The following is a 72,089-nucleotide window of genomic DNA, read 5'->3' on the forward strand; positions in this document are numbered from 1 at the left end:
GAAGAGCTTAATGCGCCGTGCGGTTCATATTGTTCATTGTTGGTCTTAGTAGATTATTGAATGAAACAAGTCGTCTTCTAGGGATGATAGTAGTCGATTTCCGTTGGAGGGTTGACCAGGCTTGTACAACTCTACGACATTCGTAAAACTTGTGTTAAATGGTTTCTTCCACCCCAACGCAGTGAGGACATCCTCCATTATCTGCCCTTACGACGGTATGGTATCTTTAAAATAAAAATTCTCTGATTTTTCCAGGGTTTTCAAAAAATGTCAGGATAATAAAAAATGACGAATTACAAACATAAAATTTAGAAGCAGTTTTCACTGTTTTAAGTTAACATGGTGCAGACGATTTTATTCATTTTTGAAAAAAGGAATAAATCATTCTTAAAGGTGAAATGGTTTATAATAGCAAAATTTATATTGCGTATACATACTTTACCGACGAGCCCCTTTGGCGACTGTTACAATATTTCTGAAACTATGAAGATTTGATAAAATTGAAAGCTTAAATTCTTTTTTGGCTTACTTCAGGCAGTGTTAAACATTACGAAATTTAAATTGCATTAAATCGTCTGGAAATTGTTAATTTTTTTTACTGGCCTACTACAGGAACTTATCGAAATGTTTCTCTAGAAACATTTTTGGATATTCTGAATTCCATGGGATTTTTTCCTGTGGTTCCAACAGAAGTGTCTTGAAAAAATCATCAATGTGTTATCTCAGAAATTCCGACGAGAAATATTCTAGGAGTTCTTTAGAAAATACATCTAGAAATCAAGGAATTTATTCTAAAACTCCTCCAACACTCCTCCGAAATTTCCTGCGCGGAACAGTCAAAACTCTATTTTCCACGAAAGTTCTATGAAATTGAAAAGTTAAACCGTTCACGTAAGGGCCACGTGCCACAGCCCGGTATGTGTAAGGACATAAACGGGAACCTTCTTACAAACGAGCGTGAGGTGATCCAAAGGAGCCGGCAGCACTACGAAGAGTACCTGAATGGCGATGTGGCAGATAACGGTGGCGGCATGGTAATGAACCTAGGAGCACGCGAGTAGGACATGCGACTTCCGGCTCCGAATCTCCTGGATTTCCTAGGAGGAGATCGGCCGGCTGAAAAACAACAGAGCCCCTGTCACTGAGAGTGATATAAAATACCGTAATTACCCAACTTCATGCCATGTACAACTGCCATGCCTAAGAACCAATTGCAATCGCAAACTTCGTTCAATTGAAGCTTGAACTGAACTGATTCTTTGACATAAATAGCAACTCCGCCGGTGTGTCTCGAATGTGATAGACAAGCAGCAACACTATATCCCGGAATACTATATTGATCAAATGCTTCTAAGTTAACAATATGAGTTTCAGATAGAAATACTAAAAGTGGACGTTTATCTTCTACAATCTTACGTAATGCAACGTAGTATGTAGGCAAACCAACAAATTATTCACATTTCTACTGGAACTTGGTTGCTATTCACTGAAACGTAAGCTGCTCTTTTTACGATCAAATAAACTCTTATAAACTTTACACTCAGTACTAAATGCTCCGTGGTTTACGTCCAGATTCATTTTACGTTCTTTATTCATTTTCAAACAATTGATACATTTCAAAGCAGTTGACGTGCAATCAGATGTTTTGTGACCTTCACTGCACTTAGAGCACGCAATACTGCTTTTGCATTCCGTACTCATGTGCCCAAATTCTCGACATTGGACACATCTTAGAACACTAACTTCGGAAACTACAAGGCACCGATCAAACCTTATATTCACTTTCTTTGCAAGCAACTATTGTGGGCTTCGTGGCCGTGCGGATAGCGACATCAATCGTCTAGACGCATGTGCTAAGGAGTGTCGGTTCGATTCTCGCCCTGGTAATGCAAAAACTTTTCGTGATCGAAAAATTCTTCACTGGTTTGATTTTTTAAAATCTTGATGAAGTCATCGGGGGATAATTTATCGCACATGCCCATTACTTTAAGCCTTGGCACCGAAGTGGGAACAACAGCATTGTAGCTTTCACCCATATCATTTTGAATGCCATTTTTCACAACATTTACATTGTGTTCTGTTGCACACTTAGCATTAATAGAGCCGTCTTTCCCGTTCCTAAAGTTACTGATTTTGTGTGTTTTTGGATCTAATTTATCGTTCAAATATTTCCGAGTATAGCATCATTACTTTGGTTGGACTCTTTTGGTTTAATCACAATAACCGGACGAGCTTTACGTTTACTTTTCGCTTCATGCGTTACAGCAATTTTATTAATACTTTTAAATTTATTCCCAGTTTTACTTTTCACAACATCCGCGAAACTAACGTTTTCTGTTCAATCAAAGGTAATTGCCTATTTCCGGGGATTAAACCACCCGACTTGGACGTTAATTTACAATGTTATGAAAACTCATATGTGAATATGTACGTTATGTGGAAGATATTGATTTGGAAAATGTATTGGAGGTAACCACTTTCCCCTTCCCATCGAAGGGAAAGTGGTTACCTCCAATACATTTTCCAAATCAATATCTTCCACATAACGTACATATTCACATATGAGTTTTCATAACGTTTTCTGTCAACAAAATTTCCGACGCATCGCTAACGTCATCAAGAACCTTACGATTTAATCAATGTTGAGTTAGAACCGTGATTCACTTTCTTTTTGTATATAGATTTAACTTTGCTAGTCAGAACGGGAAGTTTGTTCTAGAAAATTGAAAATCCATTCCAAGTCGAATTGTCCCATACCGAAAAGTAACCGCAAGTCAGTCCCATTAGTATTAGCAATGAAAGTAGCATAAAATAAATTGCAATAAGCCATTATAACTTGTTTGTTTAGTTATAGCACAGAGAACAGACATGGATGCTCGAACAAAATTTCGTTAAAAACGTGTGTAAAGATTTAAATCGCACCTCAGCGCCGCCAACGCAGGCTGCTCGACATAAAAACTCAATTCCACTAAGTGATGGCGTTGGCATACACTTCATAAACAATGTAGTGCTGCCACCTAGGAGCGAGCCTATGAGAAATTCGGAATGAACATTAGCGCTAAAAAGTAAAACACGGCAAATTTTAACCATATTTATCAGCACACTAGCACCACGCAACGGGGGCATAACGACATACTTTAAAATGACCAGTACAAACTTTTACACAAGCACGCGAATGAAGATGAACGTCTGTTCTCTGTGGTTATAGTTTCTTCAGAAATGACATTGGTTAATAATATAGTGGTTACAAAATGATTTTGATCTCCCTATAAGGTACTGCCTGTCGTTTTAGCGTGTTTTGCAGAAGGAATCCATCACTTTGAATCTGTTTTATTTGTTTTTGCCTTTCTCGTACAACAAAGTTGTACCGAAAGGTTATCATTTCACTCCAAAATCGAACTTTTTATAGAAGTCTCGGTGACCCATGATGTTATATACCAATCGACTCAGCTCGTCGAACTGAACAAATGTCTGTATGTCCGTGTGTATGTGTGTGTGTGGGCACACGAAAACCGAAAAACATTAGCCACTTTTTCATATAGTAATTCTTAACCGATTTTCTCGCAACAAGTTGCATTCGATATGGGACAAAACCTGGTTGATCACTATTGAATTTGATAACGATCGACCATTGCGTTTAAAAGTTATTAAGAAAATGGAATCGAACTATATACACGGGTAAAATTCCATTCTCGAAAATCATAAATATGACTCATGATTTCATGAATATAGTGCGTTTTCATGTTATGAAAATACACCATGATTATAAATCATGAATTCATGATTTGTTTTATGATCTGTTTTCCCGTAACGCACTGATGCGTTACGGTTTTTTTTACCGACGGCTAATCATAATTTGGATCATGAAATCATGAGTCATATTATCTGAAATCATGAGTCACTCGAGCGGAATCATGAGTTCAATTCATGAAAATAGGAGCTTTTCTTATAAATGCGGGTTTCATCCGTCATCGAGTTGTGAATCGATTCATGATTTAGTTCATGAAATCATGAGTCATCTTACCTGGTACCATGAGTCATTCGACCTGAAATCATGATTTGAGCTCATGAAAATGGAAGATTAGTTTTAAAAAGTGGGCTCAGCCGATCATCGAATCGTAAGACGGGTCATAGCATCATGAGTTGTTTAACTTGAAATTTTGAATTGAATTGACGAAAATAGAACAATTTACTTGAACTAGAGCTCGTCCCATATTTAAGATTAATGAAATACGTATAAAAATTGAAATCAGCACTTATGAATCCGCCAGATGTGCATTGCTGCTACACATTATAAGTAGAATATTCTTATGTTTGGCATGCTCTGCATTTCAGTATTCAACTACACAGGGACATAGGGTACATTTTAATACCGAAGTCGTGTTCTTTTGAATTCAAATCAAAACCTAATTCACAATATACAGATTTTTTGAATTAGCCATCTCCTCAACATAAATAAAAAAACGCCACCGCCGATCGATAGAGACAAATATTAATGATAACAATTGGACGCAAACTTAGCCAGTGTTTCGCAATAAAGCCGCAAGGGCGCTCTAAATTAACAAATAATAGATTATTATTAAAATACAATTGTTGATTAAACCTCATTACTTACAGAACATGTTTTAAATTAGAAAAACGCCGCCGCTGAGGATTATGGACGCCACAAATTTATTGCCACGGTTTGACAGATAAAGGTAACGCCTGTCCCATTGATTTCATAATTTCATGATTCACATTCATGGCAGCGGTAGCTTTGACTCATGATTTTGGTTAATTGAATCATGAAATCATGAGTCAAATTCATGATTTCATGAAATGAGATAGATCATGAATTCATGATTTTTAAATCATGAAATCAGTAATGGATTTGTTTCCGTGTAATACTTGTGACACATATATGATACCAATATCACTGTATAGCATAAAATCATATGTCTGTCATCCAGAATCACGCTGGTATCACGATAGCACAATGATTTCCGTACCCTGCCCTTCGACCGTTGTATTGTACGAAACAGAACATAATTTGTTGTTTGAAATGACAAATACGCCGTTTGACATATGAAATAAAAACAAACATTTGCAAGCTGACTGAGTAAAAATCCTTTTTCTGCAATTCCGGATGATATTTTTCACAACATTGGCAAAATAATTACTCGTAAGCCCATTATTTGCTACAATTATGTTCTGAAGATGTCTTCCTATTGATTTTGCCAGTTCTTTGGTTGTTTCCGGGAAGATTCAAGATATACCGTCACTTTTGCATGATATTCAATGGTTTGAGTTCTGTGTCGTGTGATTTCGAACATTTTGTGCAAGGATCCCATGGGTTTTAATTGGAATGAGGTCTGGGGATTGGAAAGGATGCGGGATCTTTGATTTGCCATTTGTTTGTTTATTGTCGTCAATCATGTTTGTAGACCGTTTGATACAGATTTAGTCTTATAATATAGTTCTCCGTTACTTAAAATTACTAAACACTTTTATCCGATATGAAAATTATACACACCAAGCATTTACTGAGTACGCAAGTATTGTTTCAATTTAGTCTTAGATGTATTGAAATCAATAGCATTCCAATGTTTATTATAAGCAGCCATCATTTGATTTATGGGTCCGAATTTCGCATAGTTTGTACGATGACTACTACAGGCAAATAAAGTTCGATTTCGCAAAGGTCAGCGTCCACTTTTTTTTAGATGGGAAGAATGTTTTGTACCGTTGTTTTGGACAAATTCAAAATTGGATCTATGATCCAATTAAACGGTGCTGGCTTTATCCTTCAAAATGTCCAAATGAATTAAACGATCAGTGCCGTTTACACTGAAATCACCCCAAACCTTAGAATAAAGTGATTAACGTCCGCAGAAATAATTGCCCTGCGGAATATTTGCAAGAACTCGCATATTTCTGCTAAAATACCTATCCAATTGGAAAACTATGACGTTTTCATATCGATTAATGAACTGCTGACGCGAATTCACAATTTATTAAAAAAATATGGGTAAATATAGTGTAATACTGATAAACACTATAGTAACAGTTTATGATTCCTATACATTTTAATGAAAAATATAGTTTTGAAAAGCGGTAGAATCAGTTTCAAAACAAGCTGTCAAATAGATACAACGGTGGAAAGAAAAGATGTATGTCATACTGTACGCGTACAGCGTGATACGAAAATCATTGTGCGGAAATCATATGTCTGTCGATAGTATAAGCGCCATATAAGGTTGGTGTCTTGGCTAAATGCAAGAAAGGCAGTATCACCACTCGATGAATTAAGTTGTTTTTTGTGAATAGATTGCAATGATACATCGGCTCACTTCCGTCGAGAACATTGCCGTAAAAAAGCTTGAAAAAGGAGCGTTTAAAATCTTCTAATGTCTTTAATTTTGTCAGTGTACAGTCAAGGTTTGTACTGATTGATCACTACTGGTGGTGTTCATTGTTGTGCTAAAAAAATCGTCGAAATTCATGTTTAGGACTTCCATGTTTTCTTTCGCTCTTCCAAATATTTCTGAAAATTCCTAGAACGTTTCAGCTGGTTTACTTTTGTGTACTAGTATTATGTGTTGGAACATACTCCAATTTTTATATTGCGCACTGCAGTTATCTAGCCAATTCTGCACCTTTGAACCGGTTATCACTCGACGGAAACAGCTCGTAATGTCGTTGGCTTGACGACCGGCGACAGATTCATCCCACAAGCATGTAATATAGGCCGAATAATCTGCCTTTAAGGTTCCCCCAAACACACGCGATGCGACAGTCGCGACGCGATTCTATCGCATGGCGACAGCGATTCTGTCGCCGTTGGTATGGAAGCGTAACTAAAACATTGCCTGCAGCGACCCAACAATAGAATCGCGGCGACTAGCTGTCGCCGTCGCGGCGATGAAATCGCTTAGGTCTGGGGGAGCCTTTATTCGGCCGAAAAATCGCTCATGCTCAATTGATACCAATTTCAGTAGGTGTATTCTACAAGGAAATAAATATGTTTACCTCCTAAGAAATCAAACGCAGGATTTCTTTTGACACTACACTACGATATGTTTTCGAAGAAAAGAATGTCTTTTTTCTAAAACATATCGATTCACATAAAATGAAAATAGTATGTGTGAACTTTGACATTAAGACATTTTTATCAAGTGTCAAAGCTAGGCCAAAGCTAAATAGGTTTTGAGATGACTTCAAATCAAATGTCGGCAATTACTTTATTTGGAACGCTTCACGTAATTCCAGAATATGTTGCGACCAAGCCAAAAAGTCGACAATAATTATATTTGTGTTTGCCTTATCGGAAAGCCGGCTGGCCGAATATTCGGTGCATCTCTAATGTAGTAACAGGCAGGTCTTTCATGTACTTGCCTTCAGGAGCAATGGTTTCGTTGTAAGAGACCATCCACAAAGTACGTCAGGTAGGGGAGGGGGGCTCCGAGCAGCGTGACGATTCATACAAAAATTATAGAGGCTTAATACAAAAAGTGTGACGAAGGGGGAAGGGGGAGTTGAAAATCGCCGATATTTGCGTTACGTACTTTGGTAAGATTAATTAATTACGTAATGCAAAAATTGGCAATTTTCAACCCCCTTCCCCTGTCACACTTTTGTATGAAGCATCTGAAATTTTTATATGGATTGTCACACTTTGGACAACCCCCCTCTCCCTTCTGTAAATCTTCCCGAAGTCAGTAAACGCTGCGAGAACACGATACCTAGACTAACGCTGCTACGAACGAACGATGCAGGTATCAGGTATCAGAACGTCGGCTTCAGGGGCACGTTCACCTCAATTTGGGAGATTTGTGCCATCGCTTCACAGCCTTTTTCATCACACACCTGACGGAAAAGGAAGTGAACAAAAAGGAAAGGAATGTGGATGGGAGGACAAAGGGAGTGTTTGGAAAAGGGCCCTTGAAAAGGGCATACAACGCATAAGTGTACAAGAGCTTGTAGCTCCTTACCACAACGGGTTATGAACAACAAAATACTCTGAAGGTTCAGGTTTCTCAAGTCAATTTCACTAAGTAAGTGTTTACCAATTATTTGGAATCGCAATTGTGCATAGACTGGGCAGTTACATATTAGATGATAAGAAGTTCCATAATCGGATTCACAACTATCACAAACAGATGATTCAACGCGTTGAATATTTGCCATGTGATAGTTCAGTCGGCAGTGACCTGTCAAGGCCTTGACTAAGACACTTCAATTCTGTTTAGACATATTAGCTAAATAGCTTGCTACTACCGGAGATGGCTCCCGGATGTACAATTTTGTTTGATGACATGAATCCAGACTACTCCAATGTCATTTGTGCTGAGTGACAGCCCAAGAGTTGATCAAAAGCTTCACCCAACACTTGGATATTGGAATAGCTGGCTCAGGACCAATAAAGTCATGCGATGCTCCATTACGAGTTAACTCATCAGCCAATTCGTTTCCAGCTATGAAAGAATGGCCAGGTACCCATATAAGGCGTAAAGTATTAACTGAATTCAGTTCCTCAATTTGAGTTCGACATGCGATTACTAACTTCGACCTTGAGTTGGCCGAGGCGAGAGCTTTAATAGCTGCTTGGCTATCTGAACAGAAGTATATTACTTTGCCCATAATGCGTTGCTGCAGTGCAGATTGCACTCCACACATGATGGCAAACATTTCAGCTTGAAAGACAGTGAAGTGTGTACCCAGTGAGTGTGACTGTTCCAATCTCATTCATTCATTCATTCATTCATTTATTTAGTTAACATCTAAACAGATAACACTGAATCAACAATTTGACGCCACAATGCACGGTTCGAGGCCGCATCTCTCCATCCTCGGATACGCCCCACGCTCGCCAAGTCGTTCTGCACCTGGTCTGCCCATCTCGCTCGCTGCGCTCCACGCCGTCTCGTACCTGCCGGATCGGAAGCGAACACCATCTTTGCAGGGTTGCTGTCCGGCATTCTTGCAACATGTCCTGCCCATCGTACCCTTCCGGCTTTAGCTACCTTCTGGATACTGGGTTCGCCGTAGAGTTGGGCGAGCTCATGGTTCATTCTTCGCCGCCACACACCGTCTTCTTGCACACCGCCAAAGATGGTCCTAAGCACCCGTCTCTCGAATACTCCGAGTGCTTGCAAGTCCTCCTCGAGCATTGTCCATGTTTCATGTCCGTAGAGGACTACCGGTCTTATTAACGTCTTGTACATGACACATTTGGTGCGGTGGCGAATCTTTTTCGACCGCAGTTTCTTCTGGAGCCCGTAGTAGGCCCGACTTCCACAGATGATGCGCCTTCGTATTTCACGACTAACGTTGTTGTCAGCCGTTAGCAAGGATCCGAGGTAGACGAATTCCTCGACCACCTCGAAGGTATCCCCGTCTATCGTAACACTGCTTCCCAGGCGGGCCCTGTCGCGCTCGGTTCCCCCCACAAGCATGTACTTTGTCTTTGACGCATTCACCACCAGTCCAACTTTTGTTGCTTCACGTTTCAGGCGGGTGTACAGTTCTGCCACCTTTGCAAATGTTCGGCCGACAATGTCCATGTCATCCGCGAAGCAAATAAATTGACTGGATCTGTTGAAAATCGTACCCCGGCTGTTACACCCGGCTCTCCGCATAACACCTTCTAGCGCAATGTTGAACAACAGGCACGAAAGTCCATCACCTTGTCTTAGTCCCCGGCGCGATTCGAACGAACTGGAGTGTTCGCCCGAAATCTTCACACAGTTTTGCACACCATCCACCGTTGCTTTGATCAGTCTGGTAAGCTTCCCAGCGAAGCTGTTCTCGTCCATAATTTTCCATAGCTCTACGCGGTCTATACTGTCGTATGCCGCCTTGAAATCAACGAATAGATGATGCGTTGGGACCTTGTATTCACGGCATTTTTGAAGGATTTGCCGTACAGTAAAGATCTGGTCCGCTGTCGAGCGGCCGTCAACGAAGCCGGCTTGATAACTTCCCACGAACTCGTTCACTAATGGTGACAGACGACGGAAGATGATCTGGGATATCACTTTGTAGGCGGCATTAAGGATGGTGATCGCTCGAAAGTTCTCACACTCCAGTTTGTCGCCTTTCTTGTAGATGGGGCATATAACCCTTCCTTCCACTCCTCCGGTAGCTGTTCGGTTTCCCAGATTCTGACTATCAGTTTGTGCAGGCAAGTGGCCAGCTTTTCCGGGCCCATCTTGATGAGCTCAGCTCCGATACCATCCTTACCAGCTGCTTTATTGGTCTTTAGCTGTTGAATGGCATCCTTAACTTCCCTCAAGGTGGGGGCTGGTTGGCTTCCATCGTCCGCTGAACTGACGTAGTCATCTCCTCCGCTGCCTTGACTTTCACTGCCTGTACTCTCAGCGCCATTCAGATGTTCCTCGTAGTGCTGCTTCCACCTTTCGATCACCACACGTTCGTCCGTCAAGATGCTCCCATCCTTATCCCGGCACATTTCGGCTCGCGGCACGAAGCCTTTGCGGGATGCGTTGAGCTTCTGATAGAACTTGCGTGTATCTTGAGAACGGCACAGCTGTTCCATCTCCTCGCACTCCGCTTCTTCCAGGCGGCGTTTCTTCTCCTGAAAAAGGCGGGTCTGCTGTCTCCGCTTCCGTCTATAACGTTCCACGTTCTGCCGGGTACCTTGCTGCAGCGCGACCGCCCGCGCTGCGTCCTTCTCCTCCAGAATCTGTTTGCACTCTTCGTCGAACCAATCGTCTGTTCCAATCTCAGCTCACGCGAATAGACGCCTGCACCTGCTCTACCTTCGAGGAGGGAGCCGTCAGTGTAACAAGCAATGCTGTCCGACATACTTCTCTCCAAATAGCCAGATGTCCACTCATCCCGCGAGGGGTATTGTGTTGAAAATGTCCTATAAGGAAAACTACTAACGTGTGTGAGATCACTTGGTGCAATGAAAATTTTGTCCCAATAAACCATAAGCGGTAACAACGAAAAGTGTGTAGAACTGCGATTTACAGGATTCTTTTCCATAAAACCGAGTACCCATAGTCGGTAAGTACAAGAAAATGCTTCTTGTTTAAGATGTATGTGTAGTGGGGCCACGTCGAAGAGAACTTCTAGAGCAGCCGTGGGAGTTGAAGAGAACGCACCAATTATTGCCATTAGGCACATCCTTTGAAGATGGCCTAATTTAGACTGAATTGTCCTCACTTCCCCCTTTTGCTACCACACAAGACATCCATAAGCCAAAATTGGTCGTACAACTGTTATGTAAATCCATTTGATATATTTGGGTTTAAGACCCCAAGTTTTACCAAAGGTTCGTCGGCATTGGCCGAAAGCCATACACGCCTTTTTGATTCTGAACTCAATGTTAGGAGTCCAGGAAAGCTTTGAATCCAAAATTAGACCCACATACTTTACTTGATCAGTTACATTGATTTCAGAACCAAAAGATGTAATGGACGAATACCATTACGATTACGTTTTTCCGTGAAAAGAACAATAGATGTTTTATTCGGATTGACCGAAAGGCCATATTGGCGACACCAACTTTCAACTACCTGAAGAGCATTTTGCATCAGGTCGAATAAGGTAGTAATGTACAAACCCACTATCAATGTTAGATAGTCGTCGGCAAATCCATAGGTAGGAAAACCGCCATTATTGAGTAACCTCAATAGCGTATCTGCAACGAGATTCCACAAAAGTGGAGATAATACTCCCCCTTGAGGGCATCCGCAGACACTTAATTTCCTAATCGCTGCTTGACGTAGTGTCGAGTAGAGATGTCGGTTTTTAAGCATCTGGTAAATCCATTTGGTAATTATATTAGGTAGCCCATGACAACGTGCGGCTTCCAATATTGCATCGAAAGACACGTTGTCGAAAGCACCTTCAATATCTAAGAAAGCACCCAAGCACGATTGCTTTTGAGCGAATGCTTTCTCGATATCGTACACAACCTTGTGTAGAAGAGTCACGGTGGACTTTCCAGATTGGTAGGCATGTTGATTAACATGAAGAGGCATGTTTGCCAAACAGTCATCACGAATGTGATGATCGATAATACGTTCTAAGCATTTCAGAAGAAATGAGGTCAGACTGATGGATCTAAAACTCTTTGCTTCTTCATACGAAGCACGTCCTCCTTTTGGGATAAACTTTACATTGACATCCCGCCAGGATATGGGAATATACCCAGTAGCAAAACTGCATACAAAAAGCTTTTTCAAAACATGTTTGATATGCTCAAAACCTCTCTGAAGTAGAACGGGATAAATCCCATCCTCCCCTGGAGATTTGTAGGGCGCAAAACTGTTAAGTGCCCATTGAATCGATTCAGTAGTTATGATTCTACGTGCTTGAGCCCAAGACCCATAGCTACATGAAAAGACATAAGGATCATCCGAAGATGTTATATCGACACATCCAGGGAAGTGCGTATCAAATAAGTGCTCTAACGATTCTTCATGAGAAGAAGTGTAGTCGCCATTTGGCTTGCGAATTTCGCCAACTTGGAAATCCTTGGATCTCGCAAGAATTTTATTCAATCGACTGGCTTCACTCAAATTGGAAACATTTGCACAAAGGTTTTTCCAGCCGGATCGTTCAGCAGATCGTAGAGCCTTCTTGTAAGCTTTGCGAGCCAACTTGAAAGAATCCGTCCCTGCTGAATGGCGTCTGTTCCAACTCCTTCTGCACTGCTTCCTTAGCTTAGCCAAATCGGAATTCCACCAAGGGGTTCCTCTTGAGCTTTTTACAGAACGTAAAGGACAAGCTTCTTCGAAAGCTTCCACGATGGGCAACGTTGTAGTATCAACTGCATCATCCAAGTCGGTAGGAGTTTCTATAGAAGGTAGATATCCATGAAATTTGGTAGAGAGCAACTCTGTGTAAAGATCCCAGTTTGTTGAACGAGGATTTCTAAAACGCAAGGTCTGCGAAGTAACATTCAAATGATCAAAGTAGATGTAGCGATGGTCAGATATCGATTCCTCATCTGACACATGCCAATTCGTCAACTCGTGACTGATTCTATTGGAGCAAAGGGTTATGTCTAACACCTCTGCTCTATTAGATACCATAAAGGTTGGGCGATTGCCTATGTTAAGTAAACTAAGTTCGGTACTACTTAAGTATTCCATCAAGCTGGAGCCTCTCAGATTGATATCCGAGCTACCCCAGATGATGTGATGAGCATTAGCATCACTGCTGACAATTAGCGGGAGGCCTTTTGAAGTGCAATATATGACAACTCGTTTGAAAGCATCCGTAGGGGATGGTTCATCATGTGGTAAATAAACCGAGCAATAGACGTATTTCCTGACGGGGGTTCCGCCAGTTGCATCAATTGTGACAGCACATACATCTCTGGTTGTAAGTTCAAAGATAAGTGTAGCAACAATAGCATTGTTAACAAGCACACATGCACGCGGCATTGATCGAGAGTTTGCCATTTCTTTACTGAAAGCAGCAAAAACCGGGTTCACTAGGTTACCTAGGTGGAAGCTACCCTTGCGAAAATAGGGTTCCTGCACCAAAGCCACTTGGGATTTGCCATTTTGCATAAGTCTACAAAGATTAATCGTTGCTGTTCTTTTATGCTGAAGATTGATTTGAGCTATCTTAACTGAAGCCATTGCAAATTAAGATAATGCACTTCACAACTTCAGCATTAATATGAACAGCAACGATGAAACCAAATTGGTATCTTATCAAGAAAATCAAAGACGAAACACAGAGTACAATGTGTATAACGCATAAAGCGAATCCATATAGGTGACAATTTGTTGAAAAACTAAATAAAAACATGCTCATAATCCCACCCTTATTCAACCTCAAGTTGAGATTGAATAAGAGTAGCCGATTATTTCGGAGAAGCAAAAAGTCAACTAATTTTTATATGGATTGTCACACTTTGGACAACCCCCCTCCCCCTTCTAAGCGTTACGAAATTTATGGATGATCCCTTTGTGGATCTTCCCGAAGTCAGTAAACGCTGCGAGAACACGATACCTAGACTAACGCTGCTACGAACGAACGATGCAACGAAAGAATCGTCTTCACAATGTGACTTACTTGCGGTTACTTTTCGCGTGGATGAAGAATCTAATCGCACGTCAGTCACATTCGAATTACTATTGAAAAAATGATTGTTATCAATAGTTTTAACAATGTTTCTAATAATGCATCTAATGCTCATTGATAAAGTTTTGATAATTGTGTATTTTTTTATTTCAAAAATTTATATTGTACACAATATGCAATGCGATCAATAAATCCTAATTGAATTCTGCCTTCCACAATCAGCACAATGTATGAAGGGCTGCGGAACAAAAGATCAAACGAACAAAACATCAAATGAACAAAATGATTTTTTTTCACTAAAGCTCGATTGCTTCGTTGCAAGAGGATTAGAAGCATCCTTCTACGCTTCTCGGAAGCCTTATTCCAAGCAGCTTGAAGGTCTCCTTTCAAGAGGTTCGGTTGCCTCCTTTCAAGAGGCTCGTAAGCCTCCTTTCAAAATCCTTTCAAGAGGTTTGGAAGCCTTCTTTGAAGAGGCTCGGAAGCCTTCTTTGAAGAGGCTCGGAAGCCTTCTTCTAAGAGGCTTGGAAGCCTCCTTTCAAGAGGCTCAGAAGTTTCCTTTCAAGAGGCTCAGAAGCCTCCTTTCAAGAGGCTCAGAAGCCTCCTTTCAAGAGGCTCAGAAGCCTCCTTTCAAGAGGCTCAGAAACCTCCTTTCAAGAGGCTCAGAAGCCTCCTTTCAAGAGGCTCAGAAGCCTCCTTTCAAGAGGCTCAGAAGCCTCCTTTCAAAAGGCTCAGAAGCCTCCTTTCAAGAGGCTCAAAAGCCTCTTTTCATTAGGCTCTGAAACCTTTTTCCAAGAGGCTCGGAAATCTCCTTTTGAGAGGTTAAGAAACCTCTTTTCGAGAGGTTCGGAAGCCTCCTTCCAAGTGGTTAGGTTGCCTTCTTTCAAAAAGCTCGTAGGCCTCCTTTTAAGAGGCTCAGAAGCCTGCTTTCAAGAGGCTCGGAAGTCTACTTTTAAGTTGTTCGAAAGCCTCCTTTCAAGATGCTCGGAAGCCTCGCTTCAAGAAGCTCAGAATTCTTCTATAAAGAGGCTTGGAAGCATACTTTCAAGAGGTTCAGAAGCGTCCTTTCAAGATGCAAAGGAAGCCTCCTTTTAAGTGATTCGAAAACCGCCTTCAAAAGGTTCGGTAGCCTATCTACAAGAGGCTCAGAAGCCTTTAATCAAGAGGCGCGGAAACCGACTTTAGTAGGAATTCAAAAGCTGAAAGGAGCTTCCCTTCAAAGGGCTCGGAATTACTTTTTCAAGAGGATTGGAAGCCTATTTTCGAAAGGGGGTACCTCAATTAATGCAAACGTTCGAAGGGGTACCTCTCAAGAAAAAGGTTGAGAACCGCTGACCTAGACGAACGCACATTGACACTGGAATATTAAATACATCTTTCTTCTTGAGCCCTAAAACTGTGTGACAAAAGCTTTGCCATAGCGAAACAGTTGAAGCGTTCGATGCGGAATGGAAGGATGAAAAATAAACCACTGGCTTGAAAGGCTTGACTTTTGGAAAGTGCAACTCGTAACAGAGAGGTCTACTCGTCACGGAAACTGGGCGCTAACTGTGTTAACAGATAAAACACCGGTTTAACACAAAATAAGAACATGACTCATATTTCGAACATGGCTTTCCATACAAAAGATCAAGATTTTAAAAGAATCCAAGAATTGCGCAAATAAAATTGGAATTTCAAAGCGAGTGTATCAGACATATTACACGATTAGGGCAGATCTGGTAGAGACTTCAGGAAAATCTGGCGCGCGATACAAAGGTTTTTCTTAAGAATCGCAAGCTAGTTTGCTTACGCGTGATAGCTGATTGAGATTAGAGTATGGATTTGTCAACAATACTTACTTCGTTTTGAAGAAGAAATAATAGAACGAATAGATGTAGACGTAAATCGACGTTGAAGCCGCCGACATGAAACTGGTCCACTGCCATCGGTAGTCTTCAGCGTTGAGCAGGAAGTACGTGCACACGATTGTCACGCACACGGTCACAATAATTAGAATCAGGAACACCAACAGCATGAAACCGTACACATAGTAGATCTTGTACGCCCAGAACGAGGTGAAGATGAAGTACCTGGAATGGGAAACGGAAATCATCGTAATGCACCCTATCAAGAAGCGTGCCAACTTACATTTCAATGAAGATTGATCCGAAAGGTAAAACTCCTCCCAGCAGAATTATCACCAACGGCTCCATGAACCATTTCTTTTCTGGAATGGGCCGTGGAACGGCGTTCACTCGACACGGGTAGTCTGGCTGACCATCCAGGTTGCGACCGACAATCGTTCCTATCAACGTCAACGGGAGGATCACGAAGATGCAAATGCATGTGACTGCAACCTATTTAATTTACAAGTAAAAATTAAAGTTTCTGATGGTCGGAGAAAGTTTACTCACCATAGTTCCGAATGGAATCGCCCTCGACGCATGGTAGTAGATGGCGATGAAGTTTATGAAAAATGCCGTACCGCAAACAAGAGCCGGGACGATGAACGCGGATAGAAGCATTTGTTTGATCCACTGCTTGCCACCCATGCGAGCATACAGAGAACCTCCAAAGTAGCCATTTATGGGAGAGGTTGCAGCGTACACGAAGATGGTTGTCGAAAGCATTGATCCACGTCTTAAATTAGAATTGAAAGTTACTTAATACATACTGTCAAATGCATTTTTAGCTGTGGAAACCTACTCGGTATATAGCTCTCCCAGAATAGCAAAACTAATCACACACAGAACTACCGAAGTAAGTTGGTACCCTGCTCCAATCATTGCGGAGAACAACATGGCATTCGATGCCGGGCGGAACACATCACCGTGAATTTGTTTCCAACCGTATTCATCACCGAGATCTCGTTCCTTGAAAAGATAGAAAACAAAAAACGTAATGTAATAATGGTAGCTTATTACCTGAAAATGCAAACTAAACTTTGGGCAACATTAGAATCAACAATGGTTACATATCTGCGTCTTGTTCAGCAGCGACAAGAGCTTACTTGATATGAAACTAGAACACAATAACTGCGATAATCAACATTGAACAATCTACGATTTCTAATAGATAAAGCTTTTTGATTGTTGGTAAACTAATGTAAAACCACCAATACATTTTATTCTCATTGACTAGTCCACTTACCATATCATCAGCTTCTTCATCCTTGCTGTACCTGGCATAATCCTTCCTCAGCGTGCGCATCAAAATCATCGACACCAATCCAACAAGGAAGATGACCATCATGAAACTGTTGAAAATACTAAACCAATGGATTCGATGCTGGAAGAAGTTTGGATCCAGATACTTGTCGAAACGGTCCTCAAACTTGACGTTACTAGATTTCCAGTTGACCTCGTAGGTAAATTTGATCTTAGCGCCCACCTTCAGCAATTCTTTCTTTTCGGGCGTCAAGGTTACGTCCACAATCTGTTTGCCATTGTAGCTAATGTCGAACTTTTTGTGCGTGTAAATGTAATACTTCTTGTCGTCTTCCTTGCCCACCACTCCCCAGATGGGCAAATCGTCGATGTACATCTGGTACCAGTACTGGTTCATCACTGCGTACACAAACGCTTTGTGCTTCTTTTCGGTTAGTTCCACCATGCAAATCTCAGTCGGGCTAATTGGGTCTGGAATACCGAATTAAGGGTCAATGTTAAGGAGAGTGGAAATTTAAGAAACTACAAAGCAGGTTCATGTACTGGTCGCTCACCTTTGAAATCAATCTCATACCCACTAAACTCCAGTTCTACTCCCTGCAGCGCTTCACTCATCGTTTCGTGATAGTGACTGATAGTTTGTTTTGTTCCCACACAAAACGGCAACGAGAAGTACGCATAGGTTTCCTGTCGGTTGTGGTACGGTCCGACGGTGTTCATCCAGAGCACCACTTCTTCGTGGTCTTCATACTGCGCATCGAGGAAAACATTAAAACGTTAGTCATCGAGTTCAAGTTCAAAATCCGCACCATTCCCGGCACTTACCGTATGAGTGTGCTCATCGCATTTAGCCAGCGACACCAGGCAGGCCACCAGCAGAAACCACAGCGAATTGATGACGAGTGGGGACTTCATGTTTTGATCTTCGATTAGAGTACGGACACCTTCCTGCCGCTTCACCTAAAACCCAGAAATATTCGACTAGCGACCGACGACCGCCACTAGCACATGACTTTCGACGATGAACTGGTTGATGAGGATTGCGTAGAATGTCACAAAAACGCACAATCGGACCGTATTTTACCCGAAAATCCAATATATTTTTTGCTTCGCGGACACCAAGCTGTGAAAAACACGTAGACAAAACCGGAATGCAATTTTCCACCAAGATTCTTTGCTCTTTTTTTCCTTTGCGTGACATCAGTTGTTTGACATTTTCTTTTCGACCATCATAAGCGTCGTACGTAGGAAGGAGCGACAGACTCGATCGATTCGAGCAGTTTTTTAAGGTGAATAAATTTGCACGTAATATGTACGTTTACTTGCTAGGTCGAAGGCCGGTCCCAATGCTGAAGTTGCAGTTTCAGTTTGGTACTGCTTGATGTTATACAATTTAAATCTGTCAAAATAGAACTACAACTTGGGGCCCGCAACGCAGAGTTGTAAACGAAATACAACTTGGTTTTATTTTTTATAAAACAAAAATAAAACAAACTAACATTTTTTGCGGTAGTTTTTACCTAGCATACGAACAACAATGAGTTTGTCTATCATCTCAGACACACAAACACTATTAAATAAATTTGAAACTCAGTTTCATTCAAGTTTCAAATCAGGTTTTATTTGCAACAATCCAGTCGAGCAGTTGCAAATCAGTTTCAAAAAGTGCTCGAAAAATAAAACTGCAACTCTGCGTTGCGAACTGCTAGTTTCAGTTCTATTTTGATTTCCAAACACGCCATACAAAACCCAACAGCATTGCGACGTTCCACCAAGTGTTCGTTAAAGTAGTCGCTAGAGTATTGAGATTCTCACGTCTGAATGTGTGAGTGGCGATAAAAGGAAAACAAACACTCCTAGATGGTGCAACTCAGCAAAGATTGGGTAAAAATGAGTATATTTCCATATATTTTTTGACTCTTTTGAAATCATTGTGATAACCCGATCATTTTTGAGGTTATGAGCAGAAGGAAAACAAACATGTTTTTACACATGACGAATTGCACATTAGTGTGCGAGCGCTAAACGTCACTCATCTCTATTCGCTGTTGGTTTGAGCGAGACAAAGTAAACGTCAAAAAAATTTCAACCAGCAATCTGAGTGAAAAAGCGAATATTTGTTTACCGGTAACCACGTGCTTTTTGGCATTTGCATTTTTGGCGGACAAAAGAATGAGCACGTGTCCCAGTAGGTGAGGGGTAGTTAGATGTATATGATATTTATTACCTGATTGTGAGATATAAAATGCTTAATTCTTGCCCCAAAAACCGCGAAAAAATACCTACATTACTTCATAAAGTTTTGCGCGAGGATCTGCGACTGTAATATTGAAGAATTGATTTCATTTGACTAAATATTTGTAATTATTAAAATTAAGTTTTATAAGATATTAACATTGCCGTTCCCCTCTTTTTTGTTTGCGCTTACTCTGAGTAGCCGTACAAGTCATCGGGAAAATCTTGATAGCGAGTAAATCCATAATAACTTTTTCAGATTACGAACCTTATCACATGATAAAAAGTATTGTCAGATTTTCTGGATATGATACACTGCACATAATATGCATTTAAGAGTTGATACAAAATTTAAATTAACCAAACAATGAACAAAAACTGCCGCTATGAAATGAGCAGATCGCGCCACCGTAGACATGTCAAACACACGAATAGAAATATGTTGGTGAAATTTGTCGAAAGTATGTACAGACGTCCTGGGCTATCGGAGCGCCACTACCCTGAGCGATTTTATCGTTAGGTTGGATGAACTTTTATTTGTTTTCATTGGTTTTCACATAAAATGTCAAAAAGCAAAAAAAATGTGTATGAAAAATTATCGGTAGTTAATTTCTTATGACATGTATCACCAGTCGATCAGGTAAAAACCTGCTCTTCTACTTCTATTTGTCGATTGCATTACCAGATAAATATCATTTGTTGATAATGGCCTGGGAGCTGCGGACTCGATCGAATCCAATTTTCAAGATATTTTGCTTGAAACTCGCAAATTTCCTCTCAGTGTTTACTGTACACTTTAGGATTTTCTCACATGGAATTATCATTATGTTTATCTTTAAAAAAATAATTACAAAGATTTCGTCAATTTACCGCATCGTATAAATTAACGTGTCGAATGTTAAATTAATTCATACCCTCCACTTATGTTGAAACCGTAGATATTGTACGTGGATTTCCCTATTGGACCCGACCGTTCGAAATAGTCACTCCTTAAACGGTCGTTGAAATCGCCGTTTTCACCTTCACACCCATCTTCATAGTAAAATCTGTCAAAACTGGCAAGTCTGCCACGTGCTTTTTGCTGTTTCCCTCGGACTTCTCTTTCTTTTTCCGATGTTTTGACATCTGTTTTGAAAAAAACAAGGTAATCTACCAAACATTTATTGAGTTTGGCAAACCTTGCTGGAAAAGGGAACGTTTGAAATAGGCAAGTGCACCGACCTTCGAATCCATTGGTCAAGTAAATCCACAATATTTATATTCAAAATGACGCCGTAAAATTGAAATTTGTTAAAAATGAGCTATATTTAGTATGAGTTGATTTATACGTGTAATCTCTCGTCTGCGCTCATCAGAATGCACAAAACCTCTCTCAATGCGATGGATACTTTTTGACAGCTTACTTTGAAGATTCTTTGACACTCGTTTTGACTCTATCCGATCCGCTATCCGCAGCTCCCAGATAATGGCCATTTTTTTGTGTTTCGTTATTTAGAGCAAGATTACCGGTGGTGAGTTTAAGCCGTTTGGCAGCGCAGTATCATTACTTGACACTTTACCGGTCGCTAATAAACGCGCTGCTATAACAGTAGCGCGACTGACAGGTGATCAAATTTGGTAGCGCGATAAGAGCGCTGTTATTTGATGAACTGTCAACTGTCAAACGTCACCGGTACGGAATACAGCAACCAAATTGAGCGCCGAAAATAGTGACCGATACGGAATCGAGTGACGAAACTAAAATGAAAGCGCTGCGCGGGTGATTAAAATGCTCGCGACCGATAATGATGCTCTAATGGTCCCCCCTACTTTCGACATTTTTTTGTCTAATTAGGTTCTGCAGCGTCTGTATCTAACCTAAAACTGATGACAGATTAGTAGTACTTCGCGTTGGACTCGGGGGCAACCAACCAATCATGAACTCGAACCTTGTCGGAGTCCTCGTCGGAGTCAGTGGAAAGTACTACTGAACTGTCAAAAAAGTTCATTTGACGAGGACCGAATTCATTCGTGACGTCATGCTGCAGAACCTAATGGACTGGTAACTCTAATTTTGACACTTTGTTTTTTGGTATTTTCGCTTTCATTCGATTTTGATTTTTGTTTCTGCTGCCTCTCAGTCGGGCAGTTCGTCACCAAGTCACCAACCCAAAATTTTATATCAAAAATGGCTGGAGGAATCACCGACATCAAGAAGCTCGAGTACGAGATCTACAAATATTCCAGCTATTCCTCCTCCTATCTGCCCGAGTAAGTATGGATTCCGTTGTGTGTAGTCAGGAGTGCATTCTCGAGGTGGAAGCCGTTCCCACCCGAGTGTATTTCAAGAGATTAGCTCGTCAACAAAAATGTCGCATTAAGTTTGCTTACATCGAAATCTGGCGAGTTAATATTCATTTTGATTTAGAAACAGCAACCTTTGAGACTTTCTGACTCTTGAAAAAGTGTGCTAAGTGAATAAACAACTATTTGATGTTGATTTTGAGTTTTGTTGAATCGGTTAATGTATGAAAATAATATTTTTCAATTCGGAACTACGACCACCATTCGGCAATCGAATTTCTGGTGCATATTTGTGCAACAAATACCTAGTAGAGAATGAAGCTATGAACTACTTGTGAAAATAGGGTAAGAGGTCTAGTAATGTCCTAGTCAACAATTCAAACCATTGACCGTATTCAAATGTCTCCATCAGAGTGTATGTAATACAATCTGGTCTCCATAAGTAATATTTTTAGCACAGTTTGACAAAAAGAGTGCTTTCACCCTACTGTGTGAACTGCATTCTGCGCCGCCGTGTCCTTGTCGACAATGTCGGTTTTGTTGTGATAACACCCCGATTCAAACAAGTGCCAATGCACTTTCGATAGGTCGTTTCCACTCGCTTTCTATTTCATTAGCATTGATTTTTTCTTATATTCCTTCACTTTACAGGAATATTCGTGAAGATAATCCCACCAATCAGACGTCGCGATGGTCATCCAATACCAACAGTCCGCCGCAGTTTCTGGTGCTGAAGCTGGAGCGACCGGCCATCGTGACCAAGATCAAGTTTGGCAAATACGAAAAAACGCACGTCTGCAATTTGCGCAAGTTCAAAATTCTCGGCGGCTTGGAAGAGGATCGGATGCTACAGCTATTCGAAGGGTAAGATTGCCTAAATACCTAGTTATGCGTTTGAAATTCATTTTTTAATTTGCTGAACGTAAAAACCACCACACCTTACGTCCGAGGCATTGGTAGTCACCTCCATTGTCTAGCCTCAGCTTTCATCGTGGTTGATCATCACTTACTTTATGACCCTGGTCGACCGGCAAATCCTCTGTCCCACTACGGCCTTCACCTGCGCCTTTCCCGGCGACCTTTGGGGTGACCTCTTGTTAACTGCCACTCTTCCATTAGGCTGAGGGTCTTACTCGCAGAGTCAGCTCTTTCAGCTTATCAAGGGCTCAACACAAAAAGTTACTATTTTTGATTGAGCTTAATAATAAATTTATTAATGTTACTCACAAAGGGTGTATGTGTGTGTGTGTGGGTTTCGATACGTTGGCCAGCCGGAGTGAATTGCTGATGTCGGGGGTAGCGATAGTTCGTCGTGCAGCGGGTGAACGGGACATCAGCCGTTGTCTTTCGGTGGGCTAAGCTTCTCGCCAGACATGTTATCCAGAGCTATCAAAGCTAACGGGCGACTCTAGGGCGGACTGCCCTTTCCTATGGCTTTTGGGCGACCAGATAAGGTCAGATCGATCCGTATTCGGTGAAGGACGAATCTTCGAGGTATCCACCAGAACTAGCTTGAGCAATTCGGTTTCCGTAGCAATCGCTGGGTCAATTGGGGGGAGGAGTGGTGTTGGTGCGGTTTGTTCAACAGGATTGTAAACTGAGCACTTTCGGGTCCTGACACGTGGATTTGTTAATAAATGCAAGTACCACGAATTAACGATCACTTTGGCACTCTTAGGGACCTAATAGGTCAAATTAGACTTTACAATATGAATTTCACCTTGTTTTAAGGTGAAGCGTTGTGACACTCAAATTGCAATGTGATTGTGTCATAAAAATCATCAACCATGGATTTGTAGTGGTGGAAACTTTCAATACCAATTCAGTAAGCATACACGTGGGATTCATTTTTTGTTAACATCCGACAACAGTAAACATTACCCGCATTCGTAAGAATTCAGCCCAATTTAGAAGCAGTATTAATCAATACAGTCTAAGCAAGGGATTAACTGATGGAATTTGTCAGAAAAGCATTAGTTTTTCTTTGGTTTAGGCGTTTTATGTGTGTTCTGTGTTCGAAAGTATTTTACAAATTTTGTTTTAATTTTATTTTAGCTCTTCGTTTTAAAATATTTTATTTTCTTCTATTTACTCGTGTGCATGCTAATTATTATTATTATGATTTATTGTCAACAGGTGAAATAGACACCCCAATGACCGCTATCCTAAAATAAATACATTAACTACGTACATACGTTAGCTTATAGTCAAGAGCGAAAAATATGCTGAAAATTACGCTTATTTGTTTCTCGCGACACATTAAAATCAAACACAGAATAACACGTATTGAATAAACGGGACATGCTTCGGACCGGCTCATGTAGTCCATAGTTAGTTTTGGCTGCAGGAAGATTGATGAACGAGTGTGATCGGAGATTATGGCGGCGAGTGTTAATGTCCAGCAAGCTGAGCAACGTTGGGCAGTCGATGTTTCCTTGCATCGCCCATCAAGCAGGCCTGAGCTACGTTACGCCTTGCATCAAGAGAGTCGTGGTTAATAAGCTAACAACGGCTACTGTAGCTTGGTAGGTTGAACGGATTTCCACCTTAGATGTCGTATAGCAAAGCGCGAATTTCCTTTGGATTGCTTCGATGCGCTAAGCTTCGTTTTGGTAATACGGAGCCCAGACAACTGACGAGTACTCCAAGATTGGAGTTTCTTGGCAAAGCGAAACAGGAAGCCTAGTTTTGAAGATGCCTTCAAAACGATATATGCTACATGATCCTTGAATGTCATTTTCGAGTCGATCAAAACTTCGAGATCCTTGACTGTCGATTCGCGTTGAAGCTGAATATCTCCCAAAGCGTAGTCGAATAGGAAGAGCGAATGTTTGCGGCCGAAGGATATGACAGAACATTTTGCGACATTTAATGTCATTCGGTTTATGCATTATCCATTCAGCAAACACTTCGAATTGTTGTTGCAGACACATTGCATCTTGAGGATGCTTTATAGAGTAATATAGCTTCATATCGTCGGCATACGATAGTTTAAGGCATTTGAGCACAAAATTAACGTCGTTCATATACAACAGAAATAAAAACGGACCCAAATGGCTGCCCTGTGGAACGCCAGAACAAACCGGAAAGGGCAGTGAAATGTGATCTCCGATTTTAACCGCCATACTCCGTCCAGTTAAATAGGATTAAAGCCAACCAAGCATGGAGTTATTAATGCCTAATTTGTCAAATTTCGCAATGGCGATCTGATGATTCATCTTGTCGAATGCTGCGGAAAGGTGTTAACCGTATGGTATTATACAACCGACTACATGTTATGTTCAGCCCTTCTGGCAACACTTAACGCTTCTCGCGTTCTATATTTCTGTTCTGTATGAATAAATAATTACTTTGTGTTTGACTGCTTTGACTGCCGTGTGTAACGTTTGTTTTATTGTCTTCTCTCAAGTCCTCGGAAAGTTGATCGTCTCGTGTTCGTTTTGTATTGCGCCGGTCTTCAGGTTATGGTCCCAGTGATGGAGGACAAAACGAAAATTGTCGCGTTCGATGGCACTGGTTTCCACAATTGGAAATTCCGAGTAGAGACAGTTTTGGACATGCACGACTTGCTTGTGTGTCAAAATCGTGAAGTGGTGGATTTTGAAGAACTGCGAGTGGACGCCAACGATTCCACGGAGGTGCGTGGCGAGAAAGAGAAGAAAATCGCCGAATGGAAAGTGAAAGAGAAGAAATACAAGTCAATAATTGTGCAGGCAATCAGTGACAATCAACTGGAATTGATAAAAGATTGCCCGACGCCAAAGCTGATCTGGGATAAATTAAAGAACGTTTTTGAACGCCGAGGTGTCGCCGGACAGCTATTTCTTCGTAAGCAACTCCTAACCTTAAAATATGTCGAAGGAGTAAACACGTGTATGTCAGAGCATTTGCTCCGGTTCGACAAATTGATTCGCGAATTGAAAGGCAGCGGGGCTACAGTGGAAGAAGCTGACGCAGTGTGCCATTTGCTTGTGACACTGCCGCCATCATTCGATTCCGTAGTGGGGGCAATCGAGACGCTGCCGGGGGACATCACAATGGACTTCGTAAAGAAGCGTCTGTTGGATGTTGACATCAAGCAAAGAAATGTGGATACAGTGGATGAAACGTGTGGAGAAAGTGGCGTGGCAATGGCAACCAAGCAAAAAAAGAGAAAAATAAGATGTTATCAGTGCGGAAAGTTGGGTCACCGAAAGGCCGAGTGTCGCGAAAACATACAACCAAATATGAATCACCAAAACAAGCCGAAAGCGAAGAGAGATGTGAACAGCCAAAAGGCGAACGTCAGTGCCCAGGAGGAACAAACGGAAATTGCATTCCTGACAGCCGAAGAGAATGATTTCGTTCGTGTTGGTTGGTTCCTCGACTCCGGAGCGACCGAACATATGTTGTGTGATTCAAGTTATTTTTCTTCAATACAAAAGCTCGATCCCCCAATTGAAATTGTAATGGCAAATAGACAGAAGATGACTGCCGAATTTTGTGGTAATGTTACGATGTATTCTGTGGTCGGCGAAACTGTGAAGGAGTGTTCGGCAAGGAATGTGTTGTATTTGCCAAATTTGAGCTGCAATTTATTTTCGGTGAAACGAATCGCAAAGTCAGGACTGCGTGTTTGTTTTTATGGGGATAAGGCGGAAATTGTCAAAAACGATACTGGGGTTGCTGTTGGTCAGCTGAGAGGAAAGTTGTATGAGCTGAACATCTTTTGCAAAAGGAGCGAAATGGGTTCTGCTCTAGTGACCGGGAAAGTTTCGCGGAATGCGGTATTATGGCATCAACGTTTCGGCCACGTCGGCTGTGACAGTCTTCGCGAACTAGTGCGATTCGACATGGTGACAGGATTGACACTGACTAATTTCGATGCGGAATATGTGGTGTGTGAACCGTGTTTATCAGGAAAAATCGAAAAACTTCCGTTTACTTCGGTTGAAGAAAGGCGTTCGTCGCGGCCTTTAGAGTTAATCCACAGTGACGTTTGTGGACCGATAACACCGTATACGTGGAACGGAAAACGTTTTTTCGTCTTGTTCACTGACTGATTTTTCACATTTTTCTGTGATTTATCTGATGGCGACAAAAGATGAAATGATCGATCGTTTTCGTAAATATGAAGCGCTTGTGACGTCCCATTTTGGTACACGGATTGCGAAGCTTCGTACGGATAATGGCAGCGAATATGTTAACAGTGAGATGCGTGCGTTCTGTCGAAAAAGAGGAATAGTGATGCAGCTGACAGTCCCTTACACCCGCAGCAGAATGGCGTTGCCGAACGCCTAAATCGTACGTTAATGGAAAGAGCTAGGGCGCTCCTGGCAGAAAGTGGATTTGGAAAGGAAATGTGGGGTGAAGCAGTATTCACTGCCACCTATATAACAAACCGGTGTCCACCGTCGGCTGTTGAGGAAAAACGAACGCCGTTTGAGCTTTGGAATGGGCGTCGGCCCGATGTGTCGAAGTTGCGGATTTTTGGGTGTGCAGCCTCCATATTCCAAAAGAGCGAAGGAGAAAACTGGATCCCAAATGTCAAAAATTCTATCTTGTGGGATACACTGTAAATGGCTATTGGCTTTGGGATGCCGAAATGAAGAAAATTGTTGTGGGAAGAGACATAGTGTTCGATGAAAACTCTTTATTCTGTGATTGTAAATTGCCAGTGAAGAAGAGTGCTCCGAAGACAATTGAGTTAATGATTGATGATGAGCTGAGCAAGAATGAAGTTCCAGCAGAAGCTGTCGCCCCTGAAGAAGATTCAGATACAGACCTTGAAAATAATCAACAACCATCGACGGTGAGGAGAAGTGAACGAGCTCGGCGACAGCCGGCGTGGTTTGACTGTTATGAAATGGCAGAAACCGCATTGTGTGCAGAGAATTTCGTCGAGAATATCCCGGATTCCGTGGAGGAGCTTCGCAAGCGGAGTGATTGGCCTCAGTGGCAAGCCGCCATAGCGGACGAGATGGCCTCGCTCACCAAGAATAGAACGTGGACTCTAACTTCACTTCCCTCAGGGAAGAATCTCATCGATAGTAAATGGATATTCAAGGTTAAGCATAACGATGAAGGTGATATCTATTGATTTAAAGCGCGGCTCGTAGCAGAGGATTTTCGCAACGCAGAGGATTCGATTATGACAGTACCTACGCTCCAGTGGCTGGATTAACAACACTACGAGTTCTACTAGCCGTTGCAAATCACGATCAAATGCATCTGCATCAACTTGATGTAAAGACCGCTTTCTTGAACGGACGTTTGGATCAAGAAATCTATATGCGCTTACCGACAGAATTCAACACCGGTGGCCTGGTGGCAAAGTTACGGAAGTCATTGTATGGATTGAAGCAGGCCTCCCGGGTGTTTTAATTCTCGATTCCATGAGTTCATCTCTGCTATTGGATTCCGACGCAGCGAAATTGACAATTGTATGTATATTGCGACAATCGCTGGAAAGTTGGTGCTGTTGCTCATTTATGTGGATGACATTTTAATTGCTTGTCGTTCACTGGATGTAATCTCTAAGTTGAAAAGGAAGATGAAAGCAGAATTTGAGATGAGTGATATGAACGAGGTGCATACATTCTTGGGGTTGACTATAGTGAGGCGGCTGAACGAAGGCATTTTGGAGATCAGTCAGAAGCCGTACTTGAAGAAACTTCTTTACCGATTCGGTATGGCCGATTGCAAACCCAAGAAAACACCACTAGATACAAAGTTGAAACTGGATAAATGCAGCGATTCAACCAAATACACTACCAAGCCCTATCGTGAACTTATAGGATGCCTGATCTACGTTGCTGTTACGTCAAGACCCGACATCGCAGCAGCTGTCAACTACTACAGTGCTTTCCAGAGTTGTGCTAGCGATGAGCATTGGAATAGTGCAAAAAGAATTCTACGATACGTCCAAGGATCCCTAGATCTGAAGCTGGTATTCCGACGCAGTGAGAGCAGTGAATTGCTGGAAGGTTATGCAGATTCAGACTGGGCGGGAGATATAGGGGATCGGAAGTCACACTCAGGATATGTATTCCAAGTGAACGAAGCTACTGTTTCATGGACAGCGCAAAAGAAGAAGACAGTAGCGCTGTCATCGGCGGAAGCCGAGTACATTTCGCTAAGTGGGGCGGTGAAGGAAGCCATCTAGTTAAGGATGCTGCTTGAAGATTTTGAACGCGACATCAATGGTCCAACGATTATTCACGAGGATAACCAAGCGTGTATAAGTGTAGCTGAGGATGACAAGATGACAAAGCGGCTAAAACACATTGATGTTCGTTATCGTTTCGTGCAAGATGAGGTTCAGAGGGGAAGTATTTGTTTGAAATATGTGGCAACAGAAGATCAAATTGCAGACATTATGACCAAGTGTCTTACTAGTGTACAATTTGTGATGTTACGTGACTTATTAGCTTGTCATAAGACGAGTTAATACAATCCCATTGAATTCCACCACTTAATTGTATCTTGACAGATACGTATTTCGACCTCAACAGTAAGGCCGACTTCAGTGTCTCGTACTTGACTCGACTTGAAGAAAATGATCGCAGCTTACACTATTTATACTATGCGTAGGTATTTATCTAGGTACTTATCTAGTTACAGTGCTTACTTCTACTCGCTTGTTGCGCTTAATGCTTACGTATAAACTTGAAGAGCCAGGAGCTACCATTTCCTTGATCTTTATTCAACAACCGCATTTGTACCTGTCGGTAGATTTCCAAGCTCTCAGCAACATCAAGTTTCCGCGGAGAAGAGACATTTCTTAAAATTTTAATGTTTGATGTCGTAATTGAATGATTTTCCTGATATACATGTTCAGCTACCTTAGACCTAAACTCATAATTTAATCCCTTATCAGTTTCCCTCTTAGCCTTACTTACTTCTGCCAGATTCTATTATATAGAGTTGCGCAAAGAGGATCTTCTTGCACTTATTCTGAATGATCTTCTTGTTATTCTGTTTGCAACTTTCATTTTTGTTCAACCCTTAAAGTGACTTCATGGGAGTGTTCACTGCTTAAGCTTTTTAATTCGATAAACAAGTCACCCACAGAGTGCAAACACGGGAGTTTCTTGTTGCTACTTTATTGGGGGGTGTATTGAAGTTTTTTGAAGCTGTTTCTAGAACAAATCTAATACATTTCAATTCATGTGTTTTAATTCGCCATAATAATCATAAGACGATAACAATACTTCCGCCTTACCAACAAGCATTTGTTTACTTTGCTCGATAGGTAGACGGTTTGACAGTTCAATAGGTAGATTTGGCTTCACTCTTTGCGTAACTCTATATATAATAGACTCTGACTTCTGCCATATGTTCTTTGAACCTTACATCTAACGATCTTTTTGTTTGACCTACATATACTTTATCACACTGTGAACAATTAATTTGATAAACCCCGGCCTCATTTAACATTTCTACTCTATCCTTCGTGGAGCCCAACAGTGTCTTCAGTTGATTGCTTCTGCTGGAGAATACTAAATCGATGCCGAATTTCCTCAGTCGATGGCGTAGCTGGTGGGTGATGTGTCGATCATAGGGGACCGATACCCTCTTCAGCGGTTCATCGATCGGTGTCAGTGTTGTCAGTTCGTTTTTCCGTAGGTTCCTCTGCTTCTTGTTGATGATTGCTTGTATTGTTCTTTCCTTGTATCCGTTGATCCTCGCTGTTTCCAAGATGTGTTGTAGCTCCTTCGTTTTTCCTTCTTCGCTCAGGGGAATCGTCTGCATCCTGTGGATCATGTGATGAAAAGCTGCCATTTTATGCTGATACGAATGATTTAATGTGTATGGGATGACTCTCATGGTGTTGGTGGGCTTCCTGTAGATTTCGAAGTCTAATGTTGCATTTGTTCCCTTGATAACCAGTAGATCCAAGAAAGGTAATTTACCTTTCTTTTCCTCCTCGTGGGTGAATTTGATGTCCTTATGCACGTTGTTTATCGCTTCCAAAATCCTGGGTAGATCTTTCCGGTTGATAATGCTGAAAATGTCGTCCACGTATCTCCACCATTTCTCGGGTAGTACTCCTTGTTCCTCTAGGTTGTCCTCCAAATTCGCCATGAATAATTCGCACAAAAACGGTGATAGCGGATTTCCCATAGGTGCACCCTTCGTTTGTTTGTAGAAGCTTCCACGGAATGTAAAGTAGTTCTCATTCATGCATAATCTTGCAAGCTTGAGATACATCTTTACTTTTCCTCGCTATGCTGTATCCGTCCGTTGTTCTAGTAGCCAATCCTCCAAAAGGTTCAGAGCATCCTTCACTGGAACGCTTAGGAACAATGCCGCTACGTCGAATGATACCATGATGTCCTCTTCTCCGATGTTTCCTGATTCCAATATCCTCTTGGTGAACTCCTGGGTGTTTACAACTGATCTGCTGGGGAACGGCTTCGGCATACTCTGGAACTCCTTGACTAACCACTTGGCCAAGTTTTGTGTAGGGGATCCCACTGATGAAACTATTTCTCGCATCTCTGTACCTGGCTTATGTATCTTTGGTAGTCCTTTGATCCTTGGTAACACAGGGTTCGTCATTTTAACCCGGGCTTCTCCGATGATCGTCTTGCATTCCTTTATCGTTTTATACGTAAGTCGGATTAGTCCGGGTAGTGGGTCCACTCTCAAATGCCTGTATGGTCCTCCGTTGATTTTTGTCGTCATCTGTTCATCGTAGTCCTCTTTGTCCATTATCACCACTGCGTTTCCTTTGTCCGCCTTCATGTAGTAAACTGGTTTTTCCTTCAACTCCTTTAAAATCCTCTTCTCGTCTTTGTTCGATGTCCCATGATGTCTTGCTTTGATGGCGTCTGCTACGATGTTTCTCACACTGATCTCCCGCTGATCAACATTTCGTGAAATCGCTGTCTCAGTATCCACGATTATCTGCTCTAGGTCCGCTTTCTGGGTTGTCGCATACCCTAACCCCTTGTTGAGGTGTGCTAATTGTTCCTCCGTAAACTGCTGTGTCGAACGGTTAACAACGAATCCCTCGATCATTTGTACTTTAGTATTTTAGTATATGTAGGTCAAACAAAAAGATCGTTAGATGTAAGGTTCAAAGAACATATTGCAGAAGTAAGTAAGTCTAAGTCACAGACCGCATCGTGCATTCGTGCTGTGCGGTTCTTTCTCTCTTTGCGGAAGGAAGTTTTTAATACTACCCGAAGCTATTTTAATTTCAACAGTGCTTCTCAGCGCAATTTGTACCCACTGATCCCGTTACGATCTTTGCAAGGACCCGTGCCTTCGTTTTACGTTGGACCCGTTTGCGGAAGTAAAATTCCGACAAGCGGTGGTAATCCTGCAGGGACACCGTTCTGGGAAAAAACCTCTTAGAAGGTCACGTCTCCACGCTCAGCAATGAGTATTAATAAAAACAAGAGGAAGGAGTCTTTGAATTCTCCACTTCCTTCTAAGAAACAAGGTTTCAAGACCGTCCTGCCAAAGCGCGGAAAAAATAGAAGGAAGCTGGAGAATTCAGATATTCCTTCAAACTCTAATGTCGGAAATAATTTTTCTCCTGTCGAACTGAGCAATCAGTTCGATTTGATTAATGATGATATTGAGCAAATCGAATCTAGCCCAGGTGATTCGATTCATGCGATAAAGCAAAGGATTCCGCCGATTGTGGTATCTGTTGCCGAGTTTTCTGGCTTTAGGAATGAGATTTTGAGTAACCTTCAGGGGATCAAGGTTTCATTTCAGATTGCTAGGAAGGGTGACTGCCGCGTTTTGCCGGGATCCTTTGACGATCGCAAACGTCTTCTTCAGTATTTAACTGAGAAGCGCCATAAATTCTTCACATACGACGACAAAACTGAGCGATTGTTCAAAGTCGTCTTGAAAGGTCTCCCAGTGATGACAAATCACTGGATGAGATTAAAATTGAAATTTCTCAATTACTTGGATTTTCACCAGTCCAAGTAATTAAGATGAAAAAGAAATCCCATTCTGGTACTTCCCAGAGGGCATTTCTCAAGAATTTTATTTAGTTCATTTTAACAAAGTGAACTAAATAATATGAAAAGTTTGGAAAAGGCCTGTATTATGTCCCATGTCCGTGTTACATGGGTACATTTCCGCAGGCCTGGGGAAATTTCCAAAACCCCACCCAGTGCCGTAAGTGCCAAAAGTGGGGTCATGGAACCAAACATTGTCACATGGATGCTAAATGCATGATTTGTGGTGGAACCTCTCACGCCAAGGACGCATGTCCTGTGAGAGAAGATTCCAATAAATGTAAATGTGCTAATTGTGGGGGCAATCATAAATCCAATTTATGGGAATGTCCTTCACGCAATTGTTTTGAATTCCCGTGCAAAATTGATGACGGGAAATTCCAATCGGATCCCAGATTCGACGGGTAGAAATTTTTCAAACGCTCAAATTTCGAAACCGGTTACCGGTCGAGCAATTCATACCCACCACAATTCACAAACAAATTTTGCCGCTCGTCAACGGGTACACACTTACCTCATTTCACCGTATTCGGTAAATTTTACCGAAATCTCAACAGCTGAACTGTTCGGTAATTTATTTTACAGATTTTTTGTAATTTTCTCCATTGCTCAACTGTCAAAATCACCGAAAATCAGTAAAAATATTTACCGAACAGTTCTGCTGTTGAGATTTCGGTAAAATACCGAATTCGGCGATTTATTTTAAGTGTGTAGCAAGCACTTCAGTAAATTCCAATTTTTCGAATGTACCTACGTATGCAAACATCGCTGCTGGTAGACAAAATTTCTCTTCTCAAAATGAGGTTTATACCCATGTCCCAACGGTGAATAACGGTCATGTTGCCGATTCAGGTAGCATGACTGCTTCCGATTTTGATTTTTAACTGAACAATTGCATCACATGATTGATGCAATGTTCAAAGCAAATACCATTCCTGAAGCTGTTCAGGTTGGTATAAAGTACACACAAAAAATTGTTATCGGACTCCGTTTCAATGGATCCAAATAATTGTGTGAAAGTTCTAAATTGGAATGCCCGCTCTCTAAAGGGTAAGGAAGATGAATTATTCAACTTCCTTTCAGTTCATAATGTGCATATTGCCATTATATCTGAAACGTATTTAAAACCAGGACTCTCCATTAAAAGAAATCCAAACTATTTTATCTACAGAAATGATCGTCTTGACAGCGCCTGTGGTGGGGTCGCCATTGTCATTAATAGACGTATCAAACATAAATTTTTTTCTTCGTTTGAAACCAAAGTTTTTGAAACCTTGGGAGTTTCTGTTGAAACAAATTTTGGACAATTTTCCTTCATTGCAGCCTACTTGCCTTTTCAATGCAATGGGCAGCTCAAGAATTTGTTGAAAGCTGATCTTCAAATTCTGACTCGCAACAAATCAAAATTCTTCGTAATTGGTGACTTCAATGCCAAACACCGTTCATGGAATAATGCTCAAAGCAATTCCAATGGTAAAATTTTATTTGAAGATTGTTCTGCGGGATATTATACTATTCAATATCCCAATGGACCAACTTGTTTTCTTCCAGTCGAAATCCTTCTACAATTGATTTAGTTTTAACGGATTCAAGTCAGCTGTGTGGCCAATTGGTAACTCATGCTGACTTTGACTCTGATCATCTTCCTGTGACATTTGAAATCTCACAAGAAGCCATTTATAATCCAATCAGCTCTACTTTTAATTATCATAGAGCTGATTGGGATTTATATAAAACGTATATCGATAGGAATTTTGATGTTGATATTCCTCTCGATACCAAAAGTGATATTGATAGTGCTCTCGTATCTTTGACAAATTTAATTGTCGAAGCCAGAGGCATTGCAATTCCTAAATGTGAAATTAAATTCAACTCCATTATTATTGACGACGATCTTCAGCTACTGATCCGTCTTAAAAATGTGAGAAGAAGGCAATACCAAAGAACTCGCGATCCCGCGTTGAAAGTTATTTGGCGAGATTTGCAAAATGAAATTAAAAAACGTTTCGCTATTCTGAGAAATATCAACTTTGAGAATAATGTCTCGAAGTTGGATCCCAGTTCGAAACCCTTTTGAAAATTAACGAAAATTCTAAAAAACCTCAAACGACACTTCCAGCGCTTAAAAAGGGAAATAAAATTTTATTAACAAATGGTGAAAAAGCTCAATAAATTGCTTAGCAGTTTGAGAGTGCCCATAATTTTAGTCTAGGTCTCACTAGTCCAATTGAGGATCAGGTTACACGGAGCTTCGAAAACATTCTCCATCAAGAGAATGTTTTTGACCTTTCGTTGGGAACTAATTTGGATGAAGTGAGATCTATTACTAGAAAATTTAAAAATATGAAAGCCCCAGGTGATGATGGTATTTTCTATATACTTATTAAAAAACCTCCTGAGAGCCACTCATCCTTTTTGGTTATTTTTTTAACAAATGTTTTCAATTGGCATACTTCCCAGATTAATGAAAAAACGACAGAGTTGTTCCAATTTTGAAGCCGGAAAAATCCTGCTGAGGCTTTTAGTTATCGCCCAACCAGTTTGCTTTCTTCAATAAGCAAACTGTTTGAAAAGATTATTTTAAATAGAATGATGGTTCATATTAATGACAATTCTATTTTTGCTGATGAGCAATTTGGTTTTCGCCATGGGCATTCAACCACCCATCAGTTATTAAGAGTTACGAACTTAATTCGGCTCAACAAATCTGAAGGATATTCGACTGGAGTTGCTCTTCTTGATATAGAGAAAGCATTTGACAGTGTTTGGCATGAAGGTTTGATTGTAAAATTGATGAATTTTAATTTTCCTCTGTACATCATTAAACTGATCCAAAATTATTTATCAGATCGCTCACTGCAGGTAAACTATCAGAATACTAAATCTGATAGATTACCTGTAAGGGCTAGTGTCCCCAAGGCAGCATACTGGGGCCCATATTGTATAACATTTTTACTTCTGACTTACCTGATTTACCACCAGGGTGTCAAAATCTTTGTTTGCAGATGACACAGGTCTCTCAGCCAAAGGGCGTAGCCTTCGTGTCATTTGTAGTAGATTGCAAAAAGTTTGGATATTTTCTCCACTTACTTGCAAAAATGGAAATTTTCCCGAATGCTTCCAAAACTCAGCTTATAATTTTCCCACATAAGCCGAGAGCTTCTTATTTGAAACCTTCTAGCAGACATATTGTCACTATGAATAGGGTTCCAATTAATTGGTCTAGCGAAGCTAAATATTTAGGACTTCTGCTAGATCAAAAATTAACTTTTTAAAAATCACATTGAAGGCCTTCAAGCCAAATGTAACAAATATATTAAGTGCCTATATCCACTTATAAACAGAAAATCAAAACTTTGTCTTAAGAACAAACTTTTGATTTACAAACAAATTTTTAGACCTGCCATGTTGTATGCTGTGCCAATATGGGCTAGTTGCTGCAATACCAGAAAGAAGGCACTCCAGAGGATTCAAAATAAAATTTTGAAAATGATTCTGAAGTTGCCTCCGTGGTATAGTACCAATGAACTTCATAGAATTTCTAATATTGAGACATTGCAACAAATGTCCAACAAAATAATTTCCAATTTTAGACAAAATCGTTGCAATCTTCTATTGCAACGATTAACTCCTTGTACCCTTAGTATAAAATAGGTTAAGTTTAGTTTAAGTTGAAAACATTGTAATTCCTACATGGTTCAATTCAACCAGAGGAAAAATTCTAACTGCCAGAGGCAATTGAAATGTATTAATAATAACTAAAAAGTAACATAGCAAATAAGGATGATAGTGTTAAGAAAACACGGAACACCTAGTCTAAGAGATGAATGCATGTATTAGATAATTAGCAAATAAAATTAGTTAAAAAAAAAAGTAAGTCTAAGAGGGAAACTGATAAGGGATTAAATTATGAGTTTAGGTCTAAGGTAGCTGAACATGTATATCAGGAAAATCATTCAATTACGACATCAAACTTTAAAATTTTAAGAAATGTCTCTTCTCCGTGGAAACTTGATGTTGCTGAGAGCTTGGAAATCTACCGACAGGTACAAATGCGGTTGTTGAATAAAGATCAAGGAAATGGTAGCTCCTGGATCTTCAAGTTTATACCTAAGCATTAAGCGCAACAAGCGAGTAGAAGTAAGCACTGTAACTAGATAAGTACCTAGATAAATACCTACGCATAGTATAAATAGTGTAAGCTGCGATCATTTTCTTCAAGTCGAGTCAAGTACGAGACACTGAAGACGGCCTTACTGTTGAGGTCGAAATACGTATCTGTCACGATACAATTAAGTGGTGGAATTCAATGGGATTGTATTAACTCGACTTATTAGGTTTATCGGCTTGAAGGGGGGTGTTAACCGTATGGTATTATACAACCGAATACATGTTATGTTCAGTCCTTCTGGCAACACTTAACGCTTCTCGCGTTCTATATTTCTGTTCTGTATGAATAAATAATTACTTTGTGTTTGACTGCTAAAGAGTACACACGTTTGTTTTATTGTCTTCTCTCAAGTCCTCGGAAAGTTGATCGTCTCGTGTTCGTTTTGTATTGCGCCGGTCTTCAAAAGGTCAGTGGAAGTGAAAAGGAAGTGAAACACGTTAGGTTAGTGGTCGTCGATCTTTTAGGCATAAACCCGTGTTGGTCGTTCGATATGTAATGTGCATACTTTTGAACCAATCCTTTGAGAATAATCAGCTTAGAAATGGTGCTTAGCGCAGCTATTCCCCGGTAATTTGAAAAGTCCCCTTGCGTCCTTTTTTGAAAACTGGGAATAAATATGATTGTTTCCAGCAGTTCGGAAATAATCCGGTAGTCAATGAGAGGTCGAATACTGCAGCTAACGGCTTTGCAAGCGTATCAGCGCAGCGTTTCTCAATAAGAGACGGAATACAATCCGGGCCACATCCAATTGAAGTTTTCAATTCCTTACTAGCTGTTATTACATTATCGTCGGTTGCTCAGCGGCTTCAAAACGGGGAATATTTCTGGTGGCGTTGGTTACAGCCTGAGGGTCGAGGTGCTCATTTGTAAAGACACTACTAAATTCGGAACGAAACAAATTGACCATGTCGTGGGTAGTTTCGGAATCGCATAAACCATCTGCCATCGAAGAAAGCGGTCCTGATTCCTCTCGTTGTTCGTAGACGTACCGCCAAAAACTTTTAGGGTTAGTCTTGAGTCGACTTTGTAGACGATTTTGAAAAACGTTATAAAGGTGGTCGTTGTGTTGCTGATAGTCAGAGTTTGCCTTCAAATAACTGGCTCTTGTAGAATCAGAACGATACTTGCTATGTTGTCTGAGAGCCGCGCGCTTCACTCTTTTGAGGTTTTTGAGGTGAGCATTAGACCAGGCTGGCTTAACCGGTTTGGATATGGATTTCAGCGGAACGAACTGATCAATAGCGTACAGTAATATACTTGACACAGTCGATGCAGCGAACTCGGCGTCGAAGTCTTGAAGAATAGCGTCCCAGTCAACGTGTGCAAGAAAATCATTCATGCCGTTGAAATTGGCCTTATTAAAGTCGTACGAAACGCTTTCAGACGGCTCGTAGAAGCGACAGTACGGATTTATCTTAAGATGTGTCAGTATGGGAGGATGATGTGGACCGATTTTAACGAGCGGAGATGGAGCCTGTATAATCGAACAGCTCTCACGCAGTTCGTCGCTAACGAAGCAAAGGTCAAATATCGTTTTCATTTTCGACTGCATTCATTTGTTTCAATCCTGCTGTGCTGTACGCGTCGAGTAGCCCACGAGACGTCTGGCCAATCAAGGATCTTGAAGGGACCGGAAACAGAAACCCCAACGTGTGGCGCTGCCAAGTGATCGAGCTCAGGTGGAAAATCACCCAGGATAATAAAATTGTCTCTTGGTCCCAATTGTGAAACCACCCAGTCAAGTGAATCAAGGTGCCTTTCGACCAGGACTGCGTCGTTAATTAGGTCGGGGGATGTAAACAACACAGACATAGAGAGTGCCATCAACAGTAGATACGGCGATCCATAATTGCTATATAGATGTATTGTTGGGAGGACTGACCAGTCAGGATTTAAAACTAGAGCGAACAGCTATCAAAAACCCTCCTCCAGTGCGTTTGTTGCTATTGAAAAGTGACCTATCTTGTCGATAAATGGAGTATGAGTCGTCGAACAGTTGATTTGTATGCTGCCGTCATACGCATATTTGTCCCATGTTTGCTGGGATTTCCTATGTACATGGGACATTTATGCGTAGAACGGCAGTATAGGTCTTATCGTTGATCCAGGTTTCGGTAAACGCGTACACGTCATAGCAGCCATCGCACAAGGCCAGATGGTATTCGGCAATAGAGCTATTGATTCCGCCGACGTTTTGGTAGTATACCAAAATATTCGGCAGCAGTCCTTTCATCGGAAACAAGCGGTTGAGGAGAACTCAACTCTCGTGAGGCGGAAGTGGAAGCACTGGAAATTGAGACACACTCAGGTACGGAAAACACCGGTAACTGATTGTACTTGCCGGATGTAAGATTTCAGAAGACCCTATTTTCCACCTCAGACAAAGGACCGGGACGGCTGCTGGTCGCAGGCAGCGAGGGCTCGACTAAGCTGAGAGGAGTAGGGGCTTTCTTGAGGCGTGCGGCAGATATGCGTCCCGGTGTCCTGTTGGAAGAAATTGAAAAAGGCAGGCCTGAAGCAAATTGGTTGTCTGTAATGCAAGCTTCGGTACTTTCATCGGAAACGCTTATTCGTGTCGGTGTCCAGTTGTTGTTAGTTGCGGGTAGACTGGAATTAGCATTGGATTCAGAGTACGATAAGCTCAGAATGACATGATACTTGCCTGCGGTAGGAGTTCGGAAGACCCCATCTTCCAGCTCAGACGCAGGACCGGGACGACTATTGGATGCTGGCAGCGGAGGCTCGACTGCGCTGGACGGAATAGGGGCTTCTTTTGGGCTAGCCGCAGATGTGCGTCCCGGTTTCAGCTTGATTGGGAAACGAATACGTTGGCTTGAAGAATTTTGATGGCTAGTCAACGTTGAATGGAGATATTCAGTGGTGCTTAAAACGATAGGAGCTTTCTTGGGACTGTATACTGTACAAGTGCACGTCGTGGAAGTGGAAAGCAGCTGTACTTGCCTGAAGAAGGAATTCGGAAGACCCCGTCTCCCAACTCACACGCAGTACTGGAACGGCTGAAGATCGCAGGCAGGATAGGCTCGACTGCGGTAAGAGGAAAAGGGTCTTCCTTAAAGCTTGCGTCCAGTGCAGGGCTGATGAGAGGTAGATTACTGCTTATTCCATAGCTATAATTTCTTCCGAGGAAACATCCAGCGGATCGACGGCTGTGGCTTCGGGTCCCGGGCGCCAAAAATTTACGCCCGATCTGTTGTCACTAAACTCCCTGTAGGTAATACCTCTCGGCCAAGTGGAGGTTGACAGTGCCTTAGATTTTAATTCCATACTCATCCCAACTTTGAATGACACGAATGATAAGGTGCCAATATTTTAATTCTTAGGCTTTAGCTAAAGCCTTTGAATGACACGAATGATAAGGTGCCAATATTTTAATTCTTAGGCTTTAGCTAAAGCCTAAGAATTAAAATATTAGCACCTTATCGTCGTCATTCTGAGATAGTATGGAATTAAAATCTAAGGCACTATAAAACTGAAGATATACATTTTACATAGCTATACATAATAATTAAGTATCAAAATATAAATAATTAATGTTACTTTTTAATCGGCAGTCTGCTTAGGGACATTTTGTGTGAACGGTAACACTCTCAAGGTTACTTCGTCTAGCGAATTAGTCTGTGGGTCCAACTAGAGATGTCGTAAACTCCGAGGATCGATCGTAACCAGGGGAAGGCTTTGGACATAACCACCCTCCCCCGAACCCTCCCAAATTGAAAAAAATCAGCTGCGCCGCTTATAGTACATACACACATCATTTTTATTCGAGAACCAAGAGATTAACTACACTCAACCCTCGTCACTTTGGGGGAGGGGGGGGGGGTGTACACCGAATATGACGTAAAAAGAATGTTTGCTGAAATTTCTATAAGAAAATTATTTTGAGCTTTTTAGTGGAATGTCTTCACTTGTCATAAGACGAGTTAATACAATCCCATTGAATTCCACCACTTAATTGTATCTTGACAGATACGTATTTCGACCTCAACAGTAAGGCCGTCTGTTGAGGTCGAAATACGTATCTGTCAAGATACAATTAAGTGGTAGAATTCAATGGGATTGTATTAACTCGTCTTATGACAAGTGATATTTCTAGTATTTCACTTAATTTATTAATCGTTGGATACTTTTAAATACATTCACTTGCGTCTTACATGAGGTATTGAAAGAACTCTCCAAATCCAGGCATATGAGATATTATAAGATCTCCAAATTGTCCTGGAGTTTGAATCAAATGGTCTATCGAATCAACCAAAGCCTTCATGATATCCCAAGCCGTGGTATCAACTCAATTATGTCCTCCGAGGATTTGTCTTTCACTTGCGTCTCAAAACAAGACATATGAGGTGTTGTAAGATCTCCAAATTGTCCTGGAGTTTGAATCAAATGGTCTACCGAATCAACCAAGGCTTCCATGGTGTCCCCAGCCTCGGTGTCAACCCAATTTTGTCCTCCGATTATTTGTCTTTTACTTGCGTCTTCAATTCTTGCATGAAGTTGCAAGATCTCCAAATTATCCTGTAGTTTGAATCTAATGGTCTATCGAATCAACCAAGGCTTCCACGATGTTCCCAGCCGCGGTGTCAACCTAATTTTGCTTTCTGAGTATTAGTCTTTTACTTACGTCTCAAATACAGGCATATGAAATGTTGTAAGATCTCCAAATTGTCCTGGAGTTTGATTCAAATGGTCTACCGAATCAAACAAAGCATTTATGATGTCCTAAGCCGTGGTATCAACTCAATTATGTTCTCCGAGTATTTGTCTTTTACTTGCGTCTCTGAAGAAGACATATGAGGTGTTGTAAGATCTCCAAATTGTCCTGGAGTTTGAATCAAATGGTCTAATGAATCAACCAAGGCTTTCATGGTGCCCCAGCCGCGGTATCAACCCAATTATGTCCTCCGATTATTTGTCTTTCACTTACATCTCAAATTCAGGTATATGAGATGTTTTAAGATCTCCAAATTGCCCTGGAGTTTAGATCAAATGGTCTACCGAATCAACCAAGGCTTATATGATGTCCCCAGCTACGGTTTCAACCCAATTTTGTCTTCTGGGTATTAGTCTTTCACTTGCGTCTCAAATTTTTTGCATGTGAGATGTTGTAAGATCTCCAAATTGTCCTGGAGTTTGAATCTAATGGTCTACCAAATCAACCAAGGCTTCCATGATGTATTCAGTCGCGGTATCAACTCAATTTTACTCCCCGAGTATTTGTCTTTCACTTGTCTCAAATCAACGCATATGAGGTGTTGTAAGATCGCAAAGTTGTCCTGGTGTTTGGATAGCTTGCGAATTGCGTCTCAAATTCTGGCATATAAGATGTTGTAAGATCTCCCAATTGTTCTAGAAATTTAATCAAATAGTCTACCGATTCAACCAAGGCTTCCATTATGTCCACTAAGATTATTTAGAAAACTTATCAAATGAACAATTGTGTTCTCCTAGTATTTATAGTTTACTTGCGATCCTCCAAATTGCCCTAGAGTAGGAACCAAATAGTCTACCAAATCAACCTCGCCTGGAACTAGGTCCCCAATGAAGGTGTGTTCCCATTTTGTATTTATCTTTATTAGCGCGGCTTTCAGCCCTAGGCTGGCTCACCTCGGTTCCCAATTATATCATCCGAGCACATGCACATATTTTATTAATGCAGATGAGATGATCCAGGTTCTCCAAACAGCCCTATGTGCTTAGCATAGGATGCAGCAAATCGCGTCCTCCAAGCACATTTTTTGTACACGAGATGCGATATTCTAGGCCCTCCCAATTGATCTGAAGGGGTCGACAAATAGTCCTCAGTGCTCTAGTCCGCGTCTTCAGAGCCCATGCACATGTTTTGTACATGAAGATGCGATGCTCTAAGTCCTCCAAATTATCCTGCAGTGTGCATCAAGTAGTCTACCAAATCAACCTCGTCTGGAACTATGTCCCCAGCGGAGGTATGTACGTCGAGCTCATGCACATATTACGACAAATACTCGGAGGACATAATTGAGTTGTTACCGCGGCTGGGGACATTATGGAAGCCTTGGCTGATTCGGCAGACAATTTGATTCAAACTCCGAGACAATTTGGAGATCTTACTACATCTCATATGCCTGGATTGAAAACTGAAAAATTGATATTTAGGAGGGTGCCCTTCTTGCCCCGTAGGGATGCTCATCTTGCAACCAGTCAAAAACAGAGTTTTAGTTAAGTCACATTTATCAAGATTAACATTCTTTTTGATGTTCGCGTTCTAGTCTAGATGTTATATATGATGCAACAAAAAAGAACTGTCTTATTGTTATATAGAAAAGCAGGTTTGCTGAGAAGGTATTAAATAAAAGTATCATCCTTTAGGGTGCTCACCTTGCCCGTCCAAGGGCTCCACTCATCTGTCCGTGAAAAATCTACAATAAGTTTTTTTTTTCTTGTTACTTCTCAGTGGTCTCAAGAACGACTCGATCCCGGAAACGTTCAATTTAAAGCACCGTACCGATTCGGGAGAACTGCTACCAATTAAATTCATTCAAATTGTGCCCCTACTTTCGTGGGGCCCCAGTTTTAACTTTTGCATCTGGTACGTCGAGCTGCTTGGAATCGAGGATTCAATCTTTATCATGTCGAACCTGCGCAAGTACAACATGCTGCGAGAGGTGGAAATTGTGCGATTGTTCATGAAGCACTGCCGACAGCAGGGCTACGTTAAAGCATTCAGTGCCCTGCTGGAGGAGACAGGCGTCCGTCTGGAGGATGAAAAAATGACTCAGCTGCACGAAATTCTTGTCAATGAAGGAAATTTCAAGAAGACTGAAGGAATTCTGGTCGAATTTATCAACGGTAAGATAGGGAGAAGGTCGATTCGTAGAACAAAAATAAGTGTATTCAATTTTAGATGGCCTAATGGACGACTACCTCTCAAGGCAGGAATATAAACCGCATTGGAGCATGCAACTGACGCCAGAGCATGAACCACGACCTGGGCGAAGAGGTGGCCATCAACTCATCATCGACCCTCTAACCAGCACCATATATTTGTACGGAGGTTGGGATGGCAGTGAGGATTTGAGTGACCTATGGTGCTACGACGTTAAGTACAATCGTTGGACGTTAGTTCACGAGAGGTCTGAATTGTTGGAAGGGCCAACACCGCGCGCATGCCACAAAATGGTCTACGACACGAAGAACTCGCAAATTTTTATGATCGGACGTTATCTGGACAGTGCTTCCCGCACGGAAGACAATATCAACAGCGATTTCTTCTTGTACAATACCATCAGCAAAACGTGGTGCTTGATCAGCAACGATACCGCTCAAGTCGGTGGCCCGCAGCTGGTATACGACCATCAAATGTGCATCGACGTGGATAAGCAGACGATATACGTTTTTGGAGGTCGCATCCTGGAACCAAAGTGAGTGACATGATTTTATTTTGGTTTTTGCACAACCATTTTCTGTTTATATTTTACATTTGGTCACGCTATTCTACACGAACTTCCTACAAGTTACAGATATTCTTTCTCCTTTAGAAATGAGGAAGAAACAACAGGTGACTACAAGTATTCGGGGCTGTTCTCGTATCACATCAGCACCAACACGTGGAATCATATTCTGGTGGACTGCGGACACCCAACAGCAGCCAGTCCGTACGTGCAGAGTATCAAGTCACGGGTGACACATTCTATGCTTTTCCATCATGTAAGTTTGAGTACTTCTACCATTTGTAAATACTTCATTATCTGAAAAGTTGCTTTTTTCGTTAATCTATTTCTTATATTTTTCTAATTACTTTCAGAAACATCGAAAATTGTACATTTTCGGTGGTCAACGCGGTAAGGACTACATAGCCGATTTCCTGATCTATGATGTCGACAGCAGCGAGCTCACGAACATGACACCGGAAAACGTCGGAACAGATGCGAAGAACGTACCCCAGTCGGGCTTTACCCAGCGGGCGACGATCGACTGCGATAAGGACGAAATTTACGTACTGACCAGTCTGAGCAAAGAAAAGGAACGTCGCGATCTGAACATCAATTCGTTCTGGCTGTTCTCGCTGGCCAAAAAGGAATGGTGTTGCGTATACAAAAGCGATCATTCGATTGGTCAGAACTGTTACCTGAAAAATCAGGTCGCTTGCCCAGAACCTTGCCCCAGGTATGCTCACCAGATAGTGTATGATGCGACCAACCAGGTTCACTTCCTTTTCGGAGGTAACCCTGGTATGAACTCGCACCTCCGGTTGGATGACTTCTGGATGCTGCGACTGGAGAAGCCCACCAGGGAAAACATACTGCGCTACTGTAAATACCTACTTAGAAAACAAGAGTACGAAGAAACCGCCAAGACGAATCCACTCTCTGCGATCTGCTATCTGCAAACGAAGCTGTACGATATTATCGATCACAACGATCCAACACAGTTGAAGGAATTCCACAAGCTAGCTTCGCTCCTGTTCAAATCCGACAGCACCGATTGCGAAACGGAACCGACTAGTCTGCTTGCATGTCCCTTGGGCGGTAGCTTGAAACCAAACAGCCAGAAGCATCCCAACGAGCACGAACCTAACGAAGAAAATGCCAAAATAATGCGGGTTGAATCACCCAAGAGCGTGGACGAAGCTGACGCCTCCAGTATCAGTTCGCTAAGCAGTGAATGCTCCAGTTCGCAAATCGCACGGGCGATTCCCTCGACTTCATCATCCAGCATTTCATCTCGTGTGCGCAACAAGGCTAATGATCAATTGTTCGAGCTCAAAATACGACGCTGTCTGCTATACAACAAACTTGTCGATTTGCTTCCGGAACAACTCTGTCAGCCAAAGAAGAACATCAGCGACTTTGTAATTCTCTAAACACTTGACATTGCCCAGAGTATATCATTTCCCTTGTTTTGCAATATTTCTTTTTTATTGTGTAGTACTTTGTAAAGTTTTTCAAATTCTCAGACTGCTACTAACATCGGTACGGATTTAGGCCAATAAAAGGAAACGGATATGTGATATCTTAACCCCCGCATCCCTACCCCCAACTACACTGTTAGCGCCGGAAACAGGTCGAATGCTATCTCGAAATCAGTCAATTCTCGCTTTAGGCTTAGTTCAGTCATTCAAGATAGGTTTCCACAACACCGTTCGATAACCGTTAGGAAGGACAATCAATTGTAAAGACCGACGAAAGAGTCAACTAATTTGGACGACGGCGTTACATAGCTATTGTTGTAATGACTTCATTTGTCTAGTATTCTGCAACCGACACTAAACCAGAACGACGTAAAGGAAGTTACATTTCGTTTATTATTAATTTTAAATATCGCTTTTTAAGGCAACAATAGTCATTCTGCTTAGGCTTCCCTCGGTTGTGTAATTGTCATTTTTTTTCCAATGATTTTGTTACTCAAAAAGTGCTGTTCTTAGGTTATTAAATAAATCTTAAAATCTATGAAAATCAAAGTGTTACTATTTTTATTGAGAATTATTCACAAAATATACATATACAGTCAAACCTCCATGAGTTGATGTTGACGCGATATGTCGAGAATGTTTCAACCCATGAACATCCTAGACCGGACCGAGAATCGACTCATGGAGGTTTGACTATTTTATATCTATTCTTGTTTGAAATATAGGTTTTCTTTCTATGATAAGCGTGATGTAGACAGGACCGTGGCACGGCAAATGCTGGGTACCATTGGTACTTCGCGTACCTGAAGGAATAAAATAGACCCCATCTCGCGTTCGCTAGCCTCATACCCAGCAACTCATATCCCTACCTCCTCGTGGTGCTGGCTGGGATACGAGCAACCTTAGGGAAGATCGGGTAACCAACCCCGGTGGGAACTATGGTTGTATGCTGACAGGGAAGGGGGAGGGGGTTTGCTCCTCTCCGGAGATGCAAATCTTACTGAGTCTGTTCTCCATGTCAGGATCGGCTCACAACAGCGCTGATCATCGTCCGAGTTCCAGCGAGGGACTCTAAGTGAAACTGAGCACCATGGTCCACCGGGAATAAGCAGGAATGGTCCTCTGGAAATTTAGTGGGTTTGGTGTCAGGGCCAGCCTTTAAAAAAACATACGCAACGAACAATCAACAAGAGAGTATGGACCGGAACCATCGGCGAAGACCACTGCGACGAAAAGGGACTAGCCATTGGAAACGCGATTCGTGGAATTGCAAATCTTTCAACTTCGTCGGGAGCACACGCATACTCGCCGATGTACTCAAGGACCGTGGATTCGGCATCGTAGCGCTGCAGGATCAATGGTGCGAACGTGTAAAGGTAATCATACCATCTACCAGAGTTGCGGCAACACACACGAGCTGGGAGCAGCTTTCATAGTGATGGGCGATAGGCAGAGACATGTGATCGAGTGGTGACCGATCGATGAGAGAATATACAGCTTGAAGATCAAAAGCCGGTTCTCCAACTTTAGCAGAATCAACGTGTAGCGCCCACACTTCAGAAGCACTCATGATGATAAGGACGCATTCTTCGCGCAATTCGAACGTAAGTACGACAGCTGCTAAAGTCACGACGTCAAGATCACCACAGGAGATTTGAATGCTCAGGTTGGCCAAGAGAAAGAATTTTGACTGACTATTGGGAAGTTCAGCGCTCACCGACGAACGAAAACGGCCTACGACTAATTGATTTCGCCGCCTCCAGGAATATGGCCATTCGCAGCACCTACTTTCAACACAGCCTTCCGTATCGGTACACCTCGTGATCACCACTGCAGACAGACTCACAAATCGACCACGTTCTGATTGATGAACGGCACTCTCCGACATTATCGACGTCAGGACATATCGTGACTCTGACCACTATTTGGTGATGGTTAAACTGCGTCCAAAACTATCCGTCATCAACAATGTTCTGTACGGACGACCGCCGCGGTACGACCTAGAGCGACTGAAGCAACCTGATGCATATACGCAGCATCTCGAGGCAGCGTTGCCGGAAGCGGGTGAGCTCGATGGGGCCCCTCTTGAGGACTGCTGGAATACAGTCAAAGCAGCCATTAGCGACGCAGCGGAGAACAACGTCGGATATGAGGGACGAAGTCGACGGAACGATTGGTTCGACGAAGAGTGCAGGCAGATTCTGGAGGAGAAGGACGCAGCGCGGTCGGTCGCGCTGCAGCAAGGTACCCGGCAGAACGTGGAACGTTATAGACGGAAGCGGAGACAGCAGACTCGCCTTTTTCAGGAGAAGAAAAGCCGCCTGGAAGAAACGGTGTGCAAGGAGATAGAACAGCTGTGCCGTTTTCAAGAAACACGCAAGTTCTATTAGAAGCTCAACGCATCCCGCAAATGCTTCGTTCCACGAGCCGAAATGTGCAGGGATAAGGATGGGAACATCTTAACGGACGAACGTGTCGTGATCGAAAGGTGGAAGCAGCACAACGAGGAACATTTGAATGGCGCTGACAGTACAGGCAGTGAAAGTCAGTCCAGCGGACGATAGATCCATCCAGCCCCCACCTTGAGGGAAGTTAAGGATGCCATCCAACAGCTAAAGACCAATAAAGCAGCTGGCAAGGGTGGTATCGGAGCTGAGCTCATCAAGATGGGCCCGGAAAAGCTAGCCACTTGCCTGCACAAACTGATAGTCAGAATCTGGGAGTGCTGGAGTGTGAGAACTTTCGAGGGATCACCATCCTTAATGCCGCCTACAAAGTGATATCCCAGATCATCTTCCGTCGTCTGTCACCATTAGTGAACGAGTTCGTGGGAAGTTATCAAGCCGTGAATACCAGGTCCCAACGCACCATCTGTTCGTTGATTTCAAGGCGGCATACGACAGTATAGACCGCGTAGAGCTACGGAAAATTATGGACGAGAACAGCTTCCCTGGGAAGCTTACTAGACTGATCAAAGCAACGGTGGATGGTGTGCAAAACTGTGTGAAGATTTCTGGCGAACACTCCAGTTCGTTCGAATCGCGTCGGGTGATGCACTTTGGTGCCTGTTGTTCAACATTGCGCTAGAAGGCGTCATGCGGAGAGCCGGGCGTAACAGCCGGGGCACGATTTTCAACAGATCCAGTCAATTTATTTGTTTCGCGGATGGCATGGACATTGTCGGCCGAACATTTGCAAAGGTGGCAGAACTATACACCCGCCTGAAACGTGAAGCAACAAAAGATGAACTGGTGGTGAATGTGTCAAAGACAAAGTACATGCTAGTGGGCAGAACCGAGCGCGACAGGGCCCGCCTGGGAAGCAGTGTTACGATAGACGGGGATACCTTCGAGGTGGTTGAGGAATTCGTCTACCTCGGATCCTTGCTAACAGCGGATAACAATGTAAGTCGTAAAATACGGAGGCGCATCATCTGTGGAAGTCGGGCCTACTACGGGCTGCAGAAGAAACTGCGGTCAAAAAAGATTCGCCACTGCACCAAATGTGTCATGTACACAGTCAGTGTTGGGAAATGTACATTAAAACACTCTGATTATGCGAATATTTACATTTTATCCTGTCAAATTTCATGCACCGAAACAGTTTGCCAAAAAAATGTACGCGACATCGTGACATTTTTTTCCCGATGAGGCAAACTGTTTGTTTGCTGCTACCAAGCCTACGTTGCGGTCAGCATTTGCATAAGATTTTTTGTTTCGGCTCTTGCGCAGCGCAAACAGCACAGAATCGAGTTTAGTTACATGTGATGCAAAGCCTAGACTAGAAGGTGTGCTATCCATAGGTACTTATTTGTTCGTTCTTAAATAAATATTTTTTTTTGTGTCTTTATTAAGGAGGCTGAAATTACAGTCAATCAGACACAACGCATGAAATATTCGGTTGTAATGACACTGTAGCCATCCAGGTATCCAGGCAGCTAATTGCTTAAGCAAGTAATGTCCGTGATATACTGAAAGAATTTGATTGTATGTGATTCAACTTTATAAAACTTGAACATAAGATATTTAATAGAACTATTTATACAAACATCCGGCGTACATTATATGTTGTGGAATGGATCCTATAAAAAACTATGTTAGCTGATGAGCATTTTCTTCTGTGCCCATGATCGTGCCCTCATGAAACTCAAACTTTGTTTTAACCTGATCAACTTCCATTTGTGTGAGATTCCCACCAGAGAAACAATGCGTCATATGATCTTTTTTGAGTTTTCTCGTGGCAAACACCTTTTCGCACTTTGTACACCGTTCGGTTTGTTTACGGGACGCCCTCGCTGCTCCCAGCAGCTGATCACGCGCCAGTCTGATGCGGGCATTTGTTTTCATTCCGTGAACCAGGAACATGTGCTTGTTGTACTGAACATGGTATTTGAAATCACGATCGCAACAGTAATAGTCATCTCGGTACGTTATGCAAAGATGCTCTTCGAAGTCTTTCGCGTCGAGGAAGGCGGACAGGCACGTGGGGCATTCAAGTTCTTTGGGGTGGCGGTGGTGATCAATGTGCTCATCCAGGTCCAAGGCCGTCGTGAAACTTTTGAGGCAAATTTCACACGGGAAGTAGGTTTGAACCTGGAAATGACAAACAAATATTATGAAGAAGTATTACATAAAAAGTGGACGAGTTGTAATACAGACCTTATGAATTTTCTCCATATGCATCCGAAGTTTATCCTTCCGTCCATAGCTGACCGTACACATAGTGCAATTAAATTTAATACCCCGGTGGACGTTATTTTGGTGGCGGCGGAGAATGGCGGGAGTCTTGAAAGTCATGCTGCATTCATCGCATGAAAAGCTGCGCTGCTCGGAATGTGTTTTCATATGCAGAGACAAGGATTTGTTACTGAAACGAACAGATGATACTACAAGTAATTCACAGAGTTACACGAGATTAGGATTATTTAGATTCACACATGGTGTCTCTTATGCAATACGCTAGAACGTAGCGAGTCCTGTTAAGATCGACTTAGAAAAATAATTTGTCAATTTGACATGTCAGTTTGTTATTTTGCAGGCACATTTGGAATTACAGTTCAATGCATTACGACTAATAATCCTCTCAACATGTGGAACGGGGAAATTGAATTGTCTTTAATGCAGATTATTACCTTTGAGCGAGATTAAACCACCCGGAAACATCCCTGGATCAGAAATGATCGTTGCTGCTGCTACAGCTGACCAGCTGTTTGTTGGTCCAAGGCAAGGGCTCTAGTTGGATTTTCGCACTACTTTCGCTGTAAACGACCATACCTACCTATGTGGATCATCAAGAACGATTGCCTTCGGCTGGCGTATAATATGAGTAGCAGATAGCAAAAGCCGAGAGTAGATACCTGCGACTGTGAGAACCATCGAGATGGATTGGAGATGCTGCGGACCAGAGAGGGAGATTTGCGCTACATGTCCATCGGTCAACAGATGACCAGCGTTTCGGTGGGAGAAAGTTAGTTGGTTTTAATTTCCGTCGAGGACGGATGGACTCCCATCGGGAACTATTATTCATTGTTTAGTGTTAAGTTCTTGTTTACCATTAAAAGTTAAGTTGTAAAAATAAAGTAATTTGTTCTAACTGTGGTAGTTTAATGTAAATCGGAGTGTTGTGTGTTCAGATTAAGAAATCTACCGAACAAGAATTGCATACCCTACCGTCGTTCCCCAAAGGTCAGGAAACAACTGCTCGGACCCCAACCGGTTGGAAGTCAGCAGGAAAGAATCCCACTAGCCGATGTCGAAGGAGGTAAGCTGACTCCCCAACAACCTTTCTCGCATACTACGTGTACCGAGAAGCTGTACGTTAAACTTTTTATTGCATTTTTAACGTAATTTTAATTTTTTATTTTAACAATCTAGGCAAAGTTTTCATAGTTTAAGATTGAGGATCGTGATTGCTGTAATGTTGCTGCATTCTGAACATGACAATCGTTCGTTTATAGTTGAAATCAATGATCGAACCAATATAGAAATTAAATACAACAGATCCCAATTACTCACTTTTTGAAAGCCAAACCGCACTCGTTGCACTGAAGCTTCGCCGTATTCAGATGAGCAACCGTCACATGCAGCTTCAACTCATTTGCAGTGAAATACGACGTCTCGCAGTACCGGCAGGGGTACTTGCTGTCTCCGTAGTGTCGCCGAAGGTGCACTTCCAGCGAGTACTTGTGCTTCAGCACTAAGCCACAAATGTCGCAAACATACTTGGAATGTATTTCTTTCTTATGCTTCAGCAAGTCTTCTTTGGTAGCATAGGCTTCACTACAATTAGCGAACGAACATTTCCATGGGCTTGCATCGTTGGGGTTCTCGTGTCGATCTACGTGATGTTGGAACATGCTCTTTGATGTTGTTCGATATTTACAGTAAGGGCACTGAATCATTCTTATTTTTTGCTTCCGTTTGGATTGCTGCGGCCTAAATTCTGATTCTTCTTTTCTTGTATGTGCCTTTTGTGGCATTTCGACTGTTTGTTTCTTCGGCGAAGGTAATTCCTTAGGCTCCATTAGTTCCCCCTCGCTAAGAAGATATAATGTTTCCGAATCCTCATCCGTTTCTTGCAAAAACTCTGCCACCGATTCGATGGCTTCACTGGAAGTAGGTTGATTACCATCGTTTGGCTTTTCACAATTTCCATCTTCGGGATCCTCGATATATTCAACATTGTAGTACTCAGCCTCTTCTTGTTTGTTAACAATATTATTTATTTCCAAAGTTCTGTCTTCAAATTTTAATAGCTTTTCGGGTTTAGTTTCAGCTCGATTGGGCTTCCTTATCCTTGGATCATATTCAAGTAATTGATCCAGATCTAGGATATCGCAGACGTTCAATTCTTTAAAAAGATTTCCTAATTCTAATCTGCTACAAATGAATAAGTCTTCTATTGCATTTGTGTCACCAGCTTTTAATCGTGCAAACGCCACATAAAATGATGTGATGAGTTTTACTTTTCTTTGATATTGGACGACAAAATCAAAGTCCGTAAAGCACTTGGAGCACATAGCTTTCGGGAGCAGCTCTGAAACATCCTGTAAAGCAAAGGTATCATAAATCAATCTTGTTACACTAAGCTAACTGAACTACTGTAATTCATAATTGATACCCCATGAAAATGTAATCGATTACCACCAACAGTACTTTATATAAGCAATAGTCTAAGGCACTATGTACTAAAGGAGACTGGGATGATAAAACATTCGATTCTCATGAAAACAAAATAAATAACATTCTGCTTTAATAGTGATAGGCAAAAGAGCCAGCTTAGCTGTAACATTGAAAGAAATAATACTTTTCATAAACAACACGTATTATAATGGATGTAGATCAAGAAAGTACTTCTTCAGTAGGTCTATACTATACTGCCGTGTCAAGCATATCTGTCCCATGTCGAAAAATATGCAACTGAGAAAAATGCGATTGAAGTTGGAAACATATTTTTCGGTTTGTAGCTAAATTGCCCCATGAAATTTTGATTAATAAACGTATATCGATGAAAATAGTGTATTTCTAATGGCTTAGTATGTTTCAAAGGATAAACACTGTTTTTTAGTGGAATTTATTCAGTGGGACATTTATGCTGCGAAATTGAAGACAAAATTGATAATTCCAAGCATATTTGTCCCAGTGCTAGAGTATCATCAGATTACTTTGCGCTTAGCAAAAGTTTAGTTGGGTCTGGATAATAACCTGTTTCACATTAGATGCATTAGGTCTTTTCAAAGCGTATTGTAGTAAGGGGCCGTACACTAATAACGTAAGCTTTTGGGGGAGGGGGCTCTTACGCTCTTTGGAAAAAAATGTGTATAAAAAAGTTGACATGGGGACGAGTGTGTCTGAAAAAAAAAACCCAGAGATATTATACCTTACATAAGTATAAGGACAGTGAGAATTGGTTCCTATACATAATTTGATCCTGAAATAAGTTCAGAGGTGAATTATGTTTCAGCGCAGATGGATTTTTGGAAGAAGCATCAAAATCAGGTTCCGTGGTAACTCAATACCGCAATACTACGAAGGTGTTTGATGATTCCTATGAAAATTATTTCAGATTAGCATCTGATGTGTCGAGTAGAAACTTTCACCTGTGTGGGGTGCGTGTATGAAAATTTGTAAACACTTGTTAAAGGACAATTTTTTCGTATTAAGTTGCACTCGACGGGAAATCTGACCCATTGTTTGCTATTGAAAATCGATTAGTCACTTCGTTCCGAAGCTATTACAAAAATCTTGTATATGTGTAAATTAATTGGGCCTAGCTTATAGCCATGCGCTTAGAGGCACGACTACAAAGCGATGATGCTTATGTGGCTTGGTCATGGGGTATTATGCGCTTAGAGGCACGACTACAAAGCGATGATGCTTATGTGGCTTGGTTGAACTCACGATCAAAGGAATTTTCGGGTGCAATTAGGCATAAAAGTATTATCGTGTTAGCCTCATCATATACGAATGCAAGAATGGTAATACCAATAAGGAAAGAAGAAAAAGTGTAAATAAATACATAGAATGCGAATAAAAATGAGAGACTATTCTCACTTAAGTTTTAATATCAATCATCTTAATATGCTTCAATTATTACTTTTCAATTTTCATAATGCACAAGAAAGGTATCAACGATATTAGGTGGATTAACCTTTTTACCCATTGAAACTATACCACAACCCATATTCTTTCTCTGAATGATTTGATAATGGAAATTGGCCTCTCCGAAGTAATTTAATACATGTTGTATGAAATTTGTTTCAATGGGACAGTTATGCTTGGAAATTCTACAATGGGACAAAATGACCCGATATTTTTTCGCCAAGTTTTCGAACAAACTATATGTATTTATTTGTTCACAATAAAATATACATTAATTTAGAACGTTTGGAGCATAAAACTCAAAAATGATAAAAATCGACATGGGACAGATATGCTTGGGACGGCAGTATATTCCAAGTTGAATTTAACCCCCTGTTCTGCTTAGTAAACTGTTGGCATTGCCACAGTGGTTAATTGAAAGCTTTTTTATGCCTGATATGAATATGTAGCTTAATGGAAAGTACAATGGATACACTTTGCCTAAGGAGTTGGAAATGTTTCCCAAAGAATATGTCTGAGCTATTCTGCCGTGAGTCGCATATCTGTCCCATCTTTAATGGGTTTCCTATTCATGTAGGACAAATATGCGATTCACGGCAGTATTACTTTTGGTATTTTACTTTATGTGCAGGGCTCTTCTAGCTCTCATTCTGATAAAAGTATTGGGTATTGAATACCACATCACAGTATTTTAGAGCTATTCCCCTCTATTCCCTTCTGCTCAAGAATTCTGACTGGACCCTGGTCATAGGAAACCAATAGGTATTCCAGTCTGGCTATTGGCAGCACTTTGGCATATCGCTCAAAGTTTGAACATGCTACATGAAAATTACTCGAGAACTGCTGTGCTGCTAATGTAATACTCTATAGGGAATATCTGTCGTTACCAAATTTAGGATTAAATTTCAATCTACATAAATAAATTATGTACCTACCTTAGGCACCTCAAATGATAAATCGTTCAGCAGATTGTGAAGCGTTCGATTCCCATGGTCCATGCTACTACACTCGATCGGTATCATCTGCTCTATCGGTTTGGGCTGGATACACAAGCGGCAAACATCCGGGAATTGATCCAACTGGAAGATGACCATTGCGCGAGGAGCCAAACAACGGCTTTTCAATATTAAAATTTAAACTTTGTGAATGTAATATTCTGCATGTAAATCAAACGCAATCGAATTAATCCGCAGCACAATAAACATTAGCATTTCGGGACTACTTTGCGATTTGAGCGTATATGATTTTATATGATATGATAGCAAACATTGGTTTATCAATTTGCAAAATGTATTTATGTAGTTTCTCCAAAATTGATTCCTTTTGCTGAGAACATACTCTCTTTTTATTTATTATTTAATTGGGAATTATTTCTATAATTTTTGATCTTATAGCTTCTACGACCAAATAGTAAAATAGATCCGGTTTGTTTGACATTTTGAAGCGTGTTAGCCCTTGTGTTGTGAATGGGCTAACATCGATTCCGGATAACGCGGATAACTCAGCGAGAGGCATAGGAATCCTTTATTGAAAGATCAGCGGATTCTTATGGGGCGCCAATAGAGGTAGTAAACTTTAGAGGACGATTGTCGCTGTGGTTCCTTTTGTTATCGTTCCCAAACATGTTGGGTACACATCTGTCAAATCGTACTGATTTTTCCTTCGTTGACATTTAGCGCCCTATCCTCGCCAGCAAAAGATGTTTCGCCAGTGACGACAGCGACAGTATTTCGGTATTTCTCTCTAGTTTATTAGCTCTATTGGGGCGCTGCATGAACGAGAAGACAAAACCCTGATTACCATCCACCTAGCGGCGCTGGTGCCTTACTCGTGCATTTAAAAAAAAGCATTTTGGCCATAACTTCCGAGCCCATAGTCCGATCTGGCCAGTTTTCAATGGGAAACAATGGGACAGGATTCTGCGTCGAATGCTACTTGTCGGTTGAGGAAAAGTACCTGGAAAATGAGTGACACTTTTGCTACATTTTGTCATTTTGTTGGGTGGACACACACGCCCACCACACGCACCCCCCAGTGTAGTTCGCCTCCGCGCGGTACCTACTGGAAACGATGGTCGGTCAACACTAGTTGACATGACCAGTCGGCTAAATGAGCTACGAACGAGGGAGCGCGGTAGCGCTTTGAGGCTGACGCCAATAAGGTCTCAATTATGGCTCTGGCCAGGCTTGTAAAATGTCATCTGCATGTCATTTGACTAATTTGTTCATAACTTTCTTTAGAAGCCAAATTTATTCCATAATTTTGAATGTACTCATACGCTTGAGTAGGGCTATATTTTTGTCCAAGGGTACATTGCTCTAAGTATAACATCTGAGACTGGAGAGTGAAAACTCTCCAAAATGTCACGTGTCATTTGACATAATGTCATTTGAACGACATTTTGCCTCCCACGCCCCAGATTACATAATTACAGCAAAGTCATGTTAGGGGTCGTACACTAATTACGTAAGCACTTATGGGGGGAGGGGGGTCTGCCTTTTTCTTACGCTCCATATAAATAAAAAATAATTTGTATGGAGAAAATCTTACATGGGGGAGGGGTTGAAAAACTCTGAAAAAATGCTTACGTAATTAGTGTACGGCCCCTAGGAAAAGTTGTAGGTCCATTTAAGCGCTATAAGTTCGTCATACAACATGAATTGATAGCTACCTTCTGAAAAAAGTTTTGCGAAAATTATACAAACGAATGCAAATGACATTTTACAACACTGGTTCTGGCAGGCACGTCAAGGCTATAATGGTATAATGCAATATTGTGAAGCGAGGGTTGGCAGTCTGACAATCTACTCTCTTAGTAGGGCCGGGTGATACCGACTCAAAACGGCGAGTGCGCTAATGGCTAGGCTGTATTCCGTCCCATAAAACCGTGGCGGACCTTGTAGCACGTTGCCCAATCCTGCCATTCAGTTTTGCCTACTGGGTGGGAGTAGGCTCAGATGCCCTTTCCTGACTTGCGCTGATCTGGCTCTGAACACGCAAGTGTCAACCCTCGCATGTATGGCCTCCCTGCTTGCCGCAAGACAGGCATAGATAACCATGGGAGCAAGGGGGACCCATATAGCAATGAGTCTTGAAAGGCAAAAATCTTTGGAGATGGAGGTGGTGGACCCCTTTGTCAAAAGGGGTCTAGCGAAGTCCCCTATTAGAGAGGGGAAGAGCGGAGTGACGGTTGCTGCTGGCAGTACCGAAGAGTATCCAGTGGTGGTGGGGAGTAGCTCTGCTTGCACGCCTGATGAGCCACTACCAAGGATACGGGTGGTGGCCGTGAAACTCGATGACATCATCGAGTTCATAAGCGGTAAGCAGAACACCAAAAAGGAGCTTAAACAGAGTCTATTGGTGCTTCGACAAGCTGTTCGAGTCGCGAGACAAGAACAGGACGCTTACATCAGGCGTGTACTGCCGTGAATCGTATATTTGTCCCATATGAATAGGAAACCCAGCAAAGATGGGACAAATATGCGATTCACGGCAGTGTAGCGGTAGCAGAGAAGATAGCCAAAGGTATCCAGACTAAGGCCCTATCCTCCCCTAGCGGTGTTAGTGCGGCGAAAGAGGCGACCGACTTCGCCCTTACGGCCAGTGAGGGCAAGAAAACGCCAAACTCGAAGCGACCCAAACGCGCTACCATTAAGGCAAAACCCCAAGCAACCAGAAGTTCGGATAAGAAGGGCTATTTTGGCTTAATCAGCTCTCATTTTAAGTAATTTTCTGTATGTTGAGAGCGTAAAAGTGAACTTTAAAGTTCCGTTAAGGATGCTTGGAACTTGATGTGAACCATAGTGAACCAATTAGTTCGGTTAAGAGTAAATTTAAGTAAAATCTGAACTTCTGGTTGCTTGGGACGTCGTCTGGATGGTGCACCGGAGCCTGAAGGGCGTGTGCACAAGAAGGTGAAAGGCACCAAACAGGCTCAAGTTGTTGAGCCACAAGCTGGTCCCAGCCAGCCATTGGTATCCGCCCAAGGGGATGCAAATCCTTGGCAGCTGGTCAGTAGGGTGCGGAAGTCGAACATCCCTCGACCTGCGAAGAAGGTGAGAGACAGAGGCGAAGCCTTGCTGGTGAAAACCGACAAGGACAATGTCCTAAAATCGCTGCGAGCGGCCGATAGCCTATCGGCCCTGGGTCAGGATGTGCGCAGCGTCAGGCGTACTAAAAACGATCTTGGTACTGAAGCGTGGCGCGCAATCCAGCGGTGTAGCGTACAACAAGCTTGCCCAGGAGGTCTTGGGTGACGGCGCTCAGGTCAGGTCGTTGGGTGCGGAAGTGACTCCAGTGTAAGCAACTGGACGAGGTCACGACCGCTTACCGCTGACGTCTCTGCCTTCAAAGAGCAGAGCGGCACAGAGGTTGAGCGGTCCTCTGTACGTCTAAGAGGGGGACTCTTTGGTATGCAGGTAGCCTATCTCAGACTACCGGTGGTTGAAGCCAAAAAAGTCACTGAGAAAGGGAAGCTGAAGATCGGCTGATCAGTATGCCCAGTAAGCGTGCTCCAGCCACCTTCAGTGGACAGGTGTTACCGGTGCACAAGTCTTATGACTGTAAGGGCCCAGACCGAAGCAAGATGTGCCGTCGCTGTAGCGAGGAGGAACACAGGGCGCAGGAATGCGACAAGGCACCTAAGTGCCTCATCTGCGCCAGTAATATGGGGCACACACTTGTGGTATTCGTACCATGGTAAAAGGCGACAAGAAAATAATTTCAAGGCTATCTTTAATGAAGACAATAATTAGTATGGCACTCATTTCAAGATTTTTGTACTATGGTATGAATACCCCGTATAAGAAGCAGGCCCGGAACCATGCTATGGGCGGGCCTGCGTGTCCCTTCGGAGATTTATTTATTTATTCAGACTAACGCCGAAGTGGCCTGTGCGGTATATAAGAGTCTTCTCCATTCGGCTCGGTCCATGGCTACACGTCGCCAACCACGCAGTCTACGGAGGGTCCGCAAGTCATCTTCCACCTGATCGATCCACCTTGCCCGCTGCGCACCTCGCCTTCTTGTGCCCGTCGGATCGTTGTCGAGAACCATTTTCACCGGGTTACTGTCCGACATTCTGGCTACGTGCCCGGCCCACCGCAGTCGTCCGATTTTCGCGGTGTGAACGATGGATGGTTCTCCCAACAGCTGATGCAACTCGTGGTTCATTCGCCTCCTCCACGTACCGTCCGCCATCTGCACCCCACCATAGATGGTACGCAGCACTTTCCTTTCGAAAACTCCAAGTGCGCGTTGGTCCTCCACGAGCATCGTCCAGGTCTCGTGTCCGTAGAGGACTACCGGTCTAATGAGCGTTTTGTAGATTGTCAGTTTGGTACGGCGGCGAACTCTATTCGATCGGAGCGTCTTGCGGAGTCCAAAGTACGTACGATTTCCAGCCACTATGCGTCTCCGAATTTCTCTGCTGGTGTCATTTTCGGCAGTCATCAGTGAGCCCAAGTACACAAGTACACCTTGATTTCGTCACCACCGATGCAAACTCGCGGTGGGTGGCTCACATTGCATTGTCGTCTCTTGAACCTCTTCCTATCATGTACTTTGTCTTCGACGTGTTGATGACTAGTTCGATCCACTTAGCTTCCCTCTTCAGTCTGATGTAGGCTTCCTCCATCTTCTCAAAGTTACGTGCCATAATATCTATGTCGTCGGCGAAGTGCCGAAATTGCAGCCATACGATCAGCTTGTCTCAAGGCTAGACGTAGGACGCAACGAGTCCGCACCGAGGAGGAAAGAGCGGTCCACCGTGAAGTGTTTCGAGCTGCGAGACTGGCCATTAAGAGCAGTAAGAGAGCGTGCTTTGACAACCTGTGCGAGGGTGCCAACGCGAATCCGTGGGGTGCCGCCTATAGGATCGTTATGGCCAAGATCAAAGGGAGCTCTTCACCCCCCCAACGGTCACCGGACCGGTTGGCGAGGATTATCGAAGTACTCTTCCCGTCCCGAGCCACAAGTCCCTGGCCTCCTGCGTTGCAAGGCGCTGGGAGTGTGGCCGAAATCGTGGCTCCGGTGACGAACGAAGAGTTACTTGCAGTAGCTAACCCGAACATGTTCAGGCTAGCTGTGCAGAGATGCCTAGATCAGTGTCGTTTCATTTTCATTTTCTTCATTTTCATTCGCGATTCCCTGAGAGATGGAAAAGTCAGAAGTTGGTACTGCTGCCGAAGGCCGGGAAGCCTCCGGGCGACCCATCGGCGTACAGACCAATTTGCCTGATCGACACGACGGGTAAACTGCTCGAGTGGATCATCCTCAACAGGCTCACCCCGTACGCAGAGGGTACTGATGGCCTGTCGAGCAACCAGTTTGGTTTTCGGAAGGGTAAGTCCACGATGGACGCTATCAACTCAGTGCTAAAGACTGCAGAGGTAGCGATCCAACGGAAAAGGCGAGGAATTCGATACTGTGCGTTGGTGACACTGGACGTGAAGAACGCATTCAATAGCGCAAGCTGGGATGCCATCGCGCTCTCGTTACACCGGCTTAGCCTGCCGGTGGGACTGTACCGGATCTTGGAAACCTACTTCCAGAACCGTGTGCTGCTATACGAGACCGATGTCGGTCAGAAAAGTGTTCCCATTACCGCAGGAGTCCCGCAAGGGTCAATCCTGGGTCCGGTACTATGGAACCTGATGTATGACGGGGTTCTGAAGCTAAAGTTCCCTCCTGGTGTGAAGATCATCGGCTTTGCTGACGATGTAACCCTAGAGGTCAACGGGGAGTCAATCCCCGAAGTGGAACTAACCGCAGAACACGCGATCAGCACTGTGGCGGACTGGATGAGTGCGAGAGGCCTTGAGCTCGCTCAACATAAGACGGAGGTGGTTATCGTCAGTAACCGTAAGTCGGCACAACATGCAGTTGTTCATGTGGGAGACGTCGCGATCACTTCAAAGCGAAGTCTGAAGATTCTCGGGGTCATCATAGACGACAAGCTTACCTTCGGTAGCCATGTCGAATATGCGTGCAAGAAGGCTTCGACTGCTGTGGCGGCATTATCGTCCGAGGATGATGTCCAACAGCTCCAAGGTGTGCGCCAGTAGACGTAGGCTACTGGCAGGCGTTGCCGCATCTATCCTTAGGTACGGCGGCCCGTCCTGGGCAAAAGCACTGGGGGTAACCAGTTACCTGCAGAAACTTGAGAGCACCTACCGCTTGATGTGTCTCAGAGTGATATCGGCCTACCGCACGGTATCGCACGACGCATCCTGCGTGATAGCGAGTATGATGCCAGTCCTGGTCATCCGGGAAGACGAGGAGTGTTTTGAGCTACGTAGCACCAGAGGAGCCCGCGGGCGTACCAGGGTGACTTCGGTTGCCAGATGGCAGCGCGAGTGGGATAGCTCCTCGAAAGGTAGGTGGACCCACCGGCTGATTCCTAACATATCAAGCTGGGTGGGGAGACCCCATGGGGAAGTTCACTTCCATCTAACACAATTCCTGTCAGACCATGGCTGTTTCCGACAGTACCACCACAGGCTTGGGCACGCGGAGGTCCCCGTCTGCCCTGACTGCCCAGGTGTTAACGAAACTGCAGAGCACATACTGTTCGTATGTCCTCGCTTCGAAGTCAAAAGAAGAGCAATGCTAAATAGACGTTTGCGGCCGGGACACAACTCCGGATAACCTTATCCAGAGGATGTGTCAAACGGTGGAGAAGTGGAACGCAGTCTCGACTGCAACCACTCACATTGCCTGCAGCTTGCAGAGAATCTGGCGTGCCGAGCAGCAATCGACAAGCAGTTCTAACTTGTGATTGGTTAGTTAGAGCGAAAAGTGCCGAACGCGGAGAAGTGTGTGAATGGTCTGCCCATGCAGAGCTAATGGCGCAGCGGGTGGCAACCGAGATCGTCACCTCGAAGCATGGCAGAAGTGTGAATGAATAGGTGTATGCATGGACTGCACACGCCATGCTGGGAGTAGCGCAGGAATGTTGGTTCCTATGACTACTGATACCCCGCGGCGTGGTAGAGGAGTGTGGGTGAGCATCCAAGTCAGTCTCACATGGTATGAAAGGAATGAGCACACAAATCAGTCTCACATAGTATGTTCGAGGTGAGCTAGTATCACATGGTATGAACGAGGTGAGCACCCAAGTCAGACTCACATGGTATGTCAGAAGTGGGAACCTAAGTAAAATGTCCCATAAGGGATGCCAGAGCGAGAGTTAGGTCGAATGACTAGAGTAGTATGTGTTAGCGCGAATTGAATGAAAGAGGTGAGCATCCAAGTCAGACTCACATGACATGATAGAGGTGAGCATACAAGTCAGACTCACATGGCATTGGGCTGCGAAATGGTGAGTTGACATCTGGGAAGGAGCGACCTACACAGCTCTGGTACTCACAAGTTCCAATCTCACGCTTCTACGGGTCTTCCGATGACAATTGATCGCCAGCTAAGGGTTGCGTACTTAGCTGGTAGTGCAGCCTGGGCAAGTTGTCCTTCTGACATCAGCTAGAGTGAGTGAGTGCGACCAACGGAACCATCGTCCCTAACCCCTAATGCCAAGGCGTTAAGCGACCCGTGCCGAGGGGATGCATGGCCAGGGGGTGAAATAATAAGCTAGGCCTTTAACGGAGGGGTACCTGGGCACCCTCCACAGTAATTGTCCCTTACCGCGTCATGCTGTGCTCTGGCGTGGTGGACCTCTTTTCCCGAGCAACTCGTGGGACCAAAATGGAAAACCAAGTCAATTCTTCAATTAGTGGTAGTAGTGTACAACCAACTCTGGTTTCCGCCTAGGAGGCCAGAGGCAATAGTCGGCAGCTCCGTGCGCAGCGCCAGCGTCCCAAACTCCGCCGGTAGATTTTATAGACGGCCCATGGCTTGTGAAGGCAATGAACTGCAAACGCGGTGGGCTTTCGACCTTCGAGGTGGCGACGGAACAGCTGGACGCCATCATCGACTTTGCGTCATCGAAGCATGATATCAGTAAGGACCTCGAGAGGAGCTTGCTGAAACTTCGAAAGTCGATGCTACACGCCAAGCTGGAGAGGGCGGTCAGGATGGCCAAGTGTAAACCTGTGAAATCCGTGGAGTCGAGGTCTGCAGACTGAGGCCCAAGGATTCGCGGAATCAGGCAAGGTCGAATCGACCGAGGGCGTGCCAGCGAAGACGGTGGTGCCAAAGTCTACCCAGACTGAGGCTCAAGTATTTGCGGGCACTTCGGGGGTGACTGCTCCAACGGAGCAGACACAAAAACAGGGAGACAGTCTCCAGGGGATGAGCTCCTGGGGCCGCTCCAAAACGCGGAGGGTTACTACCCCGAACAAGGGTAGTGGGGCTGGGAAGCTGAACCCCGGCCAGGTACCGGGGGAGGAAGGACCTGGAAAGATCCGTCCACCCAGGAAAGACAGTGGTAAGGGGTTACGGCAGGCTGAGAGCTCTCAGCCGAACCAGACCAGGGAAATAGAGGGGGATAACGCCTCCTGGACCCTGGTCAAGAACAAGAGAAAACCGAAGACGTCAAGGGCCGAAAAGAAGGCCCAGGCGAATGAGGGTAGCAAGAAGTCTAGGGTAGGCGCCAATCGCTCCAGGGGCGATGCCCTAGTCATCAAAACGGACGAAGTTAAGTACTCGGACGTCTTGAAGGCGATGAGGAGTTACGTCAAGCTCGGTGAACTCGGCGCCGACGTACGTCGAATAAGACGTACCCGGATAGGCGAGATTATCCTCGAGCTGAAGCGAGGCGTCTCGCAAAAGGGCGCCGCCTACAAGAAGTTGGCGGAGGAAGTCCTACGCGATACGGTCAAGGTGAGGGCACTCACGACGGAGGTGAATCTAAGGGTTAAAGACCTGGACGAGATCACCGAAGTCGAAGAGCTCGTCACGGCACTGCGGCGACAGTGTGAAGTGGAGACGCCCACCGCAGCCGTTTGGCTACGGAAAGGTCCGGCAGGGACGCAGGTAGCATTGTTCAGCTATCTGCAGCGGACGCCTCCAAGGTAGTCAAGTTAGGGAGCGTCAAGGTGGGATGGTCGGTATGCCTTGTGGGCATATACGAGCAACCCGAAGTTTGTTTCAAGTACCTGGAACCGGGGCACAAGCAATGGGACTGCAAAGGCCCTGACAGAAGCAATCTCTGCCGACGCTGCGGATTGGAGGGACATAAGGCACAATGCTGCACGAACGCTCCCAATTGTTTGATTTGTTCCAGCAAAGCTGTGAGCAGCAAGCACCCCATGGGGGGTTCGATGTGCCCGGCGTTTAAGCGTGCTGCAAAATCACAGTGTAGGTAACGCAGCTGGCTAGCTCGGCCTCGCCCGAGTGTTTGGTGTGCGCAGGTTTAGAGGAAACGGCGGAACACGTGTTGTTCGTGTGCTCACGTTTTCGCGCAATGCGTGACCACATGCTTGCCACATGTGATCTGGACAACCTAGTTCGGAGGATGTGTAAAAATGAAGTTGGCTGGAACGCCGTTTTATCGGCTATCGCCCAAATCGTCTCGGAGCTACACAGAAGGAGGCGCGTGGACTCAAGGATGACTAGTTCAGGCGCAAATAAAAGGTGGTCCAAGGGATCGGAGTCGGCTTCACGGGTCATACCGGTGGTCATGCCCTGTGGTCGAACTCGATCCTTTTATCGAACAAGTGGCCGCGCGAAGAACAACATGGTATCGTCGCTTTCGCGGCGTCGGTCAACCAGGCGGGTTCCGAGCCCGAGGACGGAAAGGGGTCCTCGTCAAGGCTGGGGCAGGCGTAGGCACCGCGTCGGCAAGTCCCTCTGTGTGTTAGCGAATAGACCCTGTCGCAGAGAGGTCAATTTGGGGTGCACGCGGCATCATCATTCTTGATACCAGCCGTGCAGAGGGAAGCAGACGTGAAGGCAACCCTTCCCACCTTCCAAGGACATAGGGCGTGGTAAGACCACCTGGAAAAGCGGAAATGCGCTGGCATGATACCATTGTGTTCTTCTAAAAAGCGAGTCACGATGTTCGATGCTGCAAGGACACGCAGCTAGCCTCGAAGGTGCGTTGTGCACTGAAGCTTTGGGGATGTAGTCCTGCCTCCCTCGTTTGCTGTTGGAGGTGGTCACCAACCCCGCGCTTCCTGGACGTCCAACCCAGGAGGTCTGTTGAACAGACAGGAAGAAAAAAAAAAACAAAAAAAAACACACACACATAAATACATACATACACACATACATACATCACCTCAATTCATCGAACTGAGTCGATTGGTATATAACACTATGGGTCTCCGAGCGTTCTATCAAAAGTTCGGTTTTGGAGTGATCCTATAGCCTTTACGTATACTTAGTATACGCGAAAGGCAAAAACACGTCACCTCGGTTCGTCTAACTGTGTCGATCGGTATATAACAATATAAAAATATGGGTCACCGGGCCTTCTATCAAAAGAGTACAACTTTGTTGTACGAGAAAGGCAAAAACAGCTAAACCCCACAGCAATATTTATTGACTGCTCCAAATTTTTCCAGCATTCACTTGCAGCTTCATAAAGAAGTCGAACATCCAGACAAAACGTGCAAGAATGCGCTTGCATAGGAATGACCTGCTTCTCATAAAACCCGCTACTACTGCCTGGAACCGTACATCTTCGAGAACCTTCAAGCATCCTAAATAGCTCCACTAAATTAGTCGATTGGTGTCCCTCATGATGATTGATAGACCCTATCTATTTATATTTTTACAAGACATATTTTAGAAAAAAATACCAAACTTTTTTTTATGCTTTAATTGGTATTTCTCATGCTCCCAATAGCTATACCAAAAAGAATACAAAACACATGTTTGAAATATCAACTAGTAAATGCGATTGATTCCCAAAAATAGGAAAGACCTATTGACTGCAAGTCTCTGTGTCACCAAACATTAATGTGCACGTCATGTAAAGCATTTGTGCAAATCCAGCCCACTTGTACAGGGAACCTAATTTAAATGAAAAAAATCTGCGCGCACTATTGAATTGGTGTATAAAAGTTCCGTTAACGATATTATTTCCTATAAAAATGACGTCCGTACCACGCCTGCGACTTGCTCTGCGCAACTCCGTGGAATGAAGGAATCAGTTGTTTCTCTAGGGAATAGTTTCGTGAGATGAATTGCTTATGAGCTCAATAGGCAAACAGTTGTCGCTCGCTACATCAGCCACCTACACATTATTTATCGGTGTCTAGGGGCTGCGATGATTGATTCGACAGGTAGGGCAAAGTGGACAATTCGTCTTTTAACCACTGTCAGCGTGGAAAAATGCCGAATGATAACATTTCACCGTATCGTATCTCCGATTTTGTTCGACCATCATATTGATGGCAAAAATCTAGACAGGGTCACATGTGTGACTGACCTTGGGATCATACTGGACTCCAGAATGACCTTTGATTTGCACCGTTCAGCGATAATTTCAAAGGCAACAAAGCAGCTAGGCTTCATTTCTAAAGTTTTTTCTAAAGGATCCATACTGCTGGAAATCATTGTACTGTGAAAATGTGTATCTTGCTTGGCACCCCCATCAGATCACGTGGTGCTTAAGATTCATATCATACGTTCAGTGCTGAAATCTTTACCGTGGAGAGATCCTGAAAACTTTCCGCCCTATCCTGAAAGATGTCGTTTGACACGAAAAATCGACGAAAATTGCAGCAATCTTTGTTTGCTGCTAAACTATTGGCTGCTGAAACTGATGCCCCCGATCTTCTATCCATGATGAACTTCACTGCGGAATACTACTCTACTTTATCTATTGCACTTATTTGACAGACTCAGGCGTGTATAACACTTAACGGAGCCGCGACTACTTTCAATTTTTACAATTCAATCAATCTTATAAAAAATATTGTAGTATAATATTTGAGTAAATGTTGCATCCTGACGGAAATGTACAGGAAAGACATACACAACTACTTGAACCGACCCTGCTTTGCTAAACATAGTCAGTTCAGTATTGCAATTGAAATGCTGAATACTGAATTGTTTCCATTGTTAATGTTAAGGTGTTTTACCTATTTAGGGGTCCTGCGCACCCCGAGTGATAAAAAAGATGACTTAAATGATATACATCCGGGGTGATTGTCCACTATCGTCTTAACCTGTTGGCATATAAGATTTTGATAGACGTTTTTTTTATTTCTTTGAGCAAACTATGGCGCCATGAGCCTCTGTGTCTACTTCTGCCCCGATGTCCTGCTGAATTCCAGTCTAACACTTGTCTGCTGGTTTACTTTTCTACGTCTCAGCCACACTGGCCCAGTTCCACTTCCGCACCCAAATTTCAAATGATATCCGCCTCGGTGGAGCTCGTTGTTTTAAAAGCAATTGTAGAGCCACTACATTCGAATTATGTACCGCAGGCATCGGTTGATGAACATATTATTTAATTATTTCGCTAAGCTTTCCATTTTTTTTCTTTTGTTCTCTTTTTCATTGTATGGGACAGAATGTTGGCTTGATCGTTTTGCCCCGATGCTTCCTCATTCTATGAAACAAGTTATTTGCTTGAAGAATCATGGGTTTGGAAAATGGTTTCGATGGAACAGCGCGGTGTTTATAAACATGGCGGCTGACTCCAGTTTTAATTGCTTTGCACCATTAATGGCTTGGAATTGCATTGACAGATGGTGACACATATGAGAAGGCAGGATATATACAGCTGGCTTGTTTTGGGCTTGGATAGGAAAAACATGTTTTTTCTTTTTGAATCATAGCACACGACCCCGAAAAGTTAGTTTACAGAAGCCTTTGAAATACTATGAAAAGTGGAGACGTCAACGTTCAGGTAGGTAGAGAGGATTTTTTCCGTACCTGGTAGGGTAAGTCTTCACTCCGCTACAGGCTAAAAACGACAACAGCCTATAGCTTGTAAATTTCGCTGCAGCCAGAGGGATCGCTATCAGAAGCACCTACTTCGAATCATGGGTTTGGAAAATGGTTTCGATGGAACAGCGCGGTGTTTATAAACATGGCGGCTGACTCCAGTTTTAATTGCTTTGCACCATTAATGGCTTGGAATTGCATTGACAGATGGTGACACATATGAGAAGGCAGGATATATACAGCTGGCTTGTTATGGGCTTGGATAGGAAAAACATGTTTTTTCTTTTTGAATCATAGCACACGACCCCGAAAAGTTAGTTTACAGAAGCCTTTGAAATACTATGAAAAGTGGAGACGTCAACGTTCAGGTAGGTAGAGAGGATTTTTTCCGTACCCGGTAGGGTAAGTCTTCACTCCGCTACAGGCTAAAAATGACAACAGCCTATAGCTTGTAAATTTCGCTGCAGCCAGAGGGATCGCTATCAGAAGCACCTACTTCGCACAAAAGAATATCCGAAAGCGCACCTGGAGACACCCCAATGGTGAAACTTGCAACCAGATAGACCATGTTCAGGTAGATGAACGGATAAGTGCCATCAACGGTAGCGACAACATCAACGATCTATGGGAATCCATTCATGGAGCGCTGAGCACAACTGAACGAGAAGTGATAAGCACCATTGGAGTTAAGCTAGGGCACGTAGGATCGAATATTTCCCCAAAAAAAATTTTTTCTGTAAAAAAAAACGATTTCCAGAAACCTAGGAATTTCTTTGGGAATTCTAGTGCTGTAATCCTGGGGAACATTGATAACTTTTTCAATGGTTTTGTAAATATTCCCCCCGTAAGTATAGTCATAGCATTTATCAGAAGCTGGACGAGCGGATAGGAGATGCCCCCGGTTCTGGCGACGTAAACAGATTGTGGGAAAATAAAATATCCACGAAGCTGAGACTACAACAGCGCAGGAAGTGTTAGGCACTGTACAGCGACGCCAACGAAATGATTTGTTTGATGAGGAGTGCCAGCGAGTGACAGAATGTTTCTAGGAGTCGAATGCTAGTGGCTCGTACCCATTCCAACAGAGAGCGGTACAGTGTAGCAAGGGGAGAAGAGAAACGAATCCACAACAGAAAAAAAGCCAACACGAAGAGAGTGTGATAGCTGAAGCGCAGGAGAACATGGATAGAAACGATATGCGAAGGTTTTACACAACTGTCAATGGCGCGCGGCATAAGACTGCGCCAGTGCCCGCCATGTGCAATGACCGAGAGGGGAATTTGCTGACAGACAAGACTTTGGTGGCAGCCAGGTGAAAGGAGCACTTCGAAGATTCGTTGAACGGTGGAAATGAAGGTGTATTAAGGAGCAGGATGCACAAAGTCGGCGACGGTCAAGCTGTGGAACCACCAACGCTGGACGAGGTAAAGAAGACTCTAAACGAGCTGAAAACCATCTGTTCATTAATTTCAAAGCAGCGTATGATTCAGTAAAAAGAAATGAGCTGTGGCAGATAATGTCCGAACATGGTTTTCCGGCGAAACTGATTAGACTGATACATGCAACGCTGGAGCCCTCCTTAGCCGTACGGTAAGACGCGCGGCTACAAAGCAAGACCATGCTGAGGGTGGATGGGTTCGATTCCCGGTGCCGGTCTAGGCAATTTTCGGATTGGAAATTGTCTCGACTTCTCTGGGCATAAAAGTATCATCGTGTTAGCCTCATGATATACGAATGCAAAAATGGTAACCTGGCTTAGAAACCTTGCAGTTAAATAACTGTGGAAGTGCTTAATGAACACTAAGCTGCGAGGCGGCTCTGTCCCAGTGTGGGGATGTAATGCCAATTAGAAGAAGAAGAAGTACAACGCTGGATGGCTCGAAATCAAGTATTCGGATTGCAGACGAAGTGTCAACCTCGTTTGTGACCTTAGACGGATTGAAGCAGGGTGATGCACTATCGAAATTATTGTTCAACATTGCACTCGAAGGGGCTATTAGGAGATCTGGCGTACAGAGGAACGGCACTATCATCACACGGTCGCATATGCGCCTGGGCTTTGCGGACGACATCGACCTCATTGGATGAAGACCTAGTGGTGTTGGTGCTGTGGTAGTGCTTGATGGGGATGTGTTTGAAGTTGTTGAAGAATTTGTTTACCTTGGAACGCTTGTGACATGTGACAATGACGTTTCCCGTGAAGTGAAAAGATGTATTGCTGCTGCGAATAGGGCCTTGTACGGGTTACGCAACATGCAGACGGAAACGGAATTTGCTCTATACAAAACTCTGATTCTACCAGTGGCTCTTTATGGACATGAAGCATGGAATTCAGAAGAAGCTGACCGGAGAGCTCTCGGCGTCTTCGAGCGAAAAGTGCTGCGTACAATACTCGGAGGGAAACTGGAAAATGGTATGTGGCGCAGACGCATGAATCATGAGTTGAATCAAGCATACAAAAAAGAAAACATTGTGAATCGTACAAAATTTCGTGGAAGGCAACGAACACGTTGGCTGCTCGCACGCGGTGGAATCGGACCTGGGAACCTTAAACGTTCGGGGATACTGGAGGAACATCGCCCAAGAGCGACGATTATGGACCTCTACAATACGCCAGGCATAGGTGCATCGACGCAGTAGCCAACCAGGTATCCAGGTATGTATCACGCAATTATAAATACGAGCTTTTTTGTTATTATATTTGTTTTAGTGCTTTTTGCGGTATTACTTTCAAGCTAGCATTCCCTGAGGTTTCTTCTCCATTTTGCTTTTTATGCGTTTCTCCGGAAACGTAAAGGAGTCGTCAAGCCTCGCCCGCAGAGGTCAGTTCTGGAATTTGTTGATTCGGTTAAGCTTTTGAGCATCTTATTGGGTACAAAACGTTTTGGCAACCTTTCCACCTTGTCACTTCAGAGAGCACGTGTCGCGTAACACACGTGTGTATGCTCCTGCTGCAGGTGAGTTTGAGTGGTGTGGTGTGTAATCATTAGAGTAAACGACCCTGTAAGCTAGCTAGCGGGTAACAATTTGGCGCCCAACGTGGGGCACGAACGTCGTATCTGCGATCACCACCCTGTCAAGCAGTAAAGAAAGGGAAAAAGGCCACCGAATGGACCTGCCGACATAATTAATACCCCTTGTGACGTCACTTCTTCACAATTTTAACACCAGGTATGGTTTTACAAAAAATATTACCTTTTTCTCGTTGGTTTTGTCGATATAACAAATTTATGGTTTTTCAACAAAAGTGGTCTTTATAACTCTGACCTAGAATAATGTGCGAACATAACAGTTAACAATGGCTGCCACTAACAAAAACTACTAAAAACTAACCGTACTACAAAACTTTTAATGTACTTCTTCTTCCGTACTATTGTTCTTCTCCGTACTATTGTTCTTTTCCGTACTATCTCGAGTTAGGGCTTTTGTTTTTTCGACCACACAATCACTTCTTACTAGCACTATATAGGAATCTTCACCATTAATTGGTTTCAATCAAAGTTAACTTATTTATCCGACGCGCACTTCTATTCCCGTAGGAGGTCACGGACAGACTCAATTGTTCCGGGATGAAGCTGAGCTATATAATAATTAGCGTTGTTCTTTTTAATTTGGCAACCATTCTCTCATGCGAGTCCGGCGATCAGCAGTCGGACCCGAAAAAGACAGCTGCTACCTACCATCACTCACCGATCCAGTCACCGGATGCAGTCGACCAACGAGTTCCGATGCCACAGGAGGCCAACGAGTGTTAAGTACCCCTATGTCTAGTGACGTCACATTGATAGAAGGGCCAATGTAGGCCAATAAACAAGCATGTTAAATTAGAAACTATTGTGTAGGTAGCATATTACTTTCAAGCTAGCATTCCCTGAGGTTTCTTCTCCATTCTACTTTTTATGCGTTTCTCCGGACTCGTAAAGGAGTCGTCAA

General features: G+C 43.1%; 3 protein-coding genes across 5 annotated transcripts in view; 1 reads left to right on the forward strand and 2 right to left on the reverse strand.

The window, feature by feature from the left end:
- Positions 1–18,397, reverse strand: part of LOC134211371 (transmembrane 9 superfamily member 3) — a 20,887-nt gene extending 2,490 nt beyond the window's left edge. Inside the window, exons 1-7 of the mRNA XM_062688169.1 lie at positions 18,021–18,397; positions 17,750–17,945; positions 17,179–17,666; positions 16,735–16,901; positions 16,443–16,668; positions 16,177–16,385; positions 15,888–16,118 (exon numbers count right to left, since the gene is read on the reverse strand). Of these exons, the coding sequence (XP_062544153.1) occupies positions 15,888–16,118; positions 16,177–16,385; positions 16,443–16,668; positions 16,735–16,901; positions 17,179–17,666; positions 17,750–17,945; positions 18,021–18,110 (1,607 nt within the window). The 5' untranslated portion in view covers positions 18,111–18,397. The remainder of the gene's footprint in view (positions 1–15,887; positions 16,119–16,176; positions 16,386–16,442; positions 16,669–16,734; positions 16,902–17,178; positions 17,667–17,749; positions 17,946–18,020) is intronic.
- A 3,125-nt stretch (positions 18,398–21,522) lies between these two features.
- Positions 21,523–46,308, forward strand: LOC134211370 (muskelin). Of its 3 annotated transcripts, none has more exons than XM_062688165.1 (6): positions 21,523–21,680; positions 22,365–22,577; positions 43,303–43,697; positions 43,753–44,269; positions 44,363–44,555; positions 44,653–46,308. In XM_062688165.1, exons 1-6 carry the CDS (start codon positions 21,598–21,600, stop codon positions 45,709–45,711), a joined length of 2,460 nt encoding a protein of 819 aa, XP_062544149.1. In that variant the 5' UTR covers positions 21,523–21,597; the 3' UTR covers positions 45,712–46,308. The 3 variants fall into 3 exon arrangements, with proteins under 3 accessions (XP_062544149.1, XP_062544151.1, XP_062544152.1); XM_062688167.1 differs by having other exon boundaries at positions 44,369–44,555; XM_062688168.1 differs by having other exon boundaries at positions 44,387–44,555.
- A 3,445-nt stretch (positions 46,309–49,753) lies between these two features.
- Positions 49,754–55,696, reverse strand: LOC134211372 (PR domain zinc finger protein 5-like). Its single transcript, XM_062688170.1, has 4 exons — positions 55,295–55,696; positions 51,774–52,804; positions 50,418–50,625; positions 49,754–50,351 (listed from the first exon to the last, which is right to left on the reverse strand). Exons 1-4 carry the CDS (start codon positions 55,451–55,453, stop codon positions 49,851–49,853), a joined length of 1,899 nt encoding a protein of 632 aa, XP_062544154.1. The 5' UTR covers positions 55,454–55,696; the 3' UTR covers positions 49,754–49,850.
- Between the last annotated feature and the right edge of the window lie 16,393 nt (positions 55,697–72,089).

This window comes from Armigeres subalbatus, chromosome 2, assembly GCF_024139115.2.
Source record: "Armigeres subalbatus isolate Guangzhou_Male chromosome 2, GZ_Asu_2, whole genome shotgun sequence".
NCBI classification, from domain to species: domain Eukaryota; kingdom Metazoa; phylum Arthropoda; class Insecta; order Diptera; family Culicidae; genus Armigeres; species Armigeres subalbatus.

Coding starts and splice junctions, on each gene's coding strand:
- LOC134211370 (XM_062688165.1), top strand. CDS start 21,598: ATGGCTGGAGGAATCACCGACATCAAGAAGCTCGAGTACGAGATCTAC. Junction 22,578..43,302: donor ATGCTACAGCTATTCGAAGG/GTAAGATTGCCT, acceptor GTTACTTCTCAG/TGGTCTCAAGAACGACTCGA. Junction 44,270..44,362: donor GGTCGCATCCTGGAACCAAA/GTGAGTGACATG, acceptor ACTTCCTACAAG/TTACAGATATTCTTTCTCCT.
- LOC134211372 (XM_062688170.1), bottom strand. CDS start 55,453: ATGGTCATCTTCCAGTTGGATCAATTCCCGGATGTTTGCCGCTTGTGT. Junction 50,626..51,773: donor TGCGGTTTGGCTTTCAAAAA/GTGAGTAATTGG, acceptor TGTTCGTTTCAG/TAACAAATCCTTGTCTCTGC. Junction 50,352..50,417: donor ATATGGAGAAAATTCATAAG/GTCTGTATTACA, acceptor TGTCATTTCCAG/GTTCAAACCTACTTCCCGTG.